Source organism: Lytechinus pictus, chromosome 7 (genome assembly GCF_037042905.1).
Source record: "Lytechinus pictus isolate F3 Inbred chromosome 7, Lp3.0, whole genome shotgun sequence".
Classification (NCBI taxonomy): domain Eukaryota; kingdom Metazoa; phylum Echinodermata; class Echinoidea; order Temnopleuroida; family Toxopneustidae; genus Lytechinus; species Lytechinus pictus.
Genome location: NC_087251.1, coordinates 27,717,977 through 27,790,065, shown reverse-complemented (window position 1 = coordinate 27,790,065; position 72,089 = coordinate 27,717,977). Strand labels below are relative to the sequence as shown.

At 37.6% G+C, this 72,089-nt stretch overlaps 1 protein-coding gene across 3 annotated transcripts; it reads right to left on the bottom strand.

Moving 5' to 3' along the window:
• Positions 1-33,244: 33,244 nt before the first annotated feature.
• Positions 33,245-61,346, bottom strand: LOC129265325 (centrosomal protein of 128 kDa-like). Of its 3 annotated transcripts, none has more exons than XM_064102392.1 (24): positions 61,171-61,346; positions 54,918-55,077; positions 54,095-54,181; positions 53,050-53,193; positions 52,578-52,622; positions 51,995-52,162; positions 50,725-50,850; positions 49,579-49,731; positions 48,726-48,867; positions 48,053-48,210; positions 47,192-47,457; positions 46,355-46,529; positions 46,020-46,139; positions 45,326-45,457; positions 44,016-44,177; positions 42,455-42,514; positions 40,771-40,857; positions 39,978-40,171; positions 39,264-39,486; positions 37,456-37,648; positions 36,981-37,066; positions 36,394-36,501; positions 36,073-36,116; positions 33,245-35,550 (listed from the first exon to the last, which is right to left on the bottom strand). In XM_064102392.1, exons 2-24 carry the CDS (start codon positions 55,065-55,067, stop codon positions 35,436-35,438), a joined length of 3,138 nt encoding a protein of 1,045 aa, XP_063958462.1. In that variant the 5' UTR covers positions 55,068-55,077; positions 61,171-61,346; the 3' UTR covers positions 33,245-35,435. The 3 variants fall into 3 exon arrangements, with proteins under 3 accessions (XP_063958462.1, XP_063958463.1, XP_063958464.1); XM_064102393.1 differs by having other exon boundaries at positions 54,918-55,103; positions 61,171-61,314; XM_064102394.1 differs by lacking the exon at positions 52,578-52,622 and having other exon boundaries at positions 61,171-61,314.
• Between the last annotated feature and the right edge of the window lie 10,743 nt (positions 61,347-72,089).

The following is a 72,089-nucleotide window of genomic DNA, read 5'->3' as shown; positions in this document are numbered from 1 at the left end:
CAGATAAATAGGAGATGAAGGCCGAGGAGATGGGGGCAGAGATAAAGGAGGTGAATGCCGAGAAGGAGACGGAGACAAACATAAAGAAGGTGAAGGCCAAGGAGATGTGGCAGAAAAAAGGAGGGGATGCCGAAGGTGAATTGGGCAGAGATAAGGGAGGCGAGAATAGACGTGATGACGAAGGCAGAGAAAAGGAGGAGAATGCCAAGGAGAAGACGGAAGTAGATATAAAATAGGTGAATCCCAAGGAGGAGACAAAGGCACCGTCAAAGTGGATGAATGCCGAGCAGGAGACAGAGGCAGAGATGAAGGAGATCAATGCCGAGAAAGACTAAACATACGGAGGCAGATATATAAAGAGATGGATGCCGAAGAGGAGACGAAGGCAGAGTTGAAGGAGGAGACGAAGGCAAAGATGAAGAAGGCGAATGCCGAGATGGAGACGAAGGCAGGGATAAAAAAAAACGAATGCCGAGAAGGAGACGAATGCATAGATAAAGAAAACGAATGCCGAGGATGAGACGAAGGCATAGATAAAGAAAACGAATGCCGAGAAGGAGACGAAGGCATAGATAACGAAAACGAATGTCGAGGATGAGACGAAAGCAGAGATAAAAGAAGGCCTTCGGCGTCTCTCAATTCACACCATATTATTATTTCAAACTCAGTATGTTTCATTTTATTGTTTTATTATTGTATAGATACATCTGCATATGAATTTGCACTTGTCTTTTTAATCAGATGTGGAAATAAATTTGAATTGAATTGAAAAGTCTTGAAATCTTGATTATCATCTTTTCTAAATCTAATTGTTGTCGTTTTGTTTGTTTTCTTTCACCACCCTATTATTTTGGTTATGTACATAAGTTTTTTGTTATATTAGTTAATTTCGTTATGATTTATTATTCGGTGTATTGTTTGTATATATTACATGCCTCTCTGGAAATCAGCCATTCACTGATCAAAAGCTATTTCACCGTGTTGATATAGATAAAATCAAATCAAGGCAGATAAATAGGAGATGAAGGCCGAGGAGATGGGGGCAGAGATAAAGGAGGTGAATGCCGAGAAGGAGACGGAGACAAACATAAAGAAGGTGAAGGCCAAGGAGATGTGGCAGAAAAAAGGAGGGGATGCCGAAGGTGAATTGGGCAGAGATAAGGGAGGCGAGAATAGACGTGATGACGAAGGCAGAGAAAAGGAGGAGAATGCCAAGGAGAAGACGGAAGTAGATATAAAATAGGTGAATCCCAAGGAGGAGACAAAGGCACCGTCAAAGTGGATGAATGCCGAGCAGGAGACAGAGGCAGAGATGAAGGAGATCAATGCCGAGAAAGACTAAACATACGGAGGCAGATAAATAAAGAGATGGATGCCGAAGAGGAGACGAAGGCAGAGTTGAAGGAGGAGACGAAGGCAAAGATGAAGAAGGCGAATGCCGAGATGGAGACGAAGGCAGAGATAACAAAATCGAATGCCGAGGATGAGACGAAGGCATAGATAAAGAAGACGAATGCCGAGAAGGAGACGAAGGCATAGATAACGGAAACGAATGCCGAGGATGAGACGAAAGCAGAGATAAAGAAGGCCTTCGGCGTCTCTCAATTCACACCGTATTAATTATTTCAAACTCAGTATGTTTCATTTTATTGTTTTATTATTGTATAAATACATCTGCATATGAATTTGCACTTGTTTTTTTAATCAGATGTGGAAATAAATTTGAATTGAATTGAAAAGTCTTGAAATCTTGATTATCATCTTTTCTAAACCTAATTGTTGTCGTTTTGTTTGTTTTCTTTCACCACCAAATTCTTTTGGTTATGTATTTAAGTTTTTTGTTATATTAGTTTATTTTGTTATGATTTATTATTAGGTGTATTGTTTGTATATTACATGCCTCTCTGGAAATCAGCCATTCACTGATCAAACGCTTTTCACCGTGTTGATATAGATAAAATCAAATCAGGGCAGATAAATAGGAGATGAAGGCCGAGGAGATGGGGGCAGAGATAAAGGAGGTGAATGCCGAGAAGGAGATGGAGACAAACATAAAGAAGGTGAAGGCCAAGGAGATGTGGCAGAAAAAAGGAGGGGATGCCGAAGGTGAATTGGGCAGAGATAAGGGAGGCGAGAATAGACGTGATGACGAAGGCAGAGAAAAGGAGGAGAATGCCAAGGAGAAGACGGAAGTAGATATAAAATAGGTGAATCCCAAGGAGGAGACAAAGGCACCGTCAAAGTGGATGAATGCCGAGCAGGAGACAGAGGCAGAGATGAAGGAGATCAATGCCGAGAAAGACTAAACATACGGAGGCAGATAAATAAAGAGATGGATGCCGAAGAGGAGACGAAGGCAGAGTTGAAGGAGGAGACGAAGGCAAAGATGAAGAAGGCGAATGCCGAGATGGAGACGAAGGCAGAGATTAAAAAAAACGAATGCCGAGAAGGAGACGAATGCATAGATAAAGAAAACGAATGCCGAGGATGAGACGAAGGCATAGATAAAGAAAACGAATGCCGAGAAGGAGACGAAGGCATAGATAACGAAAACGAATGTCGAGGATGAGACGAAAGCAGAGATAAAAGAAGGCCTTCGGCGTCTCTCAATTCACACCATATTATTATTTCAAACTCAGTATGTTTCATTTTATTGTTTTATTATTGTATAGATACATCTGCATATGAATTTGCACTTGTCTTTTTAATCAGATGTGGAAATAAATTTGAATTGAATTGAAAAGTCTTGAAATCTTGATTATCATCTTTTCTAAATCTAATTGTTGTCGTTTTGTTTGTTTTCTTTCACCACCCTATTATTTTGGTTATGTACATAAGTTTTTTGTTATATTAGTTAATTTCGTTATGATTTATTATTCGGTGTATTGTTTGTATATATTACATGCCTCTCTGGAAATCAGCCATTCACTGATCAAAAGCTATTTCACCGTGTTGATATAGATAAAATCAAATCAAGGCAGATAAATAGGAGATGAAGGCCGAGGAGATGGGGGCAGAGATAAAGGAGGTGAATGCCGAGAAGGAGACGGAGACAAACATAAAGAAGGTGAAGGCCAAGGAGATGTGGCAGAAAAAAGGAGGGGATGCCGAAGGTGAATTGGGCAGAGATAAGGGAGGCGAGAATAGACGTGATGACGAAGGCAGAGAAAAGGAGGAGAATGCCAAGGAGAATACGGAAGTAGATATAAAATAGGTGAATCCCAAGGAGGAGACAAAGGCACCGTCAAAGTGGATGAATGCCGAGCAGGAGACAGAGGCAGAGATGAAGGAGATCAATGCCGAGAAAGACTAAACATACGGAGGCAGATAAATAAAGAGATGGATGCCGAAGAGGAGACGAAGGCAGAGTTGAAGGAGGAGACGAAGGCAAAGATGAAGAAGGCGAATGCCGAGATGGAGACGAAGGCAGAGATAAAAAAAACGAATGCCGAGGATGAGACGAAGGCATAGATAAAGAAGACGAATGCCGAGAAGGAGACGAAGGCATAGATAACGGAAACGAATGCCGAGGATGAGACGAAAGCAGAGATAAAGAAGGCCTTCGGCGTCTCTCAATTCACACCGTATTAATTATTTCAAACTCAGTATGTTTCATTTTATTGTTTTATTATTGTATAAATACATCTGCATATGAATTTGCACTTGTTTTTTTAATCAGATGTGGAAATAAATTTGAATTGAATTGAAAAGTCTTGAAATCTTGATTATCATCTTTTCTAAACCTAATTGTTGTCGTTTTGTTTGTTTTCTTTCACCACCAAATTCTTTTGGTTATGTATTTAAGTTTTTTGTTATATTAGTTTATTTTGTTATGATTTATTATTAGGTGTATTGTTTGTATATTACATGCCTCTCTGGAAATCAGCCATTCACTGATCAAACGCTTTTCACCGTGTTGATATAGATAAAATCAAATCAGGGCAGATAAATAGGAGATGAAGGCCGAGGAGATGGGGGCAGAGATAAAGGAGGTGAATGCCGAGAAGGAGATGGAGACAAACATAAAGAAGGTGAAGGCCAAGGAGATGTGGCAGAAAAAAGGAGGGGATGCCGAAGGTGAATTGGGCAGAGATAAGGGAGGCGAGAATAGACGTGATGACGAAGGCAGAGAAAAGGAGGAGAATGCCAAGGAGAAGACGGAAGTAGATATAAAATAGGTGAATCCCAAGGAGGAGACAAAGGCACCGTCAAAGTGGATGAATGCCGAGCAGGAGACAGAGGCAGAGATGAAGGAGATCAATGCCGAGAAAGACTAAACATACGGAGGCAGATAAATAAAGAGATGGATGCCGAAGAGGAGACGAAGGCAGAGTTGAAGGAGGAGACGAAGGCAAAGATGAAGAAGGCGAATGCCGAGATGGAGACGAAGGCAGAGATTAAAAAAAACGAATGCCGAGAAGGAGACGAATGCATAGATAAAGAAAACGAATGCCGAGGATGAGACGAAGGCATAGATAAAGAAAACGAATGCCGAGAAGGAGACGAAGGCATAGATAACGAAAACGAATGTCGAGGATGAGACGAAAGCAGAGATAAAAGAAGGCCTTCGGCGTCTCTCAATTCACACCATATTATTATTTCAAACTCAGTATGTTTCATTTTATTGTTTTATTATTGTATAGATACATCTGCATATGAATTTGCACTTGTCTTTTTAATCAGATGTGGAAATAAATTTGAATTGAATTGAAAAGTCTTGAAATCTTGATTATCATCTTTTCTAAATCTAATTGTTGTCGTTTTGTTTGTTTTCTTTCACCACCCTATTATTTTGGTTATGTACATAAGTTTTTTGTTATATTAGTTAATTTCGTTATGATTTATTATTCGGTGTATTGTTTGTATATATTACATGCCTCTCTGGAAATCAGCCATTCACTGATCAAAAGCTATTTCACCGTGTTGATATAGATAAAATCAAATCAAGGCAGATAAATAGGAGATGAAGGCCGAGGAGATGGGGGCAGAGATAAAGGAGGTGAATGCCGAGAAGGAGACGGAGACAAACATAAAGAAGGTGAAGGCCAAGGAGATGTGGCAGAAAAAAGGAGGGGATGCCGAAGGTGAATTGGGCAGAGATAAGGGAGGCGAGAATAGACGTGATGACGAAGGCAGAGAAAAGGAGGAGAATGCCAAGGAGAAGACGGAAGTAGATATAAAATAGGTGAATCCCAAGGAGGAGACAAAGGCACCGTCAAAGTGGATGAATGCCGAGCAGGAGACAGAGGCAGAGATGAAGGAGATCAATGCCGAGAAAGACTAAACATACGGAGGCAGATAAATAAAGAGATGGATGCCGAAGAGGAGACGAAGGCAGAGTTGAAGGAGGAGACGAAGGCAAAGATGAAGAAGGCGAATGCCGAGATGGAGACGAAGGCAGAGATAAAAAAAAACGAATGCCGAGAAGGAGACGAATGCATAGATAAAGAAAACGAATGCCGAGGATGAGACGAAGGCATAGATAAAGAAAACGAATGCCGAGAAGGAGACGAAGGCATAGATAACGAAAACGAATGTCGAGGATGAGACGAAAGCAGTGATAAAAGAAGGCCTTCGGCGTCTCTCAATTCACACCATATTATTATTTCAAACTCAGTGGCCCGTATTCTGAAGTCGGGTTTAAGTTAAACTCAGGTTTAAAGTTGTGGTTTAAGTATGGGAAGCCAACAGTATCAAATTTGTTATTAAGTTGTATGTTTATTATGTTTACTGTGCTCTTTTCTGATTCATCGATGGTGAAGCCAATAATATTTTTATACTTCCTAGACAATTATGAATGATTTGAGAGCCAAATGAGCTGAAGTATGATATCTCTACTGTTAGTGATTTATGTAACAATTGGCTCGCCATACTTAAACCACAACTTTAAACCTGAGTTTAAGTTAAACCCGACTTCAGAATACGGGCCAGTATGTTTCATTTTATTGTTTTATTATTGTATAGATACATCTGCATATGAATTTGCACTTGTCTTTTTAATCAGATGTGGAAATAAATTTGAATTGAATTGAAAAGTCTTGAAATCTTGATTATCATCTTTTCTAAATCTAATTGTTGTCGTTTTGTTTGTTTTCTTTCACCACCCCATTATTTTGGTTATGTACATAAGTTTTTTGTTATATTAGTTAATTTCGTTATGATTTATTATTCGGTGTATTGTTTGTATATATTACATGCCTCTCTGGAAATCAGCCATTCACTGATCAAAAGCTATTTCACCGTGTTGATATAGATAAAACCAAATCAAGGCAGATAAATAGGAGATGAAGGCCGAGGAGATGGGGGCAGAGATAAAGGAGGTGAATGCCGAGAAGGAGACGGAGACAAACATAAAGAAGGTGAAGGCCAAGGAGATGTGGCAGAAAAAAGGAGGGGATGCCGAAGGTGAATTGGGCAGAGATAAGGGAGGCGAGAATAGACGTGATGACGAAGGCAGAGAAAAGGAGGAGAATGCCAAGGAGAAGACGGAAGTAGATATAAAATAGGTGAATCCCAAGGAGGAGACAAAGGCACCGTCAAAGTGGATGAATGCCGAGCAGGAGACAGAGGCAGAGATGAAGGAGATCAATGCCGAGAAAGACTAAACATACGGAGGCAGATATATAAAGAGATTGATGCCGAAGAGGAGACGAAGGCACAGATGAAGAAGGCGAATGCCGAGATGGAGACGAAGGCAGAGATAACAAAAACGAATGCCGAGGATGAGACGAAGGCATAGATAAAGAAGACGAATGCCGAGAAGGAGACGAAGGCATAGATAACGAAATCGAATGCCGAGGATGAGACGAAAGCAGAGATAAAGAAGGCCTTCGGCGTCTCTCAATTCACACCATATTAATTATTTCAAACTCAGTATGTTTCATTTTATTGTTTTATTATTGTATAAATACATCTGCATATGAATTTGCACTTGTCTTTTTAATCAGATGTGGAAAAAAATTTGAATTGAATTGAAAAGTCTTGAAATCTTGATTATCATCTTTTTTAAACCCAGTTGCTGTCGTTTTGTTTGTTTTATTTCACCACCCCTTTCTTTTGGTTATGTATATAAGTTTTCCTTATATCAGTTTTTGATTTGTTATGATTTATTATTCGGTGTACTGTTTGTATATTACATGCCTCTCTGGAAATCAGCCATTTACTGATCAAAAGCTATTTCACCGTGTTGATATAGATAAAATCAAATCAAGGCAGATAAACGGGAGATGAAGGCCGATGAGATCGGGTCAGAGATAAAGGAGGTGAATCCCGAGGAGGAGACAAAGGCACCGTCAAAGTGGATGAATGCCGAGCAGGAGACAGAGGCAGAGATGAAGGATATCAATGCCGAGAAAGACTAAACATACGGAGGCAGATAAATAAAGAGATGGATGCCGAAGAGGAGACGAAGGCAGAGTTGAAGGAGGAGACGAAGGCAAAGATGAAGAAGGCGAATGCCGAGATGGAGACGAAGGCAGAGATTAAAAAAAACGAATGCCGAGAAGGAGACGAATGCATAGATAAAGAAAACGAATGCCGAGGATGAGACGAAGGCATAGATAAAGAAAACGAATGCCGAGAAGGAGACGAAGGCATAGATAACGAAAACGAATGTCGAGGATGAGACGAAAGCAGAGATAAAAGAAGGCCTTCGGCGTCTCTCAATTCACACCATATTATTATTTCAAACTCAGTATGTTTCATTTTATTGTTTTATTATTGTATAGATACATCTGCATATGAATTTGCACTTGTCTTTTTAATCAGATGTGGAAATAAATTTGAATTGAATTGAAAAGTCTTGAAATCTTGATTATCATCTTTTCTAAATCTAATTGTTGTCGTTTTGTTTGTTTTCTTTCACCACCCTATTATTTTGGTTATGTACATAAGTTTTTTGTTATATTAGTTAATTTCGTTATGATTTATTATTCGGTGTATTGTTTGTATATATTACATGCCTCTCTGGAAATCAGCCATTCACTGATCAAAAGCTATTTCACCGTGTTGATATAGATAAAATCAAATCAAGGCAGATAAATAGGAGATGAAGGCCGAGGAGATGGGGGCAGAGATAAAGGAGGTGAATGCCGAGAAGGAGACGGAGACAAACATAAAGAAGGTGAAGGCCAAGGAGATGTGGCAGAAAAAAGGAGGGGATGCCGAAGGTGAATTGGGCAGAGATAAGGGAGGCGAGAATAGACGTGATGACGAAGGCAGAGAAAAGGAGGAGAATGCCAAGGAGAAGACGGAAGTAGATATAAAATAGGTGAATCCCAAGGAGGAGACAAAGGCACCGTCAAAGTGGATGAATGCCGAGCAGGAGACAGAGGCAGAGATGAAGGAGATCAATGCCGAGAAAGACTAAACATACGGAGGCAGATAAATAAAGAGATGGATGCCGAAGAGGAGACGAAGGCAGAGTTGAAGGAGGAGACGAAGGCAAAGATGAAGAAGGCGAATGCCGAGATGGAGACGAAGGCAGAGATAACAAAAACGAATGCCGAGGATGAGACGAAGGCATAGATAAAGAAGACGAATGCCGAGAAGGAGACGAAGGCATAGATAACGAAAACGAATGCCGAGGATGAGACGAAAGCAGAGATAAAGAAGGCCTTCGGCGTCTCTCAATTCACACCATATTAATTATTTCAAACTCAGTATGTTTCATTTTATTGTTTTATTATTGTATAAATACATCTGCATATGAATTTGCACTTGTCTTTTTAATCAGATGTGGAAATAAATTTGAATTGAATTGAAAAGTCTTGAAATCTTGATTATCATCTTTTCTAAACCTAATTGTTGTCGTTTTGTTTGTTTTCTTTCACCACCAAATTCTTTTGGTTATGTATATAAGTTTTTTGTTATATTAGTTTATTTTGTTATGATTTATTATTAGGTGTATTGTTTGTATATTACATGCCTCTCTGGAAATCAGCCATTCACTGATCAAACGCTTTTCACCGTGTTGATATAGATCAAATCAAATCAAGGCAGATAAACGGGAGATGAAGGCCGAGGAGATGGGGGCAGAGATAAAGGAGGTGAATGCCGAGGAGGAGACGAAGACAAACATAAAGAAGGTGAAGGCCAAGGAGATGTGGCAGAAAAAAGGAGGGGATGCCGAAGGTGAATTGGGCAGAGATAAGGGAGGCGAGAATAGACGTGATGACGAAGGCAGAGAAAAGGAGGAGAATGCCAAGGAGAAGACGGAAGTAGATGATATGAAATAGGTGAATGCCAAGGAGGAGACAAGGGCAACATTAAAGGGGATGAATGCCCAGCAGGAGACAGAGGCAGAGATGAAGGAGATCAATGCCGAGAAAGGCTAAACATACGGAGGCAGATATATAAAGAGATTGATGCCGAAGAGGAGACGAAGGCAAATATGAAGAAGGCGAATGCCGAGATGGAGACGAAGGCAGAGATTAAAAAAAAAACGAATGCCGAGGAGGAGACGAATGCATAGATAACAAAAACGAATGCCGAGGATGAGACGAAGGCATAGATAAAGAAAACGAATGCCGAGAAGGAGACGAAGGCATAGATAACGAAAACGAATGCCGAGGATGAGACGAAATCAGAGATAAAGAAGGCCTTCGGCGTCTCTCAATTCACACCATATTAATTATTTCAAACTCAGTATGTTTCATTTTATTGTTTTATTATTGTATAAATACATCTGCATATGAATTTGCACTTGTCTTTTTAATCAGATGTGGAAAAAAATTTGAATTGAATTGAAAAGTCTTGAAATCTTGATTATCATCTTTTTTAAACCCAGTTGCTGTCGTTTTGTTTGTTTTCTTTCACCACCCCTTTCTTTTGGTTATGTATATAAGTTTTCCTTATATCAGTTTTGATTTGTTATGATTTATTATTCGGTGTACTGTTTGTATATTACATGCCTCTCTGGAAATCAGCCATTTACTGATCAAAAGCTATTTCACCGTGTTGATATAGATAAAATCAAATCAAGGCAGATAAACGGGAGATGAAGGCCGATGAGATCGGGTCAGAGATAAAGGAGGTGAATGCCGAGGAGGAGACGAAGACAAACATAAAGAAGGTGAAGGCCAAGGAGATGTGGCAGAAAAAAGGAGGGGATGGCGAAGGTGAATTGGGCAGAGATAAGGGAGGCGAGAATAGACGTAATGACGAAGGCAGATAAAAGGAGGAGAGTGCCAAGGAGAAGACGGAAGTAGATATAAAATAGGTGAATACCAAGAAGGAGACAAAGGCACCGTCAAAGGGGATGAATGCCGAGCAGGAGACAGAGGCAGAGATGAAGGAGATTAATGCCGAGAGAGACTAAACATACGGAGGCAGATATATAAAGAGATGGATGCCGAAGAGGAGACGAAGGCAGAGTTGAAGGAGGAGACGAAGTCAAAGATAAAGAAGGCGAATGCCAAGGAGACGAAGGCAGAGATAAAGAAGGCGAATGCGGAGGAGGAGACGAAGGCAGAGACAAAAAAAAAACGGATGCCGAGGAGGTAACGAAGGCAGAGATGAAGAAGGCACATGCCGAAAAGAAGACGAAGGCAGATATAAAGAAGGCGAATGCCGAGGAGACGAAGGCGGAGATAAAGGTGGTGAATGCCGAGAAGAGACGAAGGTAGAGTTGAACGAGCTGAAGGCCGAGGAGAAGATGGAGGCACATGTAATTACTTGAATGCCGGGGAGGAGATGAAGGCAAATATAATTTAGGTGAATATCGAGGAGATTAGGGCAGAGATAAAGGATATGAACGCCGAGAAAGAGACTAAAGAATATACAAAGGAGGTGAATGCCGATGAGAAGACGAATGCACAGAAGATGGAGGTGAATACCGAGGAGACAAAACCACAGATAATGGAGGTGAAGGCCGATGAAATTGGAGCAGAGATAAAGGAGATCAAAGCCGAAGAGAAGGGGACAGATATAAAAGGAGTGAAGGCCGAGGAGGAGACGAAGGCAGAGTTGAAGGAGGTGAAGTCGAAGTAGGAGACGAAAGCAGAGATAAAGAATGCGAATGCCGAGGAGACGAAGGCAGAGATAATGAAGGTGAATTCCGAAAATGAGACGAAGGCATAGATAAAGAAGACAAATGCCGAGTAGGAAACGAAGGCAGAGATAAAGAAAACGAATGCCGAGGATGAGACGAAAGCAGAGATTAAGAAGGCGAATGCCAAGAAGGAGACGAAGGCAGAGATAAAGAAGGCGAATGCCGAGGAGACGAAGGCAGAGATAAAGGAGGTGAATGCCGAGAAAGAGACGAAGGCATAGTTGAACGGGGTGAAGGCCGAGGAGAAGATTGAGGCAGATTTAATTACTTGAATGCCGGGGAGGAGATGAAGGCAAATATAATTTAGGTGAATGACGAGAGATATTTATTTGCGGAGGTCCTTAAGGAAGTATCATTGGCTCAATGATTTTGTTATAATGTATTCAAATGATATATCCAAAGTTGTTCGGCAAAGTACATTATCACTTTATGCCGATAATTCATGCCCTAATTTTGCTTACAATGACCCAATTGAACTTGAACGTAATCAATGAAGATTTGAATGATATTGCCAATGACATCCGTGGCAATGAATTATTATTGAATACAAGCAAATGTGAATATATGATAATTTCTTCAAAAAGCAAACAACGTCAGTTTGCTAATGTTCCGACCAAGAAGAATAAATTTCCTTTAAATCGTATGGACAAATTTAAATGAAAATATTACATGGAGTGACAAAATTTCTTCAAAACGCAAACACCGTCAGTTTGTTCATATATTTGGAGATATGCAGGAAAAACTTAAATTGATCGTCTCATTGTAATGTAGAATAGAGGCCTTTGAACTGTGCTAATTTTTTTTTCAGCACATCAGAGTTATACACCAAATTGAATGCTAAAACCATCCTTCTCAGATGGAAAAAAAACAAGCAATCATGTTACCGACTTTTTTATGCATAATAGGATTACCCTTAAGCAATGTAAATGTACCACCCACCTACTCCAAAACTTAAAAAAAAAACATATAATGAGATTACAAACTCCAAAACAGATTTTGTACGAAATAGCAGCTTTTATCTTTTTATACACGAGTTCAGTTAATTAGCAAAACATATTCGCACAGTGCCAAATCTTAATTCATTTGAATCTGAAGTTGGGGTGTTTGATCGTCCTTGTGTTATTATGTTTATATTTATGAATGACAAGGTTTTTTCTAGTTTTAAACATGTTATTATGTAAATATATATATATATATATATAAACATTTTATGTAAATTCAATTACCTTTGGAAATCACCCTGATACGCCTTCGGCTTCTCTCAATTCACACCATGTTATTATTTCGAACTCAATATGTTTCTGTTTTTGTTTGTTTTATTATTGTATATGATATATATCTACATATGAATTTGTACTTGTCTTTGTAATCAGATGGGAAATAAATCTGAATTGAATTAAAAAGTCTTGAAATCTTGATTATCCTTTTTTTAAACATAATTGTTTTTTTTTTCTTCACCATCCCTTTCTTTTGGTTATGTATATAAGTTTTTGTTTATTAGATTATTTTGTTATTTATTATTCGTTGTACTGTTTGTATATTACATGCACGGCCTCTCTCTGGAAATCAGCCGTTCGCTGATCGAAGGCTGTTGCACCGTGTTAATAGCGATCAAATCAAATCAAAGCAGAAAAAAAGGAAGTGAAGGCCGAGGAGACGGGGCAGATATAAAGGAGGCCAAAGCCGAAGAGATGGGGACGAGATAAAAAGGTTAAGTCGCGGAAAAGACAAAATTACGAATGCAGAGAAAATGGAGGTGAATGCCGAGGAGATTGGGGTAGGTATTAAGGAGGTGAATGCCGAGGAGGAGACGAAGACATACATAAAGACGGTGAATGCCAAGGAGATGTGGCAGAAAAAAGGAGGGGATAGCCAAGGAAAATGGGGCAGAGATAAGGAAGGCGAGAATGGACGTAGTGACGAAGGCAGATAAAAGGAGGAGAGTGCCCAGGAGAAGACGAAGGTAGATATAAAAAAGGTGAATGCCAAGGAGACAAAGGCAGTGTTAAAGGGGATGAATGACAAGGAGAAGACGGAGGCAGAGATGAAGGAGATCAATGCCGAGAAAGACACAAACATACGGAGGCACATATAAAGAGGTTGATGCCGAAGAGGAGACGAAAGCAGAGATAAAGAAAACGGACGCCAAGGAGACGAAGGCAGAGATAAAGAAGGCAAATGCCTGCCGAGAAAGAGACGAAGGCAGATATAAAGGAGGTTAGGCAAAGAAAGAGACGAAAGCAGAAATAAAGGTGGTGAATGCCGAGGAGATTGGGGAAGAGATAAAGGAGATAAATGCCGGAAAGGAAACGAAGGCAGATACGAACGAGGTGAATGCCGAGGATGAGACGGAGGCAGATATAAAGGAGGTGAATGCTGAGAATCAGACAAAGACAGAGTTAAAGGAGGTGACGGCCGAAGGGACTTGGGCCGATATAAAAAGAGGCAAAGGGCGAAGAAAAGACGAATTGACGAAGACATAGAAAATGAGAAGAATGTCAAGGAGGAGATGGAGGCATAGGTGATGGATATGAATACCGAGAAAGAAACGAACAGACGAGGGCAAATATAAAGGAGGAAAATGCCAAGGAGTTGAAGGAGGCATATGTAAAATAAAGGAATGCCGAGGAGAAGACCAAGCCAGAGATAAAAGAGGTGAAGGCCGAGGTAAAGGCCGAGATAAAGGAGGTAAAGGCCGAGGAGGTGACGGAGGCAGAGATAAAGAGGGTGAAGACTGAGGAGATGGGGACAGGGATAAAGAAGGTCAAAGCCGAAGAGGAGACGAAGGCAGAGATAAAGAAGGCAAGTGCCGAGGAAGAGACGAAGGTGTAGATAAAGGAGGTAAATATCTATGAGGAGACAAATGCACAGATAATGGAGGTGAAGGCCGAGAAGATTTGGCTAGAGATAAAGGAGGCAAAGGCCGAGGAAAAGACGAACTGACGAAGGCAGAGAAAAGGAGAAGAATGCCAAGGAGGTGATGGAGGCAGATTTAAAATAGGTAAATACCGAGGAGGAGACGAAGGCATACGTAAAGGATATGAATACCGAGAAAGGCACGAACAGACGAGGGCAGAAATAAAGGAGGAATAATTAAAGTAAGTGAATGCCGAGCCACAAAAAAAGGAGGCGAAGGTGAAGGTCATCTAACGAAGGTAGAGAAAATGAAGGCGAATGTCGAGGAGGGCTTGAAGGCAGATATAAATTAGATGAATGCCGAGGAGAAGGGGGCAGGGATAAAGGACTTAAAATCCGATGAGATGCAGGAGATGAATACCAAGAAAGACACAGACGAATGCAGATATAAAAGAAGTGGATGACGAGGAGGAGACGAAGACAGATATAAATGAGGTGAATGCCAAGGAGGGCAGAGATAAAGGATGTGAATGCCGAGGAGATAAATGAATAGATGATGGAGGTGAAGGCCGAGAGGATCGGGGCAGAGATAAAGGAGGTCAAAGTCGAAGAGATGGGGCAGAGATAAAAGGGATGAAGGCCAAGGAGGAGACGAAGGCATGCAGAGATAATGGAGTTGAATGTCGAGAAGGACACGAAGACAGAGATAAAGGATGTGAACGGGAGAGAGGAGACGGCAGAGATCAAATTGGTGAATGCCGAGGAGGAGACGAAGGTAGATTTTAAGGAGATGAATGTCGAGGAGACGAAGGTTATTTGCGGAGTACACAAAGGAAGTATCATTGGCTCGATTATTTTTTTTAATGTATTCAAATGATATATCCAAAGATGTTCGGCAAAGTACATTATCACTTTATGCCGATAATTCATGCCTTCATTTTGCTTACAATGACCCAATTTAACTTGAACGTAAAATCAATGAAGATTTGAATAAATATTGGCAATTACATCGGTGGCAATGAATTATTATTGAATAAAAGCAAATGTGAATATATGATAATTTCTTCAAAACGCAAACAACGTCAGTTTGCTAATGTTCAGATCAAGATGAATATTTTCCTATAAATCGTATGGACAAATGTTAATGAAAATATTACATGGAGTGACCAAATTGATGAGATGAAGAGCAAAATAACTTCAAGTCTACTGCTTAAAACACGTTAGACCATATATATCTGAAGATACTGCCATGCCATTGTATAATTGTCTTATTCTACCCCACTTTGATTATTGTTCATATATTTGGAGATATGCAGAGAAAACTCAAATTGATCGCCTCGTTGCAATGTGGAATAGAGGCCTTCGAATTGTGCTAAAAGTTTTTTTTTTTCAGCACATCAGCATTTTACACCAAATTGAATGCTGAAACCATCCTTCTCAGATGAAAAAAAAAACAAGCAATCATGTTACCGACTTTTTTATGCATACTAGGATTACCCTTAAGCAATGTACCATCCACCTACTTCATACCCCCCCCCCCCCAAATAAAAACACAATATAATGATATTACAAACTCCAAAAAAGACTTTGTACGAAATAGCAGCCTTTATATTTTTATACTTCAGTTGTGATAATTGGCAGAACATATTCGCACAGTACCAGATCTTAATTCACTTAAATCTGAAGTTTTAGTGTTTGGTCGTTCTTGTTTTACTACATTTATATGTCTGAATGACATGGTTTTTTTTCTAGTTTGGTATTTTAAACATGTTATTATGTAACTGAACAAAAATGTTTTATGTAAATTCAATTTCCTTCGGGAATCACCCTGATAGGCCTTCTGCGTGTCTCAATTCACACTATATTATAATTTCGGACTCATTATGTTTCATTTCATTGTTTTATTATTGTATAAATATATCTGCATATGGATTTGTACTTGTCTGTTTACTCAGATGTGGAAATAAATTTGAATTGGATTGAAAAGTCTTGAAATCTTGATTATCATGTTTTTAAAACGTAATTATTGTCGTTTTGTTTGTTTTCTTTCACCACCCCTTTCTCTTGGTTATGTACATGTATATAAGTTTTTGTTATATTAGTTTATTTTGTTATGAATTACTATTCGGTGTACTGTTTGTATATTACATGTACGGCCTCTCAGGAAATCAGCCATTCGCTGATCGGAGGCCGTTTCACCGTGTTGATATAGATCAAGTCAAATCAAATCAACGCTGAGAAAAGGGAGGTGAAGACCAAGGAGATGGGGGCAGAGACAAAGGAGGTCAAAGCCGAAGAGATGGATGCAGGTATTAAGGAGGTGAATGCCGAGGAGGAGACGAAGACAAACATGAAGAAGGTGAAGGCCACGGAGATGTGGCAGAAAAAAAGGAGGGAATAGCCAAGGAGAATTCGGCATAGATAAGGGAGGCAAGAATAGACGTAGTGACGAAGGCACAGAAAAGGAGGAAAATGCCAAGGCGAAGACGGAGGTAGATATAAAATAGGTGAATGCCAAGGAGGAGATTAAGGCACTGTTGAAGGGGATGAATGACGAGGAGGAGACAGAGGCAGAGATGAAGGAGATCAATGCCGAGAAAGACAAAACATACGGAGGCAGATATATAAAGAGATGGATGCCGAAGAGGAGACGAAAGCAGAGTTGAAGGAGATGAAGTCGAAGGAGGATACGAAAGCAGACATGAAGAAATCGAATGCCAAGGAGACGAAGGCAGAGATAAAGAAGGCAAGTGCCGAGAAGGAAACGGAGGCAGATACAAAGAAAACGGATGCCGAGGAGGAGACGAAAGCAGAGATAAAGAAAACGGATGCCGAGGAGGAGACGAGAGCAGAGATAAAGTAGGCAAATGCCGAGAAGGAGACGAAGGCAGAGATAAAGAAAACAAATGCCGAGGAGGAGACGAAAGCAGAGATAAAGAATGCGAATGCCGAGATGGAGACGAAGGCAGAGATAAAGAAGGCGAATGCAGAAAAGAAGGCAAAGGCAGTTATAAAGAAGGGGAATGCCGAGGAGACGAAGGCAGAGATAAAGGAGGTGAATGCCGAGAAAGAGACGAAGGCAGAGTTGAACTGGGTGAAGGCCGAGAAGAAGATGGAGGCAGATTTAATCAATTGAATGCAGGGGAGGAGATGAAGGCAAATATAATTTAGGTGAATATCGAGGAGATTAGGGCAGAGATAAAGAATATGAACGCCGAGAAAGAGACTAAAGAATATACAAAGGAGGTGAATGCCGAAGAGAAGACGAATGCTCCGATGATGTAGGTGAATACCGAGGAGACAAAACCACAGATAAGGAGGTGAAGGCCGAGGGAATTGGAGCAGAGATAAAGGAGGTCAAAGCCGAAGAGATGGGGGCAGAGATAAAAGGGGTGAAGGCCGAGGAGGAGACGAAGGCATGCAGAGATAAAGTATGTGAAGGGGAAGGAGGAGACGGCAGAGATAAAATTGGTTAATGCAGAGGAGGAAACGAAGGCAGATATAAAGAAGGTGAATGCTGAGAAGCAGATAAAAGAGGTGAATGCCGATGAAGAGACGAAGGGACAAATAAAAGTGGTGAAGGCCGACGGGATTTGGGCCGAGATAAAAAGAGGCAAAGACGAACTAACGAAGGCAGAGAAAAGGAGTCGAAATGCCAAGGAGGAGATGGAGGCAGATTTAAAATAGGTGAATGCCGAGGAGGAGACGAAGGCAGAGATAAATGGGGTGTTATGTTTCTTTCATCAACCCCTTTTATGGTTATGTATGTAATTTTGTTTTATTAAAATTGAAAATCTCTCATTTGTTGATCGAGGGCTATTCCACCATGTAGAAAAAAAATCAAATTAAATCAAGGCAGAGAAAAAAGAGGTGAGGGCAGAGGACATGGGAACAGAAATAAAGGAGGTCAAAGTCGAAGAGATTTATAAGGTCTAAAGGATATGAACACCGAGAAAACACAGACGAGGGCAGGAATAAAGGAGGAAAATGCCGAGGAGATGAAGGAGGCATATTTAAAGTAGGTGAATACCGAGGAGGAGATGAACTGACAAAGGCAGAGAAAAAGAGAAGAATGCCGAGGAGATGGAGGCAGATTTAAATTGATTGAATGCCGGAAGGAGTCAAAGGCAGAGATAATGAAGGTAAATACGGAGGAGATTAAGGCGAAGGTGAATTCGGAGGAGACAAAGTCAAAGATAATTGAGCTTGACGCATGGGAATGACTTTAGAGTTGAGCAATTTTCATGAGATAATTTATAAGGTCTAATACCTCTGGCAACATTTGTTTTATTTACAGTGTGGCCCTTGGATTAACCTCTGGACCTTGAAACCGAACGTCATGGGTTCGAATCCCAGCCATCGCGAGATTTCCTTTAGCAAGAACTTGATCCGCATTGTGCTGTGCACTCGTCTTAGGTGAGGTGATTGGGTGCCCGGCACGATTTAATTCTGTGAATGCACCAAACGCCGTTAGGAGCTGGAGCTGAAGTCGGGGTAATATATACAGGGCGCGATTGAATAGGCAACTAGATCTGGCGGATCCAGCATTGTCAATGTAATTGCAAGGAAGGGGGGGGGGGTATAAACCACATTTCCCCCTGCTCCTGCTGCAATTAAGAGCTAAAGCCGTTGATGATGGAAAATGTGCTCTAATGTCTGACGTTTAAGTATTTTTTAAGCCTTAATTTTACAAACATTAAGATGCCAAAGTATCCCAAATAATTATTATGCCACCCCCTCCTTCGAACAAAAAAATTTAAAAGACGTGCGGCATCCCTCAAAAAAGCAATATACCCTACATTTTAATTTCATGCCCTGCAATTCTGCTTGTTTCCACAAATACCGAATAAGTCCCTCCAGTTAGAAGAATAATTTTGTGTACGACTACGATATTGTCTTTTCCTGTTCATTGCTGACATAAAACTTGAAAAAGAAACAGTCGACCCACCCCTTGAAACAGATATTTTACAAAAATTTCAGTTGTGACGTCAGTTAAGATGTTTACTGTGCGCATATTGTGATGTCATTTTAATTGTGCGCTTCAGTTTTGCCTGGTTACAATGTTTTCTGTAAATTCTCATTATTGTCTTGGATGATCCATGAAGTGATTTTAGTGCTTTGTTTTGATCTGAAGGAGGAGAATGCCAAGGAGGAGACGAAGGCAGAGATAAAGAATGCAAGTGCCGAGGAAGATACGAATGTATCGAGAAAGGAGGTGAATTTCGAGGAGCAGATAAATGCACAGATAATACAGGTGAAGGCCGAGAAGATGTGTTCAGAGATAAAGGAGGTCAAAGCTGAAGAGGAGACGAAGGCAGAGATAAAGAAGGCAAGTGCCAAGGAAGAGACGAAGGTATAGATAAAGGAGTTGAATGTCAAGGAGGGGACAAATGCACAGATATGGAGATGAAGGCCGAGGAGATGGGGGCAGAGATAGAAGAGGTCAAAGTCAAGTCGAAGAGATGAGGGCAGAGATGAAGGGATGAAGGCCGGGGAATACACGTAGAGACGGAGGCAGAGAAAGGGAGGAAAATACTAAGAAGGACATGGAGGTAGATTTAAAATAGGTGAATACCAAGAAGCAGACAAAGGCAGGGTTGAAGGAGATAGACGCCGAGGAGAAGACGGAGGCAGGGATGGAGGAGATGAATGCCGAGAAAAACACAAACAGACGAAGGCAGATGCAAAGGAAGTGGATGCCGAGGGGGAGACTAAGGCAGAGATAAAGGAGGTGAAGGCCGAGGGGGAGACGGAGACAGAGACAAGGGAGTTAAAGGCAGAAGAAGAGACGGAGGCAGAAGAAGAGACGGAGGCAGAGAAAAAGGAGGTGAAGACCGAGGAGGAGACAAAGGCAGATATAAAGGAGGTGAAGACCGAGGAGGAGACGGAGGCATATAAAAAGGAGGTGCAGGACGAGGAGACGGAGGCAAAGAAAGGGAGGAAAATACTAAGAAGGAAATGGAGGTAGATTTAAACTAGGTGAATACCAAGAAGCAGACAAAGACAGTGTTGAAGGAGATACATTCCGAGGAGAAGACGGAGGCAGCGATGGAGGAGATGAATGCCGAGAAAGACACAAACAGACGAAGGCAGATGCAAAGGAAGAGGATGCCGAGGGGGATTAAGGCAGAGATAAAGGAGGTGAAGGCCGAGGAGACGGAGGCGGTGATAAAGGAGGTCGTGGCCGAGGAGGAGACGGAGGGAGAGATAAAGGAGGTGGATATCGAGGAGGAGACGGAGGCAGAAATTAAGGAGGTAAAGGCCGAGGAGACGGAGGCAGATATAAAGGAGGTAAAGGCTGAGGAGATGAGGACAGGGATAATGGAGGTGAAGACCGAAATGGTGACGAACTGACGAAAGCAGAGAAAATGAAGGGGAATGTTGAAGAGATTGGGGCAGAGATAGATGAAGTGAATGCCATGGAGGGGATGAATGCAGATATAAATTTGATGAATGCCGAGGAGAAGGGGGCGGCAGGGATAAAGGAGTTCAAATACGAAGAGATGCAGAATGCCAAGAAAGACACAAACAGACGAATGCAGATACAACAGAAGTGGATGACGAGGAGTAAAAGGAGGCAGAGTTGAGAGAGGTAAAGACCAAGGAGGAGACGGAGGCAAAGGTAATGGATGTGAATGCCGAGGAGACAAAGGCAGAGATAACGAAGGCAAGTGCCAAGGAAGAGACGAAGGTATAGATAAAGGAGGTGAATTTCGAGGAGACAAATGCACAGATAATGGAGGTGGAGGCCGAGAAGAGATGTAGGCAGAGATAAAGGAGGTCAAAGCCGAAGAGGGGACGAAGGCAGAGATATAGAATGCAAGTTCCGAGGAAGAAACGAAGGTACAGATAAAGGAGGTGAATTTCGAGGGGACAAATGCACAGATAATGGAGGTGGAGGCCGAGAAGAGATGTGGGCAGAGATAAAGGAGGTCAAAACCGAAGAGGAGACGAAGGCAAAGATAAAGAATGCAAGTGCCGAGGAAGAGACGAATGTATCGAGAAAGGAGGTGAATTTCGAGGAGCAGATAAATGCACAGATCTTACAGGTGAAGGCCGAGAAGATGTGTTCAGAGATAAAGGAGGTCAAAGCTGAAGAGGGGACGAAGGCAGAGATATAGAATGCAAGTGCCGAGGAAGAAACGAAGGTACAGATAAAGGAGGTGAATTTCGAGGAGACAAATGCACAGATAATGGAGGTGGAGGCCGAGAAGAGATGTGGGCAGAGATAAAGGAGGTCAAAACCGAAGAGGAGACGAAGGCAGAGATAAAGAAGGCAAGTGCCAAGGAAGAGACGAAGGTATAGATAAAGGATGTGAATTTCGAGGAGCAGACAAATGCACAGATAATGGAGGTGAAGGCCGAAGAGATGAGGGCAGAGATAAAGGAGGTCAAAGCCGAAGAGATGGGGGCAGAGATAAAAGGGGAAGAGACGAACGGACGAAGGCAGAGAAAATGGAGGTGAAAGCCATGGGGATTTGGGCAGGTATATAGGAGGTGAATGCCGAGGAAGAGACGAAGACATACATAAAGGAAGTGAAGGTCAAGGAGATGGGGCAGAGATAAAAGGATTGAATATCCGGGGAGATTTGAGGAAAAGGAGGTTAAGGACGAAGAATAGACGTAGTGAACACTAAGGAGGAAATGGAGGTAGATTTAAAATATGTAAACAACAAGAAGGAGACAAAGGCCGTGTTGAAGGAGATGAACGCCGAGAAAAACACATACATACAAAGAGAGTGGATGCCGAGGAGGAGACGAAGGCAGATATTGAATGAGGTGAAGACCTAGGAGGGGATGAATGCAGATATAAATTTGATGAATGCCGAGGAGAAGGGGGGGGCAAGGATAGACCATATATATCTCAAGATATTGGTATGTCATTGTACAAATGCTTATTCTACCTTACTTTGATTATTGTTCATATATCTGGAAAAATGCAGAATATAGAATATATATAGAATAGAATATATATAATATGTAATGTAGAATATAGCCCTTCGAACTCTGCTAAAAGTTGATTCTTTGTTCAGCACATCAGCATTATGCGCCTAATTGAATGCTGAAAGCATCCTACACAGGTGGAAAGCAATCATGCTAATATCTATGTTACTCCTTAAGCTCTTATTGTCTTTTTATGTAATATGATTCCCTTAGGCAACATACCACCCACCCACTCAAAAACTAAAAAAGAGCCCCTCCAAACAATAATAATAATAATAATGAGCTAACAAACTGCAAAAACAGACTTCGCACGAAATAGCAGCCTTTTTTCTTTTTATACTTGAGTTCAATTCATTGGAAAAACTTATTCGCAAAGTACCAAATCTTAATTTATTTCAATTTAAAGTTTAGGTGTCTGGTCGTCCTTGTCTTATTTTATTTATATCCTTGAATGATATGTGTTTTTTTTTCTTCTAGTTTTGTGTTTTAAACATGTTATCATACAAGATATACAAGACAGGTAAGATATTTATTTTGTCTTCGCAAACATGATTACAAAGAAATTTGTTTTCCACTGGTGTAATATACATTAGACATGCATGAACAAAATCAAACAAAGAAACAAATAAGTTACACAGGTATGAAGCAAATACAACAAAACATTTGCAAAAGTTTGAGTCATCCAGAATACTTATCAAAATTATTAGCATTCAAATATTGTTATAATTATTATTGACATTATTATTATTATCATTATTATTGTTGCCATCATCATCACTACTATTGCTTTAATATAACTATTATCATTATCATGAAACTTTCCGGGATATCAGTACATAAGTTCATCATTTCGCTGGGAACAGAAGTTTATTTAACGTTGAGCTTGTGAATTGAATTTGTGGATAGAGTCGGGTATGAATGAATTTCTAAAACGGGAAAGGCGGGTTGGAGTGGGACGAAGTCTTATGCCAGAACGATTGAATGAGTAGTAATGATTAAGTGGATGAGAAGTGTCTTTCATAATTAAGCGGACTTTTCCTAAGATCTGATCTGTACAGTGGGATTCGATAGAGGCTAAATCTACTCCTATTATTCTTTGCGCTATTTACGGGGCTTTTCCAGTTTCATCTTGTCATCTTTTGAGAGATTGCCAAATACACATAATACATTGAAGAGAAGGACACTTTTAATAACTGAATTATAGAACAGAGTTAATATTGTGTTGTCAACATGGAAGGATTTTAACTTGCGGAGAAAGTACAACCTCTTGCAAGCCTTCCCATAAACCAACTGCGCGTTCTCCCTCCATGACAATTTGTCGTCTATTACTGTTCCCAAGTACTTATAGCTGCTGGTTTGTTCGATCACCTGATCATGAATGATTACATTCTCGTGCTCTGCACCATTTCGACGGAAGTCAATAACCATTTCCTTGGTTTTGGTTGTATTCAGTGTTAAGTAATGGTCGTCGCACCAACGAATGAATTTGTCTACTTGTGAGAAATAATCGCTAACCTGATTCGACAATAGTGCAATAATGACTGTGTCATCAGCATATTTAAGAATGCTGCAGCAAGAAGTTGTACTCACGCAATCGCTTGTGTAAAGAGAAAACAATACCGGGGAGAGGACACACCCCTGGGGGGCACCTATGTAAGTGGTAACAGTGCTTGATTGGTGACAATTCGTCTTTACATACTGTGTTCTACCTACCAAGAAGTTATGTATGCATCTAATTAGTTTAAGGTCTACATTCATCCTAATCAATTTGCGAGCTAAAAGATGGGGTGCGATTGTGTTAAAAGCACTACTAAAATCTACAAAAAGAGAACGAACATATGTCTTTGGTCTATCTAAGTGCTCATATATTTGATGCAAATATACAAGTACACCATCTTCCACGCTTCTATTCTGCTTGTACGCAAATTGAAATGGGTCTGTGAATTCCTTAGTTTGTTTCAACAAATATGGCAATAGCAACCTCTCAAAACACTTCATAATATTCGAAGTTAAAGCCATGTAAAATCATGTAAATATTTTTTTAAAAAAATCATGTAAAGTTAGTTACCTTCGGGAATAACTCTGATAGGCTTTCGGCCTCTGTCAATTCCCACCAGATTATTACTTCGAACTGAATATGTTTCATTTTAATGTTTCAATATTGTATATACATCTGCATATGAATTTTTGTTCTTAATCATATGTGGAAATAAATTTGAATAAGTCCTGAAATCTTGATTATCCCCCTTTTCCCCTAATTGTTGTTTTTGTTTGTTTTCTTTCACTACCCCCTTTTGTTTGGTTGTATATACAAGTTTTGTTTTATTAGTTTACTTTATGATACATTATACGCTTAAATGTATTACATGCACGGCCTCTCTGAAAATCAGCCATTTACTGATCGAAGGCTATTCCACCGTGTTTAAATAAATCAAATCAAAGCAAATCAAGGCAGATAGAGGGGAGGTGAAGGCCGAGGAGATGAGGGCAGAGATAAAGGAGGTCAAAGCCGAATAGATGGGAGCAGGGAAAGAGGAGGTCAAAGCCAAAGAGATGAGGGGAGAGAAAAAGGAGGTCAAAGCCGAAGAGATGGGGGCAGAGATAATAGGGGTAAATGCCGAGGAAGAGACGAACGGACGAAGGCAGAGAAATGGAGGTGAAAGCCATGGGGATTCGGGCAGGTATAAAGGAGGTGAATGCCGAGGAGGAGACGAAGACAGACATAAAGGAGGTGAAGGTCAAGGAGATGGGGCAGAGATAAAAGGATTGAATATCCGGGAAGATTGGAGGTAAAGGAGGGGAAGGCCGAGGAATAGACGTAGTGACGAAGGCAGACAAAAGGAGGAGAATACTAAGGAGGAAATGGAGGTAGATTTAAAATATGTAAATAACAAGAAGGAGAAAAAGTCCGTGTTGAAGGAGATGAACGCCGGGAAAAACACATACATACAAAGGAAATGGATGCCGAGGAGGAGACGAAGGCAGAGTTGAATGAGGTGAAGACCGAGGAGGAGACGGAGGCAGAAATAAAGGAGGTGAAGGCCGAGGAGGAGACGGAGGCAGAGAAAAAAGGGGTGAAGGCAGAGGAGACGGAGGCAGAGAGAAAAGGGGTGAAGGCCAAAGAGGAGACGGACGCAGATATAAAGGATGTGAAGGCTTAGGAGGAGGCAGATATAAATGAGGTGAATGCAGAGGAGATGGGGACAGGAATAAAGGAGGTCATATCCGAAGAGATGCAGGCGATGAATGCCGAGAAAGACAAAAACAGACGAATGCAGATGTAAATGAAGTGGATGCCGAGGAGGAGACGAAAGCAGAGTTGAAAGAGGTGAAGACCGAGGAGGAGACGGAGGCAGAGATAAAGGAGGTGAATGCCGAGGAGACGAATGCAGATATTAAGGTGGTGAACGACGAGGCGATAGAGACAGGGATAAAGGAGGTGAATGCCGAGGAGATTGAGGCAGAGAAAAAAGGAGATGAAGTCCGAAGAGGAGTTGACGGTAGAAGTTAAGGAGGTGAAAGCCGATGAGGGGGTGAAGGAAGAGTTAAAGGAGGTGAATGCCCAGGAGATGGAGGCAGATAGAAAACAGGTGAATGCCGAGGAGAAGAAGGCAGAAATGAAGGAGGCGAAGGCGGAAAATGAAACGGAGGCAGAAAGCATAGTTATAAAAGAGGAGACGTATCAGAGAACATGAGGCAAAACTGCCGTAGAAAAGGAACTGAGGGCCCGGGAGATGGAGGAAAACTAGAGGAGATGACGGCCAATGATCTGAGGTGGACGAGGGAGAGAGGGTTTAAGACAGAAGAGAAAGCGCCCGAAGAAGGGATGAATGCAGCAGAGAAGGGGGAGCTGAAGGCAAATGAGGAGACAAAGCCACACGAAGAGATAAGATTAAACTAAAGGAGATGACAGCAAATGAGATATAAGCCGAGGAGATGAAAGCAGAAGTGGAGGAGATGAAGGCAGAGGGTAGATGGACCAGCAGAGAAGGGGCTAAGGGCCGAGGAGGAGAAGGCCAGAAGTTGATAAAGGCAGAATTTAGAAATAAAGCTAGAGGAGGAGATGAAAGCAGATGAGAAGGGTTGAAGGCAGAAGTGGGGCAGGAGTCTAATGACGATCTGAAAGCAGGCGAGGAGATGAAGTCAGAGGAGGCGATTGAAACAGATTAGATGGTTGCCTAGAAAGTAATAAGGGAAGAAGAGAATGAATAAGAGGAGAAGATGGCGGTTCAAGGCAGAGTAAAATAAGACGCAGGAAGATGAATCACAAGATTAAGAATGTGTAGGCTGAAAGACACGGTGGGGAAGGGTGAAGACAGAGGAAAATGAATCGGGGGAAAGAGGAGCTAAAGGCAGATGATGAGATGAAAGCAGATAAAGGTGAAGCCAGTTGAGGAAAAGGGCAAAGATTAAGGAAGTGAAGGACGAGAAGGTGGTTGGCAAGAAGGAAGAGTGAATGAAGGCGGCGGGGATGAAACCAGACGAGACGACAAAATGATGAATTGAGAATAAGATTGGATCTGAAGCCACCGAATGAGATGAAGGTTAGATGGAGACGGTAGAGGAGGGATTGGTGGGAGAGGTCGAGCTGGAGGCCAAAATATTAAGGAACAGAAGACCGTCGTTTCCGCCCGCTCTGAACAAAAACTTTACAAAATGTTTCAGTTGTGACGTACGGAGGGACGTGTGAAGTGCACACATTGTGATGTCATTTTAATTGCGCGCTTCAGATCCGCTTGGTTACAATGTTACACTCGCATCACTTTTAAGTATGCCCCTGAAACGAATTTCGGTGCTTGCCTCTGTTCTGATCTGAGTTACAACAATCTTACAACAAACTTCTACCATGAAACACGGTACGTCTTTTACGAAACGAAGGGGTGGGGTCATTGACAACGGTGCGATTGAAGGTAGGGTTATGTCATTACTATTTACTCTCGATATATTGTGTTATGTGTTGTCGGCCTATATTCTAAAAGCCAATGTTTGGTTGGACAAACTAAAAAAAGTGTAATAAATAAAGGAAGAGATGTGGTATACAGTTGGAATTAGAATACAAAGATAGGGGTGAGTGCAGAGGGAGAATTGAAACAGAGGTGAACAGTAGTGAAAGCAGGTGAGATGAAGATGGCAATAGAGGAGGTGAATGCCGAGGTGATGGAAGTAAAGAAAGGAAAGACAAATGAGGGTAGATGATGACAAATGAGTAGCTAAAATGGACATTGAGCTGACGATGGAATGATTGCAGTAACGAAGAATCTGAAGGCTGAGCAAAAGAAGATGAAAAACATAGGAGATGAAGGAAGATGAAGGTATATACAATCTGGTTATTCAAAGCAGAGGAGATGGAGACAGAGGAGGAATGGGAGAATGGGATGAAAACAGAAAAGGGAAGAAATTAAGTAGAACCGAGAAGGGCAGAGGAACTCTGGCGACGAAGGAGGAGCTAAATACAGAGGGAATACATGTAGAGAAGACAAAGAACAAGGGAGAAGGTAAAGGAAAGGAAGACAAATAGGGCAAAGGAGAATAGCTGAAGTCCGAGATGAAGGAAGAGACGAAGGAGGACTTTGGAGCAGACGAGGAAAGCAGAAAAAAGAGAGGAAGGCAGAAGGAACAGAGGGGAAAGAGGAGCTAAAAAAAACAGATAAAGAAAGGTGAGGGGAAAGCAGAGAGGGAGGGGCTTGAAAAGGGGATAAAGGAAGGGATTTGGCAGATGATGAGCTAAAGGCTGAAGATGGAAGAGGAGAGGGATAGAGGCAGAGGAGATGAAGACAGATGAAAAGAGAGGAAGGGAGAGAGGACGTCAGAGGAGGAAGACATGGATGAAGGGGGGAGGAAGGCAGAAGAGCTGAAAAATGAATCTTAAGGCGGTGGAGAAGACAGTTTTAAACTTAAAACAGATGAGGAGATGAATGCAAAGGAGATTGAGGATTCAGGAACGAGAATATGCCGAATGTGTGTGGAACGAGATGTGGATGAAGATGGCAGAGAGACAAAAGCAGATGGAGAATAGCGGATAAACGGAGAATTTCAAAATATACTGAAAATATCTCTTAAACGCATTTCAGTCTTTCATTAAAAAGGCGAAGTAAAAAAAAATGTAATCTTACAGACCTAATGGGATCACTGCGCTTAACTGTAGACTTACAAAATGTACATAAATTCAAGAATAATATGGACAAAGTTCATCCTGACTCTTTGTGCTGTGGAATTGGAAGATAGAGAGGGGAAAGATTAGGATAGAGTGAGTAAGAGTGCAAACGTATGAGTAAGAGAGGGGAGAGGGGGTGCGGGGTCGTAAAGACAAGGAAATAAAATCGGCTTTGATACAAACTTCATAAATAAATATCACATCACAATACTTATTGTACTTTCAAATATTTATATTTTCACACAATAGAGAATGAGGCCAATATTACATCAGATATTGTCAAATGTACACAAGTTGACATTTCAATTATAGGATATAAATCTCAGTTTAAAAATATTATTGCATACACAACTTTGCAAGTATTCTACCTATAGTGATGTGCATAATAATTCTTATTTTTTCAATGAAATGAAAATGTATTAAATTTTAGTATTGTACACTTAAAAAAGTTCATAGCATATTATTTATCCTTGAACTTGTCACATAGGGACATTTCATTTCTCTAACTTCCACTTAGCAAAATGTCAGGGGAGATAGGTACATTTTGTTTCACACTAATTTCAGAAAATTAAAGAATGATGGTGCATTCTACTTCATACAAAATGAAATATAGTTTCTTTTATTTCATGAATACATCATGTGTGTCTTATTTTCTTTATAAGGGTAATGTCATATAAAATCTTTTATGAAAAATGTGATCGACAATAATAGTCCTCATAGAAGTGAGTGATAAAAATTACTGATGTATTCAACATGAATTTGAATAACTTTTGATATGTCCATTCAATTCATGCAATCAAATCAACATCAAATTTAAGATAGAAATAAAAATTCACAAATTATGAAATGATAGTTTCTGAAAATGAAAGATATTCAGAAAGGAAAAACAAGTCACAGAGGCCCATTACAAAGCAATGAACTACCAGATAGTCAAATGAATAGTATAAAACAAATACGTATATACAATCTTGTTAGAAATGTACAAAATAAATAGAGATATATTCTGAAAACCAAAGTATTTATAACTCAAACATCTCTCAAAGATTATTTACAAACTTGAAATATATTACAAAAATATTTTCACAGAGATGAACTAAGCATCCCTCAATAGATAACATAATAATAAGTATGTACATGATGGCGAGAATGGCCACACACACATTAAATGCAATTAAAATACCTTTGAAGCTTTAATCAATGTTTACACAGTGACTGTGTGTCTCATTCAGATTTGGGGCTCTGTCTTCAGATGGTCATGAGACAGTGATTGTACGTCCCATCTCAAAGATGGACTCTAATGTCTTGAGATTATCCTGAGACAGTGATTGTGTGTCTCATCTCAGTCGTTCTATGTTAATATATTAGATGATCTTAAGACTGATTGTGTGTCTCATCTCAGTCTTGTTCACTAATGTCTTAAGACAGCGATTGTTTGTCGCATCTAAATCTTGGATGCTAATGTCTTGAGATTGTCTTGAAACAGTGACTGTGTGTCTCATCTCAGTCTTGGATTCTAATGTCTTGTGACAGAAATTGTGTGTCTCATTTAAGTCGTAGATATTGTTGTATTAGATGGTCTTAAGACTGATTGTGTGTCTCAGTCTTGTTCCCAAAGTCTCGAGATGGTCTTAAGACAATGATTGTGTGTCTCGTCTCAGTCCGGATGCCAATGTCTTGGTCCTAGTCTGTGTCTCCACACACCAGTAAGACAGTGAAAACGAGTTCAATTTGGAATGAATGATTACACCGCTTTGATGAATCAAGAATGAACTTTTGAACAGTTCTAGTAATCTGTCATTGCAAACAAGTGTATGAGGACATTAAAAGAAATGTGGCACTGTGAAGAAATATCTGGGTTAAAGTGTCTTGAGTAATAGTGTTTCAGTCTCTGTCTCGGTGTCCAATGATTCCAGATCCGAGAGTTTCTGTCTCAGGGACCATTGTCTCAACTAAGTCTCAGAGAATGTCTCTGACTCAACACTGCAGTTAAATAAAGGTATGCAATAATCTTATCTCTGCATAGACAGGGACGGCAGAGAAATGCTTCAAATTCTACACTTTCACATTTTGAAGTTATGTCGAAAAGAAACAAAAGGTAGTCATTTGCTTTACGAAGACTCTGTGTACCTTCTGACATCATATTGTGCAGTGTAAAGTCTAGCTCAAAATTCAGCAGTCTTAATAATTACATTCATTTAAAAATGATTCATTGAACCATACGGTTCCTAACTAATGAGTTTCTTATTACTCCATATAATTAGCCTCTTTCAATTCATATAATGAAAAACATGGATAGAAAAATAAATCTCACATACACCCCCCAAAATTTAAGTTTTTAATTCAAAGTAATGGTACTCTCATTTCTTTTTTATATCCCATATTGATGAATGGTAGAATGAACAAACAACAAATCAAGTCACATCAAATTGAAGGTCTTCAAGTTTGAGAGAAAAAAAGGAAGAGGTTATCGTAGAAATTCCATGTGATGAAAATCCATAAATTGGAATTGTAAATTAAAAATACCATTTCATTACATATCATGGTATGTCAGAAAAAAAAAGTTGAGAGAGCACACACATCCAAATAAAAAGATTGCAAGATGAAATACTGTTTAAAAGTTAATACCCAAACTAAACATTACTAAAATGAATGATAGACGATACAATTGATTCAATCCTGTAGTAAATGCCCAATCACCATCTAATCTTTACAGATTACATTAAAAATACAGTTATATCCTATAAAATTGGAAGTTCATTCATGAACTTTAAGCGATAGCACACACAAGATTGATACAATACAAACAGTCAAAATATTGGCATAAATGAAGGGGAAAATATGAATACAAATACAAATCATTCCATGTCCTTTTGCATAAGTTGTATGAAACAAATAGTCATACAGCACGAATGAACCATCCATAATATGAGTGATTCAGTATGCAATATCAGAATTAGATAATAATAATAAAGAAAACTTGATTGCCAATATATAATGAATGATTTTGATTGACAAAATAGTTAGGATTTCTTATGATTGACTACAATATTGCATGATGAAAATATTTAAAATCATGAATTAAAACAGGCATTGCAGCATTCATTCACCTCACAATACTTGTAGAGAGATAAAAAGAATATATAAAACAGAGAGAAAAAAAGGATTACACTTCAAAATCAAATAGAAACAAATTATTTCCCTTCCCCCCGTCCCTTTTGAGAGGCGTTTCAAGAAACTTCAATATGATAGAGTCAAAATTTTGACTGCAAATTTGCATTGACAGATCAACTTGAGCTACAGCTAATCAATCCATATATTCACTTGCAAAAAGTAGGTCAAGAATCACTTACAATTATGCAAATGTGAGACTAATTATTAATTAAGCGGCTTTAAAGTCACTTGAATTTTATCAAAAATTTCTTGCAATAGTGTCATAACGGACTAACATGAACTGTTTCCATGGAACAAGTTTATTGGAAGACCTACCATTGTCTACTGAATTCATGTGATTTGGCAAGATAATTTTCCCTAATTTACAATAATTTACTATAATTTACAACTCCTCAATGAAATCATTGCAAATAATGAAGTCAGACACAAGACTGTTGACTGCACGTGTAATCACAAACACACACATTTCAAGATTTGCAATACCTCAAATATTAAATACTTGTACAATTATATAACAATATATTACAAAAAATACAGTATCAATAAACTGTATGTACCTAAATTGATATCATAAAAAATTCAAACATCAATTACTAGTATTACTGCATAGTTCGGTGGTATAAAAATGGTATAAGATAATGAACAAATACTGGTGATAGCAGATGTTTATACTTTGGAAGCACTTATGAGATTCAAAATGTATTCCATAAAATTCACTGGCTGATTTTTTTCAATTTACTACACTGATGTTGCAAATTGTACAAGATACTGTTCCCATGTCCTACAATAGTATTTATTTCTAATTTGGAAGAAATAAACATACCATCATCAAATGGTATATTATGTGGAGTTTGGAATATGATATCTGGGAAGTTTGATTGCAAATATGTGCCATGGGCTTTGCTATATCATTTGTCAATGGCGAGTTATTGCTTTTTATTTTACACCAATCAAAAAGTACACTGTACATGTAAAAACATTTGATTTTTTCTTAAAGTACAAGTCCACCCCTACAAAGAGCTGATTTGAATAAAAAGAGAAAAATCCAACAAGCATAACACTGAAAATTTCATCAAAAGTGGATGTAAAATAAGTTTCATCAAAATCAGATGTAAAATAAGTCTGGCTTAATTTCACAAAACAGTTATATGCACATCCTGGTCTGTATGCAAATGAGGAGACTGATGACATCCCTAACTCACTATTACTTTTGTATATCATTATATGAAACATTCAAATTTTCTCTGCATTGTCCTGTGAAACAAAGTTTCGTTTCTCCCTGAACATGTAGAATAACCATTGTCTTAACATTTTATGGTTTAGTCAAGTTGGTCTTATTGTCAAATCTGTAAAAATTGAAATATTGTATATTTTGAACAATAAAAAACAAAAGATTGAGGGACATCAATGACTTTCTCATTTGCATGTCATTGGGTTGTGCATATAACTTTTTTCTGAAAAATAAGCGAAACTTTAAAATGTCATAACTTTCTCATTTTATAGCAAATTTTGATGAATTTTCAGTGCTATGCTCGTTTGATTTTTCTCTATTGATTCAAATCAACTTTTTTATTCTGGGGTGGACTTGACCTTTAAGCATCAAAGTATCACATTTATATTCTACTGCATTGCTAACATTGCAATTCTAATTCCCACTGATATAAATTTATTCTTTATTGATTAAAAATTATCATGAGTGGCTGGAAGACTTGACAAAGGATTAAGAATGTACAGCTTTGCCTTATATTCATTCATATGACTCACTATTTTTATATTGGTTGCTGAGGTGTTGAGAGATTTAAAGACTTTTTTTTAGATGACAAGGATTAACTAAAGTTGCCCCCAATAAACAAACAATTATTAATTGGTGATGTATTCTCAAATTCCAGCATTCAAAATGAAAATAAACAACTACACCATGTCAAGTGGATGGCTATTCCATTTGTAACAGTTACAGTAGCCATTTAACACTCTCATCAAGATTCAACTTAGCGAGAGAGAAGGTTAAATCAAATGATCAATGTTATATGGCATGTTACTTAAGATTACAGGTAGGTGATGGAAATTAATTCTGTGTTGTTTCTTTGTTAAAAAAGTGTTTACTTATGAAAGACAAATGTTACGACTTTCACATTCTCATAAGACATAAAGATGTGAAAATATCGGCAGCTTCTTTCCATTTAAGGTGTGATCATGAAATCCTAGGATATATCCAAATACAAAAAAGAAAAAAATTGATAAAATATCATATTTCAGTATTCTAGTAACTTTTGTTTAAAGAAAGATACATTAAAGCATAATTAGTGGATTGTCACAATGCTTCTCATCAATAGCAGACATATGAGGTAAGGTCTCTATTTCCTTACACGATTCACGAGATAAAATGTTTAAAAGAGGGATTGAAAAAATAAAATCAAATGATAGGGAGAAGTGATGGATCAAATAAATAATGCAGGGAAGATTTGTTACTTTTCTATTTAAGAATTAGGCTGTATCAACATAAAATGCGTAGATCCTTCATAAGTAGGGTCAGCATTATGATAACTGAACAATCAAAACTAAACTTAAATCACACAAAATTTACAAACAGGTGATATCTTTCTTAGTACAATACCACGCTGGATAGTCATTTTGTCAGCAGCATATTTCATAACTGAAGGAATGAAGTTGGTGAATGACTTAGTATGCTGTAACAGATGTTTTTCATAGATTCAAGCATTCACATATATGGGCTCGATCTAAAACGGGTTAGAAACAAAATTACATGAACCCAGAAATTTTGATTGCAGCACAATCGTATTCTTTTATGCAGATTAATTCATTGATTCAAACAATGCATTATGTACTGCATATGAATATTTGGTTTACTTATCATCATAAAAAGCACAAAGCCAAAATATCCCCCATCTATAAAAATAAGGTCTATCTTACATAGCATGAAGTATTGTTCAAGGACAGTGGACTGGCTGCTTCTCAAACTGGATTTTTTTCAAATATTGCCTGCTGCTCAATTTACAAACAAAATCAATGAGAAAATGACAGAGAGACAAAATAAAGTTTCATGTTGCTTTACTGTCATATGAGAAAAAACAACATATGAAAAATCACAGACCTAGAAAAAAAAAATTGTATAGATATGTATGATATTGCATAAAAACAAAGGTTCTCCTCAAACAATAAGCAACAACCCCCCAAAAAAAATAAAAATAAAAATAAGGAAACATAACTCAACATTCATGTGATGGGGAACATTTCTAAGTCTTCGCAATGGTGAATTAATATGTGGTCCTCTAGTAGGACTTTTTATAATTCCCTGAATTTGTTTTGTCTGTTTTGATTTTCGTATAGAAATCTTCTTCCATCATTTTGTGCATGTTTTTACGCTCATTTAAGCATGATAGAAAATGATATTAATACTGGGCTAACAGACCATGCATCTCTTAGATTGGGGAGAGTCATTTCTTTGTTTAAATCCTTTTATTTCTTCTAAAGCCATCCTATTTTTTATTTTTATTTTGAAAAACCATACAAAAAAAATCATTCTTACAAATTGAAAAAAAATTGTATTCTGCATAGAGAAACAATGAACTGCATTATTATCACTGTAAGATATATTTTCATTACTTTTGTTGTTTGAAACTGGTACTTCAACATAGATACAAATGTCATTTACCTGTTGCTGAAGTCAGAGACCAGTCGAAATAAGTGTGTCGTGTACCAGTAGCTGTTTTTAAATTACAAATGACTATCTAGAAAGGGCTTGTATAGACAAAAAGAGGAATTTCTTATAGCCTGAAAATAAAGTTGCAAGGGCTTAAATTCATGCTTATGCCTGACATATGGCAACCCTGAGTTACATGTAAAAAAAAAAAAATTTCAGATACACATAATGGATAAATATTATGATTCATCACACAAGTTCATCAAAATGGCAGGTAATTTTTCAAGTGAATATCACATTTTTCATTTACATTGTTACTCTTTTAAATATCTTGTATTTAAATCCTTGACAACGGTTCCATGACATTTGTTCTGGCGACAATTGCTCCGCCACAAATTCCACACACTAATGGAATGACCAAATCCAAACCTAGATTTAACTCTATACCCTATCCTAAACCTAACCTTAAACTTAGTTTAAAACCCTAAACTTATATCTTAGACGAAATAAAGCCCAGAGCAATTGTCGCAGGAATAAATATTGTGTCACCTTGACAACATGTACCTCTTACCCAAAACACTATTTTCTAAGAACTAGTGTCAAAGGTCGTGTCCTCTACCTGATCTACTGTGCTCTCTCTTTGACGGTGGACTACTTATGAAATTCTTGGACTCGTCTAGCTGCTGATGGAGTTGGGCTACTGTACTCTGATATCTAAAGGAAAAAAACAGAAAAATTAAATATTGGATCGCAAATCAATCACAAGTTGCTCACATTTTGTTCACCATTGTGACTTTCTTTAGTCAAATTAAATTCACAAATTTATTGAGGATTTCCTATAAGATCTCAGTATATCACTTAATTTGCATGTTTTTCTGACAACCTGTACCGACCGCAGAGAAACATTGTTAGCGCTAACAATGCGCCAACAGAGGCCCTGTTACATCAAGTAATGCGCCAGCGATGCCTTATGTTACAACAATGCATTACTTACACATTGAAATGTTTTGAGTTCATAGTCTGAAAGATGTGACTGGGCTTACTGTTAGCGTTCTGTTAGGCTAACAACGTTTCTGTGCGGCCGGCACTGATGTATAGAAACCACAAACAAATTGACAGACAAACAAATATATATACAAATAAACAAACAAACAAAACAAACATAGTCAAAGAATAAAACAAATCTAGGAAGAAAGAAACAAACACAAAATGCATTGTAAATAAACCTAATCTCACCTATTGTATTTCTCCTCAATACGCTGTCTTTCTTTATCAAGTTCCTACAAGCAAAACACAATAAATGGTATGAAACAAAAAAGGGATCATGCATTAACTGTTAATGATTGCAATATCAAATTGTGAAATAACCAATAAGAAATCCCGGGAGTGAAGAGCAAAATTTGTTTTCAAAGAGAATGCATAAACCTTGAACAATGTTAGTCACACATTCTGTATTAAAAACTCTGAGCAAAAAAGTATGTTAAGTTAAGGACATGCATTTAGAAGAATGATGGCAAATAAAAGAGATAGACAACAGACGAAATGACCATAACTTACCGTCAGTCTATCAAACTCTGAGTAGGAGGATGAAGAAGGACGAGGTGGAGGGGGTAAATGATCTGGCTCCGTCAGTCCCTCAATAGATCTATCCAGAATCTTAGCTCCCTGAAATAAAAGGCAGAGTACATATGTTCATCTTTTGATTTGTTACTTACATGCTTAACAAACAGATTTTGCACAATTATATTTAAATTAAGGGTTAAAGCAAAAATCAATGCAGGTTTGTTAATATATTGCAATCTGTGCCATTGGGTGATTTCAAGTGCGGTGTTGGCCTTGTTGTTGGTGTTGAAATTGGGATTGCTTCCCCTAGCTCCAAAACTTATTCAGAGTTTGTAAAACTGATCCAGATCACATTATTGACATCTCAACAACTAGTGAGTGACTTTTCGGGACCATCTTCATTTTATGTTTTGGTGTTATAATCGTGTCAAAATTGACCTAACACCAACACCAAAAGGTCAACACTGAACTTGGAATCACCCATTGATCTGACTGCATGAGTTGTGTGCACATGTCTGCCATATATTTCAGGTGTAAAGGAGGGAACAAATAATGTGCTTGAGATGCAAGTTCTACCTCACCTCTCTGATATGCTCTTCCATGTTATCTACTTGCTTCTCCAATGATCTCACTGTATGGACTCTTTCAAGGTTCTGTAATTGCAAATCTGAAAAAAAAAAGTATAATTAAACAAATATAAGTCTTGCTGTCCTAGCCATACAAGCACAACTTCCACTAATGTATTAGTCAAAGGGATGCATAAATTTATAATACATTTCTCTCAGCGGAATGCATAACAGCGAATTATAAAAAAATCCTTCTCTGTTTGTCCGAGATGACAATAAAATCTAATGATTAGGCTTCTAGATAAATTCAAATGATGAATTGAACAAGAAAAGACATTGATGATCAATAGAGGAGTCTGGATAAATGATAGCTAGATATTGATACAAAGTCAGTGTCCTAAAATGTTAATTATGTGCAATCAAAACAGTATTTGCTGTATATAACAGCACACTATTATTTCTAACGAGCAATATCTTTTATTTTCTTTACCTTGCTTCTCATATTGCAGATCTCGTATCATGTCCCCTGTTCTGCCTAACTGTGTCTCATAAACATACTTATCAGACAGGTAATCTCTCTGGAGGTCGGTCAGCTCTGACCGGCTACGATTGAGGTTCGTTTTAAGTCGCTTGCGACGGTCAGCCTGTTTACGTACTTCCTGCTGTAGCCAGTGCAGCTTGCTCTGTGAAGGAAGACATACAGAGAAAAAGCATCACCACAATGAACCATAACACTGTGCAAGTTGTATGAATTGTACTGATCAGGACATATCTAACATTTTTATAAATAGGTATTAATTCCTTTGGAGTTTTCGCCCAGTTCTCTGCATTGGAAAAAGAATGGGGGAGCTAGAGGGATGGAATTACCATTTTCATGTGTGTGTTGCTGATATCAATCAGTAAATGTAAATATATGGTGCTTTCTGATCAAAACCTTGCTGCTACATTATAAGCCTATCTGGGAATGGCCTGGTGGTGCTATTTCTAGACTGTTAGCTTCTTTGATTCAGCCGATTTCACTCTGTAAAATCTCTGTGATGCGATTATTCAAATAAATTTCAACAGCTCTATCAGTACAATACAAAGTAATAGTCACACGTTTGTGAAGGTTCTGAAGTTGTACAGACAGAAACAAGTCTAGGGCGCAATAGGCCACCTTCATTGAGAAAGGTCCAGATAGGTTCCAACTAGAAGTGATATCGGCGGAGCCTGCGATTTGAATCTGCTTCGGCTTTCATTCTGCATGTAGAACATATCTCGCACAAAGTAGTGTATGAAATATTATCATCTTTTACCTGAATCAGTAGGAAAAAGAATCCATAAATAAAATTCCAAGCCAGGCTTAGAATCCCTGTTTAGGGTCCAAAAATCCAAAATGCAAAGTATATAGAGGACATAAAATTACTCTATAGTTTATTCCTTGTTTGAGTGCCTTTCAGACGATGAAAATCTTTAAAGGGGAATCCAACCCAAATAAAAACTTGTTTTTATAACAAAAAGAAAAATCAGACAAGTTGATAAGTGAAAGTTTGAACAATATTGGACAAACACCAAGAAAGTTATGAATTTTTAAAAGTTGTAAATATTGGTAATCACTATACTCATGGAGACTTCAAATTGGCCGCATGTGGGATGTCATAGTGATGTAAGGCAAGGACTACTCTTCCACGTACTCCAATTCATATATGGCTAAAATGTCGTTTTTCCAAAAGTTTTACTTCAAATTATATTTTTCTTTCATGAGGACATTAAACAATATACTACCTGGGTTATATTTAGATTACTGCCCCAGGGGAATGGGTACTTAAGAGAAAACCACAAATCCCTAATAATAAAGTACATGGCCTATGGGAAAGTTGTCCTTGCCCCTTGTCATAATTTACTTACCCAGTTGCCAATTTGAAATGTATATACTATTAGTGATCTCAATTTTAAAGCAGCTATAACTTTCTTATTGCTTGTCCGATTTCTTTCAAACTTTCACCAATCTGTTTAATTTATTTTTCTCCTTCCCAACAAAACATTTTATGGCCAAGGCTGGATTCCCCTTTAACAGTACTCATGTGACTCCCCCACCCTAGTCTGCAGGCAGACCTTTGGTTTCAGTGCAATGTGTATAGTGCATGATGCAGATTCAGAAGTAGTGAGACTAGAATCACTGTGCACAGTGGCTGCCTCTTATTCGACAAAGAGAGATAGTTTGGAGTCTAGTCTTCACTCTAGACATGGTACAATTGGTTAAAGTGTCAAATTTAAGTCTGTGCTTGTAGACTTCCCCCACCCAGCCCTATCTGTTACCTTGAGATCAGCAAGCAGGGCATCTGGAGAGCCATGGGATCTTGAGAACGGTAAGGGCGCACGGTCATCATCGTCATCATCATCATCATCACCATTCGCCGAGACCAAACCAACCAGGATGTCTACCTCCCTGACCACACCCCTGATATCATTCTCACGGTCAGTTCGGAGGCTCTGGATGGCTAGCTCTGCTCTCTGTAAATGCTTCTCTAACGCCGATGATCTGTACACAGGTCAACAACATGAAAATTAAGGGGGAGTTGATATGAATTTATAGGGGATTGCAAATGAAATGTATGTCCAATACATACATTACAATTACTTATTAGGTTTGCTTCTTGCAACATGAAGTATAAGATAGAATTAATATATTGATTTCAAGTCTAGCAATCACTTGCATCTTTGCAATTATCATTACTTGCAGGGCTGCCTAATGAAAAGTAAAGCACAAGTTAAAATTGATCTCTCAATTACTGGTCATTTACTTTCTTGCAACAACCTCTATCACATCCTATTCTTCAAAGTGGAAGTCCACCAAAAATATGACCGAACTTGAATCAAAAGAGTAAAATTAGATTAACAAAACATGAAAATATAGAAGATAAAAATGAAAGCAATATAAATTTAATTAATCTACAAATTTAGCGGTCTTTAAGATGAAGCATTTAATTAATAGAGTTGACATTCCTAACATTCCAAGGATATTCTACCAACCTGTTATCCCCAACCTCCACCAGCTGGGCTTGCTCCTCAAACCCAGCTCTGATCCTGTCAAAGTTTCTCCTCAGTTTGAGGTTCTCATCGTCAAGGTGATGAATCTCTCCCCGCATCTTCTCCATCTCACTGACTCCTCTCTCCACCTGACGACGGAGGGACTTTGTCAATGATCTTGCCTCCGCTGATTCAATCTATTGAAAACATAAATCACAACTCTACATTTGATACTTTTTTCATCCAAGTGAGCTAAATAGGTACCCAGTAGGAAGTTATTCCTTGAACAGCTGTGCACTTTATATAACTGCTAAGCTATAACCAAAAAGATAATGTGTATCATTATTAAGAAATATTTGTATTTAGGCCCATCTAAAGCTTTGGGTCAATAATGTTAACGATACTAAATTATCATAAAAATATCCCATCTTACAAAAGTGACCATGGAATTTTTTTCAGCTATTCATTCCTCGTGAAAATTCTAATTTTATTTTGTTTCATATCTAGAAATCTCTCTCTCTGAATATCAGAATACACATAAAAGACATAGATCATGAAATAGTCAACCTATCCCAAATATGAGAAATATATATCCACTAAAACATATTTCTATTTCATATCTTCCACACCATAGCAGGTATAGGACATTAACATTCATATTATGCAATAATGATCTGTAACATGGATAACACATTGAAGGGATTAAGCAAAACTTATAAATGTTGCAATTTCTCATTATTATGAAAAATAAAAGTTATTTTGGTGTAATCTAAAAGAAAAGTAGCAATAAGCTTACCTTGAGAGCCTGGATCGCTGCTTCTGACTCGGCTTTTTCACACTTCATTTTCCGCATCAGATCATGAACCACCTTCCCTTCATTAACCTGTCAAATATTAAATTTACATATATAAATCTTATACTAAAACTTACCCCCCCAAAAAAACATTTGGTGTTTTTTATGGATTTCCCTTTTGTATCAAGTTGTATGAATGAAAACAATCAGGAGTTAGCGTCATCTAAAATTCATTATTTTCTTGAACACAGAATCCTTGGAATAAGAATGATTTCATGGATTATAGAAAAAATCTAAGGAAGCGGATAAAGAAAGAAATTATATGAGAATAATCATTGATTATCTATATCAAGAACTCAGTTTTCCACATGATACAAAGCAATACCGTATCCAAATGCAAATAAAATATTACCAGAAAGTAATGTGTTACAAACATTTCATCTCATTTATTTTCCATTTCCAACAAACATTTACAATAAGTTTTGTTAGATAAATCTTCATATACAGTGCGTATCAAAAAAAAGTTTACATTAGAAAAAAATCCTGTAAAATCATTTATTTGTAATATCCTGAAGATTTGTCCACATTTTAACATTGGTACAGATCCATTTAAGCAAATGACGATATAACTGTCGAAAAATATTTCCGCTTGAGTGAGCACCACTTACTTTTGAAAAGTTAGTGAAAAATGATTTGCGCAGAACTTTGAAATAGTTAGGCGAATAAAAGTAGACCTTAATCATGACGAACACGTGGAATTTAGCTAGTAAAATTGATTTGAAGATATCTTTTACCTTTTTTAACTTGTTTCCTTGCCCAAAACACTTCGAAGAGTGCATTGCGCCCCACCCCACTCCCCCACACACCGAGGCCATCGTGACGATATTTACTTTACACTGAGCTAAGATTTACATGAAATGGCTTAGGCTTGACTTTCATTTTGTTAATCATTGTCAAGCTTGGGAAATGTGTGGAGAAACAAGTATTAAATGAAAAATGAAATGTAAACCCACTTTAAATGATAAAAACTCAGTGAAAAAATGCTGGAGATGTCAGATATTAACTTTTGTTCAGATTCAGTTATGTCTCCAGATCCAGCTGGCACAAAAAAGGGTAAAAGTTGTGCTTTCTAAGTGTTGACATTTCAATTTGGGTGGCAAATTGTTACAAAATGCTTGAATGTATCCGTTTTATTTCAATTGACTAAAAGTGCAAGGGAAATGTATGAGAAATGTTTCACAGGGTAAGTTTGATTTCCCCTTGACACAGCGTGAAAACGAGCATTTCTGCGCAAACAGATTTCTGCGAGCTTTACAAAAATGGACAGTGCTCACTCAAGTGTAACATTCTGTCAAAACTTTTACTTTCATTGGATAGATGAGACCCAAACCCAAGATTATATGTGAAAAAATTACCCACATGTATATTTTTTAATTCCCAGGGCTTTTTCAAGGTGTAAACTTTTTTTTGATACGCACTGTATAATCAACAAAACAAGGAAACTTTATATGTATAATAATCAAATAGTGAAGGAGGAAATAAATAAGTAAGCAGCAAAGACAGCAATAATATGATAAGAGCCATTCAGCAAATCAATTTACCTAAATCCTAGATCAAATTATGGTGTAAATGCATGGCTTTGTGTAATTTTTCATTTTCTTAAAAACAAAAAACAGCATTATATTACCTTTGATGTTTCCATTTCAGTGTGTAGCTTCTCTGTCAGGGCTGCATTGAAATCTTGGACCTATGATAAAAGGACATTGGGCAAATCATTTTCATTAAAATGTTCCATAATTTCTCAAACAAATACAACCCCTCAATTTGATTAAGGTAATGTTTCATAAAAGCTTGCTGCAAAAGAAAAGTGAAACCATTGGTTTTGATTGGTAGAGAAGCAATGCTACCAAGGTAACCATAATTGATGACAACGTGAAACAGTGCCCAGTGAGATAAGGCAAAAATATGCAGCTTGGCGGAAAAGAGTTAGAATTCATTTTCCTAGATAAATGGAATGATCATCAGGAGTATTACATGTATAAGTAAATAATTTTACACCCAACACAGAAAATCTACTGCTAATTGTCAGCTAAACGGATGCTAAATCAAGTAAAAATTTCAACAACAAAAAATTTGTTACAATACTATGGTCTACAAAAACTGAACACAACATGCTCCTCACATAAAGTTCTTTCGACAATATCATTTCCCAATTCAAACATATATTGCAAATGTATTCACAAAAGACTCTTTAAGGTGAAACACATCAATGGAACTGCATGGATCACTTGTACACATCACTAAATACACATCTAGAAATAAAATGAACACAGATTCAAGACTGGAGCTATCTGAAACAGAAATATCAGTATTCTGACCACACAGTTTCAAATCTTATACTCCATGCTAAAAGCAAACAGCAATCATTCATGATGTTGAAAAAAAAAACATATTGGATGACATACAGTAATATTCTTATGCCTATAAATGTCATCTTAAAAGAACCAACAGTCAAGATTCTCCTCCTGAACACTAGCATTATTCTTTTGAAGAACAGAGTATGAATATCACATTAAAATCAACTGTGAAATGATTATTCATGGAGTTCTTCTTCCTCTACACCCCACAAATCCCACAAAATTATTATAAAAAAAAAATCCTCACTTGACAACAATAGTGCAGTAAAGCTGACCTCAACAGTGATTCACTTACTTTGTTGCACCCGAATCTGCAATCAATAGTAACTTACATGTATTCTGCACATGAAAAATATAATCCAAAGCCTGTGCGGATCTGATTTTGCTTATTGAAATAATTTGATGAAAAATACCCAAATCAGTAACTAAATTGTAATATAACTTCCAAACAAAAACAATGGAGAATTAAAAGGTCAAGAAGTATTTTGATCTAGAGGGGTATATTTGTGTCAACAATAACCTGTGTATGAAATTTGCTAAAATGGATAGGCCTATAGTACCGTAGTTGGGACTGTTCTATGCAATAGGCAATCACCTGTACTTTTAAGATTTTGCATTTCTTAATTGTATAACCTGAAAACTACTAGATCGATTGTGAATTGAAATGAAATTAATTATTTAATTTTTCCTCTTGTATAAAAAAATCGAAAATATAATAATATACACAACATTTTTTCTAGTTTGAAGTGAGTGCTTAATGTTAATTTTTATATCATTGCAACTGCAAATGTGGAAATAACGATTGCATAATATTGAGTCTTGATTCCATACCTCTTGAAACTTTTTATCCAACTTTTTGAGGTCCTGCTTGATGTTTTGTTTCTCATCTTCAGCAACGGCAAGCTGTCTTTCTACTTCCTTCTTCCGAGTGTTCAGGTCAGATACCTGAGAGGTTAGTTCAGCATTCTGCTTGGTGATGTCACGCAATTCTCTCTGAAATTGAAAAGCGAGGGAGATATTGCTATTGGGGTGACAAAAACCACTTTATCAAAAAAGAAAAAAAAGTTTGGGAGAGTGGAAAAAGGTGGCTGGCCCATAATCGCAGAAGAAATTATGAATAAATTTTGAATTTTCTGTGAAAGATATCTTTTCTATACGTAGGACAAGTTGTCAAGCAATGTAAAATGTATTGTCTACCCAAGTACCTAATGAACAGAGATCATGTGACAACCAGAAGTCTTCATATTTTTTCCCGTACAGGCCTTAAAATCATCTCCAAAACACAGCGCAGACTCATTCTACTGCCTAATGATGATAGGTGTACCCTGCCAAAATGTTGCAGAAATATTTCAAAGCAATTTCAGATTTCTATTCATAATTTTCTCCAGCTGTTCGACCTTGGACCGAATAAAAATAATATGCATGGCTTGGCTCATTAATCTCACATAAAATCTTATCTAATGGGAGTCTCCCCTATGACATGGTTAGTGATTTCAATCTTTTTTTTTTTTAAGTGCGTCCCACAAAAAAGAAAACCAGTTTTCAGAGATAGATTTCACATTTTTTTTTACTATAAATTTGATACTCATAGCAGAGTGCAAACTTATCTTCTCATTTAAAACCAACAGCTTAGCAAATCGTTCACGCATAGCAGATTACAAACAATAAATACTGAGGCATATCAGAAACGACTGAGGCATAGCAGAAACACACGAGTGAATCTGAATCCACTCTCATTTCAGGGATCAGTGAAAGAAGCTTCACAAAGAATACAAAAGAAATGCTAATTAGCCAACGCTCCAATATGCACGGTCGCCGTATCACGAACCAATCTTGTTCAATTTTTCTGCGCAACCTGATTTTTACATTAAAATTTCAAACTCGTCTTTCTCATTGACGCGTGTAGTGTTCGTCTCATATTAGATATCAAAATAAAGAGGAATAATTGAATTATATATTATGAAAATCAAATATCACAATTCATTTGCCTTTGAATTAAAAAGACATGGAAATCTTGGTTTCTTTTTTTCTGTGACGCACTGTATACCAGTAGAGAGAACTGAGATTCAGAGAGGATATAACTTGATAGATTCTCCTACCAATAAACATAATAAACCAAATAAGGTCACTTGTAAGGTCACCTGTATTCTCTGATTCTGCCCTTGAGCATCATGTAACTTGGCTTTAGCTGAATCAAGCTGCTGTTCCACTTTGAGCTTTTCATTACTGACCATCATTAGTCTTGATTGTTCTCCGTGTAACTCTCCCTCCAACTGAAACGGAAACATTAATAAGGAAATGATGAAAATCATGATGATGATGATGATAATTAATATTATTATTATGAAGTGGAGAAATGGCAATTTAATGGCAAGTTTTGTCCAGGAGCCTACGGGATATTTGTCAGATTTCGGTCCTTTTAGGGATACGCTCTGGTATTGAACAGGCACTTGATACAGACCAAACTATGCTAAAACACTCTATATAGATGATAATGTACATTGTATTATGTTACTAGAATAAAAAGTGAATATGTTTGAAGATGAATTCTATTTCAATATGGTCATGAGACTTACTTGCAAAGTAAACTGTCTCATAGTGAATGGAAAATATCAATTATAGAGCACTTAATTGTAATTTTATATGCAAAACCACAAAGAATTGCATGTAAAGGATTACACACAAAATATTAAGTCTGAACACTACAGTAATTTCCTTTGCAGTGTAACTTTTTATTGCAATATTCTTTCCAACTGGTATGAAACAAATATTTAAACTAACTAATGATTGCTTTCACTTTTTCTACAATAGGACTTTTCTATATATGATACTGACCCTGTCTGTTAGATTCCTATTGTCCCTGAGTTCTTGGTCTAGTTTCATACAGGAAGACTTTAGTTCATTCACCTCAATGTCCTTTAACCTCAGCTGTTCATCTTGCCTCGCTAACTTTTCCTACAAAAAAATTAATATCAAAATATTTTAGTTAAAGTCCTATTAAAACAAGCAAAAAGTACAATTTATGAAAAAGAAGGAAAGGAAAAAGAATAAGAAAGAGAATGAGAAGATAAAGTACAAAGAATGAAGGAGAAAAACTAGAAAAAAAATCAAAAAGAAAGAACAAGAAAAGAAGAACAATGATAGAGATAAAAAAATCGACTTAACCATACCAAGATGTCTGCAATTTCCCTTTGTAGATTTTCCATCCGGTGGGTCATGTTTGTTTTGTGCATATTCAGCGTCTCATTTTCTTTGAGCAATTCCTCTGCTCTATCTTGGTGTTGGGATGAGCTAAGCCTGCTGGATTCATGATCTCTCTCCAACTTCCTGCATTTCGATTTCAGGCTATTAGAAAAAAAAAAAAAATAGATTTGGTAGCAAGCACTAAATGCAATTGATCATAATTGATTTCATCTTTTTCTTACAGAACCTAGGCTGGCTGACAGCAGATTTGTCATAGTGTTTGCTCTTTAAATCCAGTTTAAAGAGACCTCCTTCAACATGTCTTTAAAAGGTCATATGTGCTTATCCTTTCATCTTTTCTTGGTTCTCTAAAAGCAAGAAGTCACCCTCCTTGGTCCTCTTTTCCTCTCTCTCCTTCCACCTCTCCAAATTTGTACCCTCACACTTTTCAAGTTATCATGACTATCCATCACTCTCTCCTTCAATCTCTCTCCCACTCTTTCTATCTTCTGTCACATACCAGGGCCCCATCTTACAAAGAGTTGCGATTGATCTGATCAATCGCAATCATGGAAAGCCAGCAAAGTCAACATACACAAAAAATTATAGATATGTATGTATATTCATAAATTAATTGATTTCTTGACAATTTGGTGTGTTCTTCTTCTTTGTTAACAAAAGACATTTTGCAAATATCCTGTAGAAAAAAATATGACATTAATGGATTTCCATAGAGTTACAATTGATTGGATCAATCATAACTCTTTGTAAGACAGGGCCCTGCCATCCTCCACCAACCTTCCATCAAGCTATTAATCACTCACTGTTTCACCATATCAAGTAGTTTCCTCTGCCTGTCTTCCGTCTTTCCTTGGTTCTCTGTCAGCAATCTCTCGCTCTCTCTGGCCCTCTTGATGCTAGCCTCGCTCTCACTGCTTTTCAGTCTCAGCCTCTCCTCTAGATCTTGTAGCTGGTCCAGGGCCTGTTGGCGTTGGTGCTCACTCTCTGCTAGACTATCTGTGGCATCCTTCAACTGGGCTAGCAATTTTCCTTGCTTCCTATCCTTCCCATCTAGTTCTTGGTTGAGCGTCTAAAAATCAAAGAAAGAAAATAAAAAAAATGGGCTGGACTCAAAAGAATAATATTCATAAAGGCATCTGCAATCATGTCACGACTAGAGCACTTGTTTCAAAACTTTAGCCAATGTGGTAGGTTTAATCACGTTTATTATGATGTTCTAAGCCTTGGAACACAGATTATTGGTTTCATATTCAAACAATTCTGATATCATATTTCTTGAACACCTTGAGCATTGAGACTTAGAGCCATGCCGATTTGTGTGTGATTGCAAATCATGTGTGTTACATGACCAGAGGCCCGTTTCATAAAGAGTTACAACTGTTGTAACTTTGGCATTATGGCAACTACCATGGCAACCTTGATTTTGATTGGCTGCTGAGCCCTGTTTCAATGGTAATTGCCATAATGGCAAAGTTACAACAGTTGTAACTCTTTATGAAACAATCCGCAGATCAACACATTGAATAATATGAAGTATATAACTTGGTTATTCTTTGCTAAAATCTTTGTTTAAATTTGGTATGTGTTTCTGCTTTTATTAAAACAAACTTATAAAAAGGTGAAAGTTACCCTAACAATGCATTTGAATAGGTAGAAGTACTTACATCAATATGTTCAGATAGCTGTTCATTCTGTCTTCTACTTCTGTCCAGCTCTTTCCTCTGTTCATCATACTCCTTTAGACTACTGGCCTGACTCAGCTGGGCTCTTAAACTATGAATCTCCCTCTCCAATTTACTCCTTTCTCTAATATCATCTCCATCTGAAAGTAGGTACAATGAAATGAGAAGAAATGATCAGAAAATTGTGCATTCTCTCTACCTCCATCTCTTTCTTTGGTTTCAGTCTAGATGCATCTTTCCATTTCTCCACTGCAGTCTCTCTGTATTTCTTAGTCTTTCTTCCATCCCTCCTCTCTTCCATTTTCTATGTTTCTCTTTCAGTTTGTGCCTCTCCCTCTATCTCTTTCTATCACACATTTCAAACATCCTCTCTCTTGCTTTGTTCTATAAACCCAAGCCAGTATAACAAGTAACTATCAAAAAACATAAAGAAAAGTGCAATTCATGCTTCAAATGCTAAGGTTAAGTTAAATCAAATAAACGCCATGAATTTTGGGAAATGAATTAAGAGCACCGTCAAAAACCATAGTCTTATTTCAATATATGACAAATTTAGTTATAGCCTTTATTTATCTGAAGGATACATGGACATTCCTGTACATTCCATGCTTCTTTCATTTCATTTTAATACAAACTACTGCCATTATCTCATTACCTTCGTGAATACTCTGTTGCCTCTCTCTCCTTGGCACAGCAAAGTCGTCCTCATGGAATGAGTTCCTCATTTGGGTCAGCTGGCTCTTGAGATGGTGTCTGTCTTCATCAGAACGAGCAAGGTCCTTCCGTAATGAATCCATCTACGGGGCAATCAAATTCATTAACTTGTTGTAAATCAAAGGCCTGAGATTTAATCTGAACCATTTTCCAGCTAGTTGAAAAGCATTTTGAGCTCCTCAGTTCAAGTAAACATCGATTTTCTTAAAATGTAATATATTGATCATCGAATGGTTACATCTTCTTGTACAAAGTATGGGCTTGGGTTTAAAATTTAGTTGAAAACAGGGGAAAATTGTATTTACAATAATAATAATTTCACATCAAGAAAAAGGCATATATCCTACAACACAAAATGGTTTGCAATAGGCACACCGTCTTACACATAAACACTATGAAAGCCACATGAGAAAGGAGCAAAACAAGAGAGACAGAAAAGAAAGCAGAGGAAAATAAGGGATGGAGAAAACTGGAGAAGTCTGCAATGTACACAGACAAAGGACATGAATTACGAAAAACAGAGCAATCGGCATGCAATTGGCAAAAATTCTTCCAAACTTGTTAAAAATTTACCTAAAGAAGACCGAGTGAATCAAATGATTAATAACAATCTGTAAAAGCTAAGATACGTTACAACATAGTTCTTATATTACTACTATTTTACTATGAATTATATACAAATATTTGTGAAAATCTAGTAATTTTCCTATAACTTTATAGATATGACCGACGTTGTAAAATGTGGACAGTTGGCACTGAACTGATGGACAAGTATGTACATCAAGAGATCTTACATGTTGCTGTAGAACAGATGAGCTTCCGTGTGATTGGTCGAGTTTTCTCTTGGTACTCTCCAGCTCCGATGCCATCTTCTGTTTCTCAGCCTCCATCTGAACCAGCCTTGATCTTAGCTCACGATCCTCCTCACGACTCACGTTCAGTAGTGTCTTTATTAGTCAGAAATAGGATGGAGACAAGGGGGCAATGATCATTTCTATTCTGTACATTGTACAGACATTTCTAGGAAGGAGGAAGCAATCAACAACCTAAAATACATAAACTCTATACCCACAAGAAAAAACAATGTTTTAAAGTCCTCACCATCTATCCAGCATTATCATTTTCCTGGTCTATAAACCATACCCAACACTAACTTCTAACCTTTCCTGACCCCGGTGGTAACAGGACATGGTCATTAGACAAGTGCCGGTAGGAGAGAGACCTGTTGTGTGTTAACAATGGTTTGCCCCTGCAATACACTGTCACATCAGGGAAGCGTAACACAAAACTTAGCAATGATCGTAGAACATTTTCTACGATCGATTCCATTGACTACAATGTACAATCAATCGTGAAAATCAAGTGTACGATTAATTGCTAACCTTTGTGTAACTGGATCCAGTGGAGGGTTTCATGAAGCACATAGTCAAGTTGTTTTCACTGACTAATTTGTTCCGAGTCATTCAGATGAAAACATTTCAGTAGCTTATAACAGTTGTCGGTGAAAATCAGTTTTTTTTTGTCTATAGATAAAGTGTGAAAATCAAATCCCCTATTTTGACTGAAAAAATATAATGTAATTCCATGGCCCCTATCTTTTCTCACTCCTCTCTCTCTCTGTTTTTCTTCCTGCACTTGACAAATTTATTCTACCTTTTTTTCTTCCCGCTCTTGAAATTTGTTTCTTCACAGCATGGCTAATAAACATAGCTTGTTGACCATCTTGTAATACATTAATGTGTACCCCCCCTCCCCTCAATGTTGCTTCTCATCATATTACATGTTACTAAATTGACTTGGTTCAAGTTTCAAAGAGTATGAGAGTCTATAAAAAGGGTTGACCGAATATGTTTCCTCCTCTTTCTTCGTACACCCTTCTTTCTTTCTCTCAACTCAATAAAACATTTCTTATAGTTGCATTTGATATCATCATTGCATACCTCTCTTATCTCTTTTTTGATAGAATCTCTGTCATCTGTGCTTTTGAATTTCCTAGAAACTGATTCACGTTGCAACCGTAGCTCCTCCTGTAGATCTCTCAGACGCTTCTCAACTCTCTCTGATGGCTGGGGGAAAAAAAGAAATATCTCTGTTTAAAACTGGTATTCCACTATCCTAGGTCATTTTGTCAGTTAGTATTTCAGTTTTATTTAAAAAACCTCACTTATTTTCATGTCCATGCTATCATAACTAGAACTGTGAAAACCATGAAAGCCCTGATAAGAATGCTTCTTTGTTGCATTGCTTGTCTTACATTACTCATGTATTCAAATTAATGTAAAGCTCAACTGCTAGTTTATGTTTTAGGACCCCACACATTTCAAGGCATTGACATTAAAGGGGAGAGAACTGTGTGTGGTCTCTCATTGACTGTGTGTTTTCAGATATTTACTATTGTACAAAGCCCACTTAGCTTGTTGTACGCGAGCAAATGGGAGGCTGAATGTCAAACATTCGTACCGTTGCACAAGACGTACCATCCAAAATGTACCGTTGCACGGCTTTAGGAGGTGACGTCACAATACAATTTAATTCATTGCGCTCGGTAAAAATGAACAGTACGCGTATAAGCCAGCTGGCTAAATGCGCAAGGCTGCCCAAGGTCATGTGCGCTTGTGGGATTTTGCTTTCTGCTTTCTGTATTTTTGCTCCCTTTTCATAGATTACTATAGGGATAAATTCTTTGTTTTTTCATATTTTCGCTAAATTCCGAGGCGTTGTACAACACAAATAGCGAATATTCTTATTCGTGCAATGGTGCGAGATTTCGCATTCGGTGAAAGAAAGAAACGCTCTATTCAACTCGGCTCACGCCTCGTTGAATAGAGCATCTTTCTTTCACCTCATGCAAAATCTCGCACCATCGCACTCATGCCTATTCGCTATTTGTATAATACTACAGAGAATAAATTGACATATAACTGTATTTGTACAGAGAAACTAAAATGTTTTTATAGGAAGAGTAATTGTTTTTCTACTTGGTAACATAATTATTGCGGTATAAATGTATTGAGTAGTTAATTAGCATGTTATCAATCAAGTGGGTCTATATTACTAGACTTCACTAGCATTATGGGTCAGGAAACTGGCCAGGTATGAGTAGTTGAGGACTCGAGATGGTGCTATTGGTTCGTATTATGCCTCTGGCTACCATTCACGGTGTGTGGAGGCATAAAACTGCAATTATTGATTAAATCAAATGGCAAATACCTTGCTATCTTGCCACTCTGTCCGCTTCACAGAATCTGAGAGGTCAAGAAGAAGTTTCCTGTTTTCCAACTCGACCTGGTCACGTCGATTTCTCTCGTGACTGAGCTGTTCAGCTAATCTGGCCTGGTCTTGGCCTAGATCCCTGATATCGCGGTGGATCTCATGGACCTGAGTGAACATAAAAAAGAAATGATTTAGAGATGACGATGATGATTCACAGCATTTGTATGATACCGCATATCTGCTTAAAGACATTCAAAGAAGCAGACTCCTCTGTCAGAAATATAAAGCATTTGAATGTTTGACAGAAAATGATAGTCTTGAGTGAAGTTTTAAGTGCTGTTCATCTCACAAAATTAAAATTATGAATGAAGGGAGTGCTGTAGGTAAAGAGTAATAGAGTAGAATTTGTTGTTTTTGCCGACTGCTTAGGAAGCACGAATATGCTTTTTAGGATCTAACCAGAGAATTGGTGATTTTAGGACCTCTTTTTTTATCCTACATTTATTGCATGCAGTAAATATAACATTCATAAGAAAGATTTGAAAAGGACTAGCTAACTGGAATAGATACGAATTCTCACCTCATCAGCATTTTGACTAAATCTGACAGATGGCCTTGTCTTCCTCTGTCATAAATGAAAAAACTGATATGAATATCATGATACATATGCTAATTTAAAAAAAAAAAAAAAAGTTAGGTGTATGAGTATATATCATTCTAAGAAACCAATTGACAACATTAAAATTTATCTGAATTTGTACTGGGTGTTAAGTAACAAACAGCCACTCTATGCTTTCGGTACTGGAAGGGCGTTGTGATAGGCATACAGATCCTGGAATGTACGTCACATGAAATTTGTTTCCATAGCAAAATGTGTTGCATGTACAGATGGAAGAAAAAAAAATCAAACTTTGTTGAAACAGGAAAAGTAACTCAACTTTAAACCACAAAAAATCTCTTTAATCTATTTCATCTAGTATCTTTCTCTCTCTCTGCCTGTCTACAAGTCTCTCCATCGCTCTCTCCCTTTCATCCCCCCCCCCCCTTCATACCGTTTGTGTTGCTGAAGCTGATCTTCTATGCCTGGAGTCGGATCTTAGTTCACTTGCTGACATAGTGTCAGACTCATGTCTTGCATATCTGTCAGAGCGATCTCTACTCAGTTGGGAATCACGTTGATTGAGGTTTGCCCTCAACTACATATCAAACAAAAATAAAAATACCAAAAAATAGTTTGTTTCATATACATTTTCAATCACAAACTGATATAGTGAAGTTTTAGCCTTCTCCTACTCTCACACTGTAGCTCAATTGAGAATAAAAAGTAAAACCATTCAATATTAACAATACAAGCATATATCAGAAACCAAGCACCATTTGAATGTTTATTTCACCAGTAGTAGATCCAGGAGGACACATGCCCATGGCAAAACCCATACAGGCTTTTTTGATGGGAAAATGCATTCCATCACCAGTGAAAACTTTTTTTCTTTGGCTTGTCAGTCATTCATGCCCACCCCCCTTGCCTTGTAAGTTCCGGATCCACCATTTACAAAAAGAAAAAAACACATTTTCTTTGTGTCAAATGTATTCCAGTGAAATTTCTTTAAATAAATCAAGACTGCAGATTAGTCATATTCAAGACAAAGTTTTTCCACAGAAGGCAAGACCTGAAGAACCCAACAGTCGTAGGAAAAAATCTACAGAACTCACAAGTTTGAGAGACCACTCAAAATTTCATCTATGGCTACGAATATGATTTCAATCAAATTTAGAAAAGGTGGAAACTAGAGCCTTTTTTTCTGATGAAGTAACTTCTGTAGCGCAGCTTATTACCACATTCACACCAAGCTGGTATAAAAATTTGCATAGGAAAAATTTCATGTTCAAGTTAATCAGTCATAGTGACTGACCTAACAGATGACAGAAATTACTCTCTCTCAGGTCTTTTTGATTACAGCGGATTTAATTACTGAGCAGGAATGCGTACTCACAACCTCACAATCATGGGTCCAATGCTCTAACAACTGGAGTATATGACCTACAAATTTACAACCACACCACACGTATTGCATCCAGAGTTAAGAGAAAACAAACCCTGTCAATTGCATCGGTCTGTTGACTACTGGCACTTCTGTACTGTCCTAACAGACCACCAACCTCTTGGAGATTTCTGTTGGTATCCTGAGGATCAATCAAAGAATAAGATGGTGCATAAAAAAACATCAGCACATACATAAAAACACTGCAGTAGACCATGTTAAGTTGTTTTTGTTTCGTGAATAAATACTGCAAGATCAATAATGATGGGCTGGAAAATTGCAAGGAAAAAAAGATTATCGAACACTGAAATTACGTGACACTGAGCATTAAATGAGAAAAATGCTAAAACTTTCATGATGTGAATTAATCAAGTAACATAAAATTTCCATAAAGAAGAGTATTTCAATGAAAGTGATTGGATTTTTACAAAATATGTATATGTATCATGTCTGGGAACTGAATTCTAAATATTATTATCCACAAAAAGAGACTTGTAGCACCAAACTTGCATCATTGACTGAATTTACTCACAAATTGTTCTGTTAAGTTAGTTGGATAAATTTGGATTACTGAGTGCATGCCTACAAATAGTATAAGGTTGTGGTAGGAAGCAAGCAAGGATGCACAACAGCTCATTACTGTGGAAATCCATTACTGGTACAGTAAACAAAGGTATGAATGATCACAAATAAACAGAGCAGAAAATAGCTGAAGAGTGTTTAAAAAAAGTTTAAATTGGAAAAGCTCCCATAGTTTTTGTACTTGAGGAAATCTAAAATAGGCTGAATTTAAGCTGAAAAAAAAAAACAATAGCTGAAATCAGCTAAAGAGCTGAATTCTTATACCCCTGGGTAAAAAAAAAGGAAAGACTACTTACTCTTAATGAAGATGCCAATGTGTCAACTCTCTCAGCAACGTCAGAATTGGATGAAGGTCTAGAGCGCCCTCTTCTGGCCAGTGGATAACGTCTTGCATTGAGCACACTCCCATTATCTGAAGCACCATAGCCATCACTTTCTGTTGACATCCTTAGCAGTCTGTTTTCATGAAACACAGACAAATCCTACATGTTTGAAGAGGTTTATCCAATTCAAGAAATTGTTTAACACTGGTAGAAATTTTCTTTACACAATCAAGAGAGTTATATTAAATTAATACTTTGAGGGACTTTTGGTTACTGGCACTTTGGTGCTGTAGGCTTCTTCAGACGGCGACTGCTGTGATTGGCCAGATATGTGATTGCGGAAGCAGCAGACAGAAAATTATCACTTTATCACTTTTTTCTTTTGAGTGTAATTTTATCAACAGAGATGTACATGTGTACATCCAAAGCATGAGACTCTTTCCTCTTTGGGAGATTATCTTTAATATCAGCAGTGTACTCACAAAGCAATTAACATTACCGATGCTTGCAAATTTCTTACGTACGCAATCACCATGTAGGGATATCGCCACCCTGTGTATTATAGTATTGAAATCAGGGGTGGGGGAACTCAACAATATTGTTGTACACACGAGCAACCCCCCAAAACATGTAAATGGGAACTTTTTGCCAATCATGGTGCGTCACACACATAACACATTAAGGGTGTCAAGAAGGTCAAAATCAGGGGGAAAAAGTTGTATTTTTCAGAATTGTACTTGTTTAGGGGCAGAATTGTACTTGTTTAGGGGCAAAATTGTAGGAGCATGGAATATACTTGAACAGGGTATAAATTTGACCAATGAATAAGGCTTGTTTAGGATTGGTTTGTAAAATCTTTGGTCACGCATACATGCATGTAAAACAATATAGTTGAGTGCCTCCCCCCTCATCCCCGATCGAAATGGGGAATCCCGGCTACACGTATGTATCCCATTATCAATATGTTATACTATATAAGCTGTTATTTTTCGCGTACAGAATTTTTTCGCGAATTGCATGGGTCCCGACATTTTCGCCGGTTGTTGAATTCGCGATCGGAAGATATACCAAGCACTTCCACAACATTTCAGAGAAGCAAAAATAGTGCAAAACATGCGCAAAAATATGCTCCTAAAAGCCCCCATGCAGATGTGTCTTTTGTACTTTCTACATACATTCTAAATACATGTATGTCCCTGTAAAGAAGTCAGAAAGTGTGGAAAAAAAGTGGCTTACATTTCACTTTTTTTGCACCTCTAGATCTGAAAATTCATCATTTCACAATTTGATTTGTAAAAGCAATCTTTGGAAGTTGTGTTTCGTTAGATTCATTTTTTTTAAAATTGGTTTAAGTGCAAAAATTTTGAATTTTGTGAACAGAATATTACACCTCTAAAACCTCTTGTCATGTGACTTATAAAGATTAATGAGCATGCAAATAGCTGCCAAGGTACCTGTGTATACAGTCAATCAAATTATTACACCAAATTATTTCGTGGATATTACATTGTAATATTACAGTGAGTGAAAAAAATATTGATAGAGATATGTTAGGAAATAATATAGGCTCTTATTTTTGTTGGAGAAATAAAAAAGTGAAATTCTAGCTAACTTTTTGAATGAATAACTGTACTTTCTCATTCTTATTTTTTGTACATATATAGGTGCATATCACAATTTTTTTTATCACACAGGATGTTTGCAATTGCAGAGCTTTGTTATTGGGGACATTGGCACTAATTTCTAAATGTGTCAATATTTTCGGGCATTGTTAAGTTCATGCCCGATCGCAATTCGCGAAAATAAAACCCCTGTGAATAAAACAGCTTATACAGTATGTATTCATAATACAATTCAAAGCATTGTGTCTTGCAAACAAGCCGTTTCTCATTCAATTGGACAGGCTACAATGTGTATTATTTTTCTTTCTTTTCCATGGGTATGAATTGATGATAGACCATGCAACGTGCATATTTGTTAGTTTGCCATCAGCAGTAATCAGCAGTCTTCAACTTTAAATATTGCTTAAACAAACTTAATCTTTACTGAATTTACTGAAAAAGGAACCCTCATGAATTACGTACTAAACATATTAGCACGTTAGATAAAGAATTTATTGTATTTTTAATTTAATTTAATTTATTTTTGTGTTTATTTACAAATGTCAAAATTCGAGTTTACACCAAGTTTCGCCAAAATTTACTTCTGTTATGAAGCAATTTTTGTCAGCTGCTTTAGTTTAAATTTACACTCAAAACATGTTGACTTGGGTGTGGGAGGTTCGTCTGTAAATAAACCTCGCATTTAGTGTGAGTGTGTCTAGAAACACAAATGAAATGAAATTGATAGAGTAAACTAAGAGTCATGTAATTTCGCACCGGCCTACTTCGAGTTCGAGCAAATTTCTCCACCAGAAATTGTTCACTAATGTCATGGCAAGTCTCTCAGTCACATTTCAAGGTCAATAAATAATATGCCCACCGCTTTTCCAAATATCGAGATCGGGAATGGCAATAAGCCTGTATTTCAGCTTTGATCTTGACGTCATCTTTCGAATCCTCAGTCAGACATCGCTTCACTTGGCTACACCATAATTTTGATATGGTATGAAGTTAGCAACCAAACCATGCAAACAAACTGCCGGCATGACGCAGGTGAATCTTTTAGTCACTAACTTCAGTCCATATCACATTACAGCAAAGTCAAGCTAAGCGAAGTCTGAGGATTCAACTGATGTTGTCAAGATTGATTGAGGGACTTGCTTAGCCCCAGGCACTCATTCAATGAACAAGGGTACGACAATACACCAGACGGTGGCCTGTAATGTTTCACCCATGGGTTCATTTCATCTCCCGTGCGAAGGAATATCAAATGCACATGATGCACGCAACCCATGCAAATCTTTCATGGGCTTTTGCCCAAATAAAAGATTATTACATTAAATTTAGAATTTCACATTGTGCTATGACACTTACCGAACCATATGGATCCTTTGGTGACTTCTCTTTGCTGTTTTTTTTTTTAAAGGGAATTTTTATTGATCTTCACGTAGATGCCCTTCAATCAGCGACGAAATCAATTTTGGCCTAAAGAGGACGCGCGATATTATTTATAAGCCGGTTTGTTTACGGTTCTGAAGCTTGTACTGCTAGCTGCATTCTAGGCGCTCAGCATTATTTTCTTGCTCATTCAGTCCACTTTCATCATCATCTTGTCAAAAGATGGCGTACTTCACCTATAAGTAAATACATGAGATGCAACCTGTTGATTTTTTTTGGTACAATTTTCTATTATGCGCCGACTTGAATCATGACTGTTCGATAGGAAAAATTCTCTTTTCGAGTGTTGTTTGCGTAATTTCCACCACAGTATCAAGGATCTTCGGACGGATCGGAGGGAGTATCTTGGCCGAGATTTGCAGGTAAGCGTGAAAAATAATTTTTATAAATAATTTCGACTATATTTTTAAAATTAAGTTATTTAATAAGATTTAAATTTATGTAGGCCCTAGTGAATAAATGTAGGTTTTGGGGTGTTTTATTCCCTCACATTTGTGTGATGAATGAAAACGTCAAAATCCATAGTCAAATCACATGCGTTGTGCAAGGTTAGTATAGAGTCTAGCTAACCTCGCATGCGTGTGTGCGTGTACCTCGAGCAAAGTTCGTGCAGGCTCCAATCCACTTCACTACCGCTACACTACGCTATTCGCTCCACCTACCCGAACTTCGAGACCGTGAACTCGATCTGATATTCCGAGTGACAAAGGTGGTATTTTATGGGGGATAATATAAAATTCATGCAACATCATGATCTTTAAAACAATTAAAAATTATTTATATGTGTGAGGAACTTCATGTTGGCTCTAAATCACCAATTTTGAGACTGATAGAAGCATGGAAAAGAAATGAAACTTTGTGTAAATTAAGAATATTTGTTTTGTTTTTAAAGATCGTGATGTTGCATGAATCTTATCCCCCCATAAAATCCCACCTTTGTCACTCGGAATATCAGATCGAGTTCACAGTCTCCAAGTTCAGGTAGGTGGAGCGTAGTGTAGCGGTAGTGAAGTGGAGTGGAGCCTGCACGAACTTCGCCCGAGGTATATCTATATGTACTGATGTAGTGTGAGTGGTACTGTTTCCAGAAGAAGGGTCTGAGCTCGGACCCTCGCGCATGCGCGTGATGTTTTGAAATCGGCAGCAAATTATTTATATGTGCGAGGAACTCGGTGTTGGCTCTAAATCACCAATTTTGAGGCTAACCGGAGGCGGAGGAGGGATATGGAGTGAAGTCAAGACTCCCCAAGTCAGACGAGTCAAGTCTCCAAGAGTGTAACTTTTTTAATAACCCAGGGAGCCCAGGGGCTTACCCTGTATTTGGCCATTGTCACCGGACTAGGGTGATTTATGGTCTAAATATTTCTCCAAATGAATTGTGAAAACAGAAAGTATACAATTACCACGATTATATGGATGAAGGTCTAACGAGTGGCAGTTTCCTGACATCTGGGCACAGACTGGAACCTAAAAAAAAACGAAAAGTTCTCTCCTTCTACCCCCGTTTCGATCGGCCATTTTTGTTAAAAATCGTAACAAAATGGCCGATCGAGACTGGGGTCTCCTCTACCCCAGTCTCGATCGGCCATTTGGAGAAATATTTAGACCATAAATCACCCTAGTCCGGTGACAATGGCCAAATACACGGTAAGCCCCTGGGCTCCCTGGCTGGCCTGGGTTAGGACGTTAGGCCCTAAACTAAAGAAAGTAAGAAATTAAGCTTTTATTCTTAAAATCTTATATTTGATGCCGTGTAGACGTATAATTTTTACAATAAATATGCATTTTTTTCCCACCTTTGCCACTCGGAGTATCAGAGCGAGTTTTGGGTCTCGATGTTCGGGTAGGTGGAGTGTAGTGTAGCGGCACTCTAGGCGACACCCCAATACTTACCCGTGTTAATAAAGTGGGACTCCACTCACGCGCATTTGGGCCGCCCTAGCTTAGAACTAAGCAATATTATCTAGAAATTGTTAAACTGTAGTCATAAAATATGTTCTATTAAATAAATTGATAATGTTTAATCGGTACTCACCGGTTCTTTTGTTGCATTTTCAGACCATTTCTCACAATTCTTCGTAAATATTTGCGGCAAATTTTGTCGCCATAGACAGCTATACGTCCATCTTTATTAATAAATGGAGCGCCCTTTACGATAGTTGTTAATGCCGCGGAGAATGTGTGTGTGTGTGTATTTGAGTTTTGTCAGACGTGTATCAATCAGATATGATTATTTACGTCTGGGACCGACCTTTAACGTCACCATCCGAAAGACGTGACCAGGGCTCGAACCTCTGCATCAATTTGTAACTTCCCCGCATAGCTTGGATTACAGGCGCACGCCACAACGCCCAGAAATCGTTAGGCATTTTGGCCTGTGTTCAAGGCGTTCTTTCCGTTTTATTTTTTATATTGAAGATTGTGCATTTGTTGAATAGCGCCGTCTACGTCAGGTATGAGATCGAGTGTATAAATACACTCTTCCAAAATAATTATGATTCCGACCTGGCGCTGTTTAACTTCAATCTCTTTCACCTAAATTAGCGATGAATGCTAGCATTATAAAATATATATTATTAACGTCTGACGAAATTAATAATCAACCGATCAGCTGACGAGAACGCGAATCACGTGATCTTCATATCACTATCAGCTTCGATCGCGAGTCAGAAGTGAAGAGCAACTGCCCAGAAAAACCAGGAAAAAGCCGTGAAAATGTAAGTTCCCCTTCATTTCTTTCATTTTTATTTTTTTATTAACGATGCATTTACACTATATAGGCCTAGTATAAAATTATAATTTAAATAAGAGAAAGGAATATAGCTTGTAGTTGTACTTGTGATATAGGCCTAATATAGAAATATCCTGTTCTCAGAGATTTCTAACCAAAAATACTACTGATGTCGCCTATGAGGTCCATACATGTAATGTTTGGACCTCATTGGTACTAGGAGTGGTGTAGCGGTAGTGAAGTGGAGACTGGAGTGGAGCCTGCACGAACATCGCTTGAGGTAGGATTACCGTATCCGCACCACAAATAAGTGAATAGATGGGGCTGTGTGATATTCTGCTTTGCCAACTGCAACCACTAACCAGCTGCTCATTTGTACCTTATTAGTAAATATATAGACTAATCTACGCTATCTAAAAACTGTTGATTTTCTTACCTATTTCGGCAACTTCTATGACAATACCTGTAGACTATGCTGTGCTCACGGGTCGAAAAGTAACATTCTTCGTGATTTTCAAGAAGTGTTTACGTTGAATTCACCGCTTTCTTTTCCACAGATTAAGTCTGAAAGAGCGACTCTGATTGGTTCTCCACCTGCTCATAGTCTTTGACAAAGCTGTTCGCTGCGGCTTTTCTTTGAAGAGCGCAGGGCCACTCGACCGAAAAAAAATAACGGATGCATGCTGTGAAGGCTTGCTTTCAAGGCTTTCAATTCCAAGTTGGCCTATAATCATGATAATTGTGCACTGAAAATCAGCCCCTTTTCTCTTACAAGTTGAATGCTTCAAATCCAGCTTGAAAGCCACGGTACTAAACCTGCGGATAAAAAAAAAAAAGATACACAAAGCGAAAACGGTGAATAAAATCGAGACTGGGAATCGAGAGCAATTTATATTATAGAGGGGAGGGGGGCGGGTAGTAAGGAGAATGTGAAAGAATGAATACCTCGAAGCCACATACAGACAGCATGTAACGTCCCCCTCGTAAGCCCACTGAATTTTGAATTCCTGTGAAAATTCAAAGGTCAAGTCCACCCCAGAAAAATGTTGATATTCGTTCTTGTTTAACTGCCTCCTCATTTAAAATTTTACTTAAAAGACAATTAATTAGTGGTTATTCATCTTGATTCCCTTTCCCTTTTCTAAACATACATGTACCCTCCTCCCCCCTCTCTCTTCTCTCTTTCTCTCTCTCTCTCTCCTTTGTTTGAGTGCAATGGGTCATGGATGTGTGTTGGGTGTGGGTGATTCTGTGTTTGATGTATGAATATATAATGATTACGTTATGATTATTAATGATTATTTGAATACCTGTAAAGGGGCAACTGCCTAACAAGATTTTAATCTTTTTGGTTGCCTCTTACCATATGTTGATTTTTCTTTTACATGAATGTATAAATTATATTTATTTGTTGTATATTTATTTGTTTTATGTTTTGTTACATTTATGCATTTATATATTAAGTTATTTTACATTGTATTTGAATATTTTTTATATGGTCAATAAATGAATTGAATTGAATTGAATAAAAAGAGAAATTAATCAAACTAGCATAACGCTGAAAATTTCATCAAAATCGGATATAAAATAAGAAAGTTACTGTATGACATTTTAAAGTTTCACTTATTTTCACAAAACAGTTATATGCACAACTCAGTGATATGCATATGGGACAGATAGTGATGTCCCTCACTCACTACATTTCTTTTGTTTTTTATTGATTGAATTATATAATATTTCATTTTTTTACAGATTTGACGATAAGGACCAACTTGACTGAACCATGTTATTAATGCTAATTCCTTATGTTCAGGGAGGAATCGTTGTTTCACTTGACAATGAGGAGAAAATTAGAATATTTCATATAATAAAGTACAAAATAAATAGTGAGTGGATGACGTCATCATTCTCCTTATTTGCATACCAACCAGGATGTGCATATATTAAAATTAAGTGAAATTTAAATATCTTAACTTTCTTATTTTACATCCGATTTTGATGAAATTTTCAGTGTTATGCTTGTTGAAATTTTATTCAAATCAACTTTTGGTTGGGGTGGACTTGTCACTACATTGGTTATAATACACGGGCCCTATTTAAAAAAATCTGCTTTTCACCGCGAGCAGGCAGAAAAGAAGAAGGAGAAGAAGAAGAAGAGGAAGGGGATTAGGAGGAACGGGAGGAGGGGGAGCTTAGTGAATTCTGACAGGAAAGTGATCATCGGTATAGCCTTTCAAGTTTCACATAGGTCTACATTTAGGCCTATATGTGCTGTGCCCAAACTTAACACACTTTTTCCCTTTTGACGCGAATTACAAAACATCCCACGTCTGACAATTTACAGGTAATATCAAGCCTTTATACCTATACCATTTTTTGTCGGCAGTAAATCTATACATGAGCAATTGACCTATATTATATTGGCCCTATACATACAGTTCCACTAATAAAATCATCAGACTTCAGACAAGGTACTTTTTACTAAAATTTATGGACCGGATTACACTTGATGAGACTGGAAGATGGTCATAAAGTGTACCCCATAATTTTTCTCGCTAATTTCCTCGCGGACATTGGGAGTGTTTCGGGTTGATATTGTCTGTATTATGAAGCTTGGCTTTATAATCCTAAAGAAACCAATCACGAATGATTTACAACATTGTCGTCGTCTGTGTGAATTATATGGCAACGTGAATTTAAAGAAGATGCATAATGATGGTCACCATGAGATAAATCATGACTATTTATTATCTCAATATCTTGCAAGCTTCATTTCCTTACTCTGATATTACGACATTTTATTTGATCGGTCTTCCGCCATATCATGAAAACCAATCCTCAAATGCATTAATGACATCAAAAGTCGATTAACAAACACGACATTCAGTTTGAAAGTCCAGGGGTCCAGGCCTGTTGGTCTGCATTTCGTGTTGTTGTTTTCATAGATCATTAAAGGACAAGTCCACCCCAACAAAAACTTGATTTGAATAAAAAGAGAAAAATTCAACAAGCATAAAACTGAAAATTTCATCAAAATCGGATGTAAAATAAGAAAGTAATGACATTTTAAAGTTTCGCTTCATTTCACAAACAGTTATATGCACATCTCGGTCGGTATGCAAATGAGGGAACTGATGACATCACTCACTCACTATTTCTTTTGTATTTTATTATATGAAATATGAAATATTTTGATTTTCTCGTCATTGTCATGTGAAATGAAGTTTCATTCCTCCCTGAAGACGTGGAATTCCAATATTTTAACATTTTGTGCTTCAGGCAAGGAGGTCCTAATCATCAAATTCGTAAAAATTGAAATATTGTGTAATACAAACAATAAAAAACAAAAGAAATAGTGAGTGAGTGACATCATCGACTCTCTCATTTGGATGTAACTGGCTCGTTCATATAACTATTTTGTTAAAAATAAGCGAAACTTTGAAATGTCATAACTTTCTTATTCTACATCCGATTTTGATGAAATTTTCAGCATTGTGCTTGTCTGATTTTTCTCTATTGATTCAAATCAACATTTTTCTGAGGTGGACTTGGCCTTTAATCATTTTATCCGATATTCGTATTATTTTGCCCTACTCTGTCTCATCGCCCTTATCCTCCCTTCCTACCCATCATCATTATCATCGTCATCATCCTCTCTGTCCCCACCTTCATCGTCCTATATCTATTCACACTTTTGAGAATTATACTCTTCAACCCATCCTCACTCCTTTTTGCGGTAAACGGAGCATTTGGTTGTCATTATTCAATTGGTGTTATCAATTGACCATCCTCCCAATTAATACTCCCTCTCACCATTCTCCTTTTCGCTGTCATCACCGACTTTATCCTCATCATCGGCATTGTCTTCCTTCTCCTCAGGCTCGTGAAACCTCCTCCCTCCCTCCTCATTGTCACTCGTTCTCACATCTCGAGTGATATCTAATAATGTCAATGATGAAATCCTCAGAAATATAGCTTTGTATTTCAATGGTAGCGGCATCAAAGGTCCAACTTTGGCTTTGCAGAAAATGGTACAAAGTCGCATTTAGAAAGGTGCGACTTTTCTGAAAGATGCAAAGTTGCAACTTAAAAAATATTTGTACTTTGCAATATAAAAAAACTTATAATAATGATAAATGAAGCTGCAAAGTTGTACCTAATTTGCTTAGAGTGTGGGTCCTGAGTCATTTCGTTCACCCAGGGACGGCGGAGCGAAGTTGAAAGCGAGGGGGGGGGGGGGCACAGGGAAAAAAGGGCACTATCTTAAACATGGCCGTATGCATATATTTTTTGCTGGGGGTATAGCACGCGTAAACTTTTTTGAAAAAACTCGGAAGCGAATGATCTTATCATTGCGGCGCTTTTGCATTTTGTTAAGTGAAATTGATAGAATTTGTGCATCTATTGGTGGATTTTGTGAAAATCTGCAGTAAAAAAAGGTGAGTTTTCAAAATTTCGGCGGGGGGGGGGGGGAGACAACTGCCCCTGCTGCGTACGGCCATGATCTTAAGACAAAGAAAAAAAATGACTTATCTACCCCACTCATGAAACTTGAGGCACGTAGAATTATTTTTAGTTTTTCATTCAATATGCACTTGCAGAAGGAAGCAGAACGGCGCTAAATAAAGAAACCGGGCGCTCATAATCGGGCACGAAAAGAGTCATTTTTTAGGACAACTTGTCTGAAACGAAGAACAGGCACCTATAAAAGGGACACTCGTTAGCACATAGAACAGGTATTTCTCATGTGAAAGGTGCACAGAACATGTTCGTGGGGGCACTTTTCTTAGGTAAAAATGGGCACTGATATGAGAAAAGGCACCTATAAAAAGGCAAATGGAGCACTTGCTAATACATTAAACGGATCCTTCTCAGGTGAAGGGGGCAGAGGACATGTTCGTAAGGGGCATTTCTCTTTGGTAAAAAAGGGGCACTGATTAAAAAACGGGCACTAACGAGAAGGCAAGGGAGTATTTGCTCAGCTATACAAGGGGTCCATCTCAGGTGAAAGGGGCACAGAACACGTTCGTGAGGGGGCATTTTGGGAAAAAATGACACTTATACGAAAAGGGGCACTTGGTATCACTTTAAACGGGTCCTCTTCATATTAAAAGGGAAAAGAACACGTTCGTGAGGGGGGCATTTTCTTGCGTAAAAAGGGCATTTTTCAGTGCTTCAAAAAGTGGGGGGGGGGGGGGCACTGTGCCTCCGACCCCCAGGATCGCCGCCCCTGCATGCGTTCACCATTTTATGTACAATACAATTTTTCAATTTAAAAACAAAACAAAAATGTGTATGAGTTTCAGAATTTTTTTTTTACTTAAAGAGGGGTGGGGGACTGCCCCTCTGATTTTAAAGTAGTGAAGAAATATACAAGAGGAGCATAAGTTAATAGGTGGAATGAAAAAAATGAAAGGAAATAAAACTATCATAAAGAGAGATACGGGACGCATAACATTGTACTTAAACCTGTAATGCAATTGAGAAAAATTACGTCATGCATCTTTAGCTTGCTTGCCCCTATCAAGTGATACCGTCCCTGCTAGAATAAAAATACAAAATTATTTGAATAATATTGTGCCATAATTATATCAAACATTCTTCTACTTCCCTTCTCCCACCCCAACCCTATACCTTCCTTTATCTTTTTATCCCCTTTCCTTTTTTTTTCTCTCTCTCTATCTCTTCATTCTCTCACATGCACCTTCTCCCTTTATTACCTCTGTCTCCCTCCCGGTCTATTTTTCGTTTCTCTTGTTCTCTCACCTCCTTTCATTTTCATCCATCCATCTCACTGTTTCACCCTGTCCCCTTCTATCCCCTGGTATTGCCCCCCTCTCTCTCTCCCTCCCCCCTATAACCATTCTCCCTGCTCTCTGTCTTTACCCCACCCCTCCCTCTTATCCTATACCCGAGAATGAGATGCAAATGTGACATTAAAATAACAACAAAGCTCAGGTATTGCGCGTTGGGATGAGGATGATGAATGTTGCTTGCCTGCACATAATTATTCTGGTGCACATTTTGATTTATCGGAGGAACTGAGAATAGTGGCCGGTTTGATCGAACCATCTGCTCTGATGGATGGAAGGAAATAAATTTCAGGTGTAATTTGTCTGGGCCGGAGGGTTTATTCAAGCGAAGAAAGTTTGATGCTGCGTTCACGCTTGTGGGAATTCTTAAGATCTTTAAGAAATTACTGGCAGCACAAAATGGAGTGGGCGAATTTAATGAAAAAAATATGGGAAAATGATAAAGGTATACATATTTATAAAAATTTATATTTGTGATGATAGAGGAAGGGAGAATAGGTGTGCTAATGGTGAATGTGGGAAATACAGAGGAAGGCTTGGATTGGGGGAGGGGTGTACAGATAAAGAGAGGGAATGGAAGAGCGGGAGAGAGAGAGAGGGGGGGGGGAAAGGGTGGGATATAATCTGAAGCGTATACATGGTATAAGAAGACCTTTGTTAATTGAGCGTAATACCAGATAGGCCGTATAGATGCAGAAAAAACGAGCTTTCAAAAATACTAGATTGACCCTTAAGCCGGCTCAAAAAGGTATCATAATGCTCAATCTGTTCTAAAATTAGCAACATCAATATTTATAATGAAAATATTGTGGAAGCAATATTGAATGACTTTCGAACTCTGTATTTTACAGTTTGCGTCACCATTGCTTTGCAATGTTTCACAATTATCACAATGATTGTATTATGCAATATTTTACTTGTATTTTGTTAACGTATAGGCCTAGGATGCGCTGCAACATGTTGGTTCCTAGCCAATGAAAACATCTTTTACAAAACAAATTCATTACAAAAAGAATGAAATAACAAAAAAAAAAGTAACGAAAATAATGTTATACACAAAAATTTGGGTTAAGTAGATGGGGGAATGGAATTAATAGAATACAGATTAAAAAAAAAGGAATTCTTTAAAATCATGCGCTTTCGAAGTAACTCAGGCAAAAACCGTACACACGGTAACAACGCTGTTCATTTACATTTTTTATACAACTTTTTTTACTGAACCTTTAAGTATTTATTAACAATTAAACGATAAAGTTGAAGTTTTAATACTTAATTCTCAATGAATTTATCAGTCAGTCCGCAAGCCCTGAAAAAGTAGCTTCTTTTATCCAAGTGATATTCATTACTAGAGGGTTTTTGCATAGTTAATGAGCTTGGTGCGAACCAAAACACCTCTTTTTATTCGGCCATTGCTGCTCTAAATATTGACCAAATTTCATGTTTTTGGTATTTTTGTAAAGAAGAAGAATCATTATTTCAGGTCATGTGTTTGGATTTGTAAAAAAATGTTGTAATATAGGAAAAACTTTTGATCTAAAACATGAAACAAAATATTTTTTCATGCAACAAAAGTTGTTGTTTTCACACTTAATTTCTGTTTGGGCACAAATGATTTTTAGATCATGATAAGGCTGAAGATCTAAGCTTTAATATGATATAATTTTTATAAGAAGATGTATTTTAGATGGGTCAGCAGCCAGCTTTTCATAGGCCAAGTACATTTTGCAGCTCAAAAACAAGAATACTGCGCTCTGATTGGTCATAGAGACCACACACCCACGCAAATTCCAATGTTCCCCACACTGGGCCTCTGCAAGGTCACACTCACCATGTGGTAATCTCTTCAAATTACCCGCGCCTGTTTGTTTTGAAAACAGTATTCAGCCAATCAGAACTCTGGATTTTATGTTACTCAGAAATTTCAGAAATCTCGTCTTGCATCTTGATGGAAAAAGCCAGCTGCTGACCCATCTAAAAGATGCCACATATCAAGAGTGACATTGTAAGAAAGTAATAATAATAATAATAATAAACAGTTCTTGTATAGCGCATATCACAATTATGAATAATGTCTCTATGCGCTTCCAAAGGACTTGGATATTATTACCCCAGCTGTAGCTTGGCTGCCGTAATTACTAAGATTACAGCGCACACGCATTTCAAGGAATAAATTCCTGCCAGGTACCCATTCAACTCACCTGGGTTGAGTGCAGCACAATGTGGATAAATTTCTTGCCGAAGGAAATTACGCCATGGCTGGGATTCGAACCCACGACCCTCTGTTTCAAAGTCCAGAGACTAATCCACTGGGCCACAACGCTCCACTCGACAAGTATAGAGTTTGAGCTTTCTGATGATATAAATAATGTTGGTGCCTAAAACACAAAATGTTGCACAATTTGCAAGTGAAAACAGAGGAAGAAAATTCTGTTTGATGCATCTTTCAGGTAAAAAATTCACTTATTTATCAAAATATTTCATTCAAAAGAAATGACCAATATAAAAGAGTAACATTTACTCTTGCCCATGGTACAAAAATAATCAATATTACTCAAGGAGAAAGTGGTTAAATTCTTTGAGAAAGAAAGTCTCACAATTCACGAGATTTTGCAGGGACATAAATTCAGCCACGAGAGGACTTGGATAAATCTTGCTCATTTGCTCATTAACACAGGGGCTTGCGGACTGACTGTATCATGGTTAATTTTCAATATATTTTTAGTTAAATTACAAAGTTGAATTCTTAATACTTAATTCTCAATAATGAAGCATGATGGTTGTTTAAACTTTTAAACGACTACTGTGAGGTTCCAGTGTTGTTTAAGTTTTAAGCAACGTTTATACTGTTTATACTAAATAAATTATACAATTTCTTTATTACCACGATTACTTTTAATATTCAAGATGCTCAAATGACAGATTTCGGTCAAATCATATAAACTGGTCATATCGTTGGTTACAATGTTGGGACTGTACACTGTCCACACAACAATTGGTTTAAAAAATGTATCCAACTCTGGGCAGTTTTCAACCAGTACTGTGTAGTTTTCACCCAAAGCACACATTAATGGTTTAAAACTACCCAGAGTTGGATAAAGTCTTAACCAGTTGTTGTGTGGACAGTATGTTGCCCAACATTTTGAGAGTGTAGCGCTGGTAAACCCCTAAGCCATCCATACACAATATTTTGATTAGATTTGGTCATATCTAAAAGCGGAATGCGCCTTGTTGTAACCCATACGCCATGACGGTAAATTGCCAATTTATCCACTCACGACATGATCTATACCTTCATTTAGTCTATAATGCCATTCCGTCCATCAACATTTCGTCTAACAACCATTTGGTCCATTAATCATTTGATCCAATCATCACTTCGTCTAATCACCATTTCGTATATTACCATTTTGTCTAATACCCATTTTCATTTCATTCATTTTGCACAATTGACACTTTAGTTTAATTAGACCAAATGGTATATGGACTAAATTGCTATTGGACCAACTAGTTATTAGATGGAATGGCATTAGACTAAATGAAAGTAGACCATGTGGTGAGTAGACGAACTGATGATGGACCAATGGTAGTAGACGAGTTGGCAATTCGACGAATTGGAAATAAACCGCCATGACCAGAGGAACGGGGTGGAGTGTATATACCATATGCCCTCCTTGTCAATATTAAATATTGTACAGCAACACTTGTGAAAGGGTCTAAAATCACTCACCTGGTTATCAAACGATTCCCCTAAATCCACAATCAAGTTGCCCTTGCTTTATACTTGATCTGTCTTGATAAAGCAGTATTCTTCATGTTGTGCATGCTCAATTCCATCGAATTGGATTGGGAAAACTATTTTAAATCAATAATTGCCCAGCAAATAGACAGGCGAAAAGATTATATATTTATAAGAGATGTATATTATTTCAAGCTAAAATAAATAATCAATAAACCATCGTGATCGTAGTTCTTTTTCTATAAGAAAACGCAATTTTGAAACACACGCATCCACACACCCCAACACTCACATATACATGCACAGACAAAGGAAATGAATAACTTTCATTTCTATTCCGCCATCTTTTAAAAGTCTACAAGCTCTCAAAATGCATTTTCAAATTACCGGTCTAAAGAGCACACCAATCACTACAATAATTACGATGAAAACAATATAGATTTTCCTTCTCATATTTTTAAAACTTTTAAAGTTTTATTGGTTTATCATAACAAAATTAAGTGATTCATGGTTATTAAAAAAGAAATGACAATAATTTTACACGTAAGCTCTGATGAATCAATTTGATTAGTATTCTGTATGAACATTGATAGCATAAATAGCAATATATTTAATGGTACTCGTTGAATATTTCAATAATTGTGCTTTACATTGAAAACACGATTGCAACTACTCCATACTACGATAACATAAAACATATAACAACGAAAACGGAGAACAAGACATATTTTGTCTCTGCTAAAACAAAGCATTCTGGCACTTTTGACACTGTGCATAAATTAGATGAGTAAAGTGTATAACGAATAAACAAATAAATAAATCTTGATTCATGACAATTATGCATTTTGTTTATTACGTAATGAACGTGGATGAATTTGTCGAATTTTTGGGAAAATTTTCTTAATTCGACACAAAGAAAAACATATTTAGGCTTTATTTCTCTTGTTTGCTATAAATACTTGATGCTGGAAATGTTTCAAACATTCTGGAAGTTCTATTAATAACTGTCTTTTAATCATTGTAAGAATTACGTTTGAGTCAAGCCCACATTTTAATGTAATTCATACTGAAATTCACGAATTATGATTATCAATTTACGTTGGATAATTATTTAACACACATAAAATGACTTTTCAGAAACTGTAGACAAATTAACAATATTAACTTTCATCTTTTTATAATTGATGTTAGCTGTCAGTGAATTAGTCCCCAAGTCACTCAAATATCCCAACACTTTATCCCGACAAAGGAATTTCGATGCCGTGAATCTCGATTTTTATTTAACCCGTAACCCTAAGTTTACCCATGAACATAATACTGATCGTACGGGAATCTTCAAGGTTGATTACTGAATACGAAATTACTAGTACAGATGAATTTTATATGCAATTAATAGAATGCTGATTAATACGATACAGGGTTCTAGTCTTAAAAACATTTCTAGGAATCAGTGACATCTGAGACCTGTACTCTAAAAAAGTGTTGATTACTTCCTCATTTAAGAGTAAAAAGGGGTTGAAAAGAGTGATTTCCCAAAAGCAATTTTATGACTAAACTCCATATTGAGAGCGAGTGAAAGAGTTAAACTTGTGTCTCTTTTCAAAGGAAACCTTAATTAACAGACATCAAATACAATACATTGAATTATATATTGTGAACGTGATACCTGATGCCAATCTAGACCAAATGGAATCAATAAAAAAAAATTAAAGGAACTTTGATTTAAAAGAAAATATTTGTCCTAGAGTTAAGGAAAATATGCAGATTAATAGCATGAAATATAGCGCAAAACATCTTATTTTGGAC

Bases quoted from the DNA above. Each gene is read 5' to 3' on its own strand.
- LOC129265325 (XM_064102392.1), bottom strand. From the start codon at position 55,067: ATGTCAACAGAAAGTGATGGCTATGGTGCTTCAGATAATGGGAGTGTG. The intron at 53,194-54,094 runs GTTTGTTTTCTC...TTTGATATGTAG, and splicing joins AGACCGATGCAATTGACAGG to TTGAGGGCAAACCTCAATCA. The intron at 42,515-44,015 runs GTATGGAATCAA...CTTTTATCATAG, and splicing joins TGGATAAAAAGTTTCAAGAG to GTCCAAGATTTCAATGCAGC.